The sequence below is a fragment of the Ambystoma mexicanum genome, chromosome 12 (assembly GCF_040938575.1).
Source record: "Ambystoma mexicanum isolate Mex_15411 chromosome 12, UKY_AmexF1_1, whole genome shotgun sequence".
In the NCBI taxonomy this organism is placed as follows: domain Eukaryota; kingdom Metazoa; phylum Chordata; class Amphibia; order Caudata; family Ambystomatidae; genus Ambystoma; species Ambystoma mexicanum.
This window is the reverse complement of record NC_090936.1, coordinates 235,727,058-235,799,146: the sequence shown is the minus strand read 5'-3', so window position 1 is coordinate 235,799,146 and position 72,089 is coordinate 235,727,058.

Genomic DNA, 72,089 nt, shown 5'->3' with positions numbered 1-72,089 from the left:
CCTGCTACAAATCCATTCCCTCGTTGATCAAACTGCTGTTGGTTATTCACCTGTGGCATATCCATTGTTTGCTGTGTTCCCTGTCCTTCTCCGCTAGTTAACATTGGCCCTTCTATAGCATACTTTGAAAGTGTTTTCTGTATCAATTTAGCCTCTTCATGCTTCCTGCCTTCCTCTTTCTTTTGATTTTTCTCCTGTAACAGACGGCAATGATGCGCTATTGTCAACTGCATTTCTGGCTAAGGTTTTGCCTCCATACCCACCAATTCCTTGAGCTGTCTCTGCACCTTGTCTGGCAGCCCTTAACATAATATATGATAGAATACAGGTATAGATTTCCCCCATGGCCCGGGCGTTTCCAAGCTCCATTGCTCTTGGATTTCTGAATGTAAATCAACGGATCCTTTTCTTCCTGCCTCTTACATGCCATTATAGCTCCCATATCTGATATGTCTGAAAACTGAACTCAAAGCGCTTTCCAGACTGCCGATCTACAATTATTAAACAGTGGTCCATCATGAGCAGCATTCTGACCAGTGATGCCTGAGTATCCTGCTCTTCCCCAAATGTCATCATCTGTCTCCCCAAGTATAGCTTCTAGAAGACCCTTAATGTCCACTATAACTAATTTATTTCCTCCTGTCATTGTCTCTAATTCATAGAATCATTTTCCAGCACCCAACGATACACCTTAAATTATCCTTATCCATCGGGGGTCTGACGCCTCCTTTCTCTAACAATGGGAATTGCGAGATCCCAAATTCGCATTCATCCCCCATCGTCTGTCTGTCCAGAGCAGGGACAATGGTTCCACACCGTCATCTTCCTGGTAATGACCATAGTCTACTCAACTAGGGTGGTGAGTCCCCCCTCACACAATGGGATCACCCTGTAGGTCGATCTGGCCACGCCAGTGGCTCTGGCATCCTTGATTTAGGTAGGTCTAGATCTGACCGTCTTACTTCTCTGTCCGTAAGAGAACACCCTTCAGGACCACATGCACTAGCGCCTCCCTCCCCAAGGGAGGTTTCTCTGTCTTCGTCTGACATATCCTGTCCCCAACTTGTGTGACTTCCCTCTTTCTCATCTCTATTCAGAGTCAGCCTATCCAAAGACAAAGCTCTATGCTCGAGGCAGAACAAACTTCCCTCTTTGCCTTGCGACTGCGTACTTTCAAATCGATCATTTTTTCTTTTGCTTTCGATTGTTTCTTGGTTCTCATGTCATGATAAACCTTATCAATTTTGCCCCAATGCTTCTTATATCAAAATAATCTTCTAGATTTGCTCTAGACAGACATGGCATTGCATAATGTGTCGGGAAGAATTCTTGTTTGTCTTCCCATGCTACTACTGGATTAGGTTCCATTAATTATTTCTCTATGTGATCAATGTCATGTGCCCTTTCCTTTCTCTTTCGTTCCATTTCTTCATCTACTTCCCTTTGCCTCTTAGCTTCTTCTCCAACCCTTTCCTCATTCTGTCTTTTCACCTCTCTTATCTCGTTTGCTCTACACACTTCTTCATCGCTTCGTCTTTATGTCCTTCTACCCCTTAACTTCTGTTCTTCTTCTTCCTCCTTTTTGTTTTCTAAATTATCTTGTTCTTCAAATGCTCTTTGTCTATTATCATACTTTCTTTGTTCTTCTGCTCTTTCTTTTTTTTTCAACTGCTCATCTTGATACAGCTGTTCCCTTCTTTGTCTGTCCTTTCTTTTAGTCTCGCCCTCTTTCAATCGTGTCTCTCGTTCCCTTTTTTGTCCTGTTCATCCTGATCTTCCTCTTGCCTTACTTCCTCAATGCTCTTTCCATCAAGTTTGAGCAATATCTGACTGCCGATCCATTCTTTCTGTATGAGCACTACTTTGTCAGCTTTGTCTTTCTCACCTTTCCATCTATTTATTTCCCTCTCTATGTCTGGAGACATTCCTGGGCGATCACTTTTCTCCTTGTACCGTGGGACTTTAGGAATCACATTGCTATCTGGAGTTTTTTTGGGACTCTCATCGCTGCTACGTGCAGGCAATTTGTATGTTGGGTTACTGTACCTCGTTGCTGCTTTAAGCTCTCATAAAGGATATAATCCTTCATCTTTCTTACTCTCGCTATTTACTTCAGGCTTGGTAGGGTGGGCAGAAGGCTCTTCATCTCTCTCTTTACACTGGTTAAGATTCCAGTCTTCAAGCGGTGGGTCTTAGCATTCCTCCTGGTACATAATCCAGAGCTCTAAACTCGATAACCTTTTTTCTAACTTCTAATATGTTGCATGCAAGTATGTTGTCATATGTTGCAGGACCACTTTGGACAGCGATCCCCCTTGTGGCCATGGCATTAACATTTTATCTGATGTACCCACAATCCATTCTGCACTGTATTGTTTAAGCTTAGGTGCATGTTTTGGCATCTGTCTTCACAAGTGTATAAGCGGAGTAACATCCTCCATTATGACTTAGTCAGAATTGTCTATCTTCACTTACCGTTATTTCACACAAATAAACGCTTTTCAGAAAAATTATACAATATAAGCGTGCACCAATCGTCGCAGCTCTAAGCCTCTATATCATGTTTACTTTAATCTACCTATTCACTGAACTTTATCAGTGAGCTAATAAATAAATAATCACATTTCCTCAAATCTCATCCTTTCCATCACAGTCTATTTCTTTTTTATTTCTCAATATTTAATTTTCTTACCAAATATATCTCATGCAACATATAGACAGACAGAAAAATTTGACAAACTGACCGACACACATATACTTTAGTCCAGGCTCTTCATGACTATTTCTGACCATAAAAATGACTCAGATGGAGTATGAGCTGTATATATCCACTTGGATTTTAGTACAAACTCCTTCTAAATGTCCTTCACCTAGCTTAACAGGCTTACTATATAGATCGCTCATCGTCTATATACCTTACACTGTGACGCTCATCGTCTCACACTATGATGCTCCTCATCTTTAAATAAATAATAAAAAACACCAACCAACCTTCCGTTACTAAATCCCCATTATCACTCTTTCCCACTCGGTGCTCATTCAGTTTACCACCTCACTCAGCCTACTCACCATTCGCATTTTCGACTTCTGACCCTCGGGATTGTCTCCTCTTCAAACCATCTGCTTCAGCCTTCAGTCCGCTCAGCTTCCAGTAAATGTCCGGAAGGGATTCTGCTTGAAAACAAGGGTCCCGTCCCACCTGTACTTGCAAGATATTTAAACTAATGGACGATACCTACAGGAAGCCTCACGTTTTTCCAATTAAATGGCGGAGGACATCCGATATTACCGTGAACTCCAAAGCTTACTACGTTGATGGATTTTTAACCCTCAGCTCTGCAACCACGTGAACTGGGGCATCCGACCGAGCCCTTTAAGATGAGGTAGCAATACTTAGAGACAGAATGAGATGCAGAATATTACTTATACATCCATTATCAAAACTGACTCAGGAAGTTGGCAAAGTGCAACTGTTTTAATGTAAAACGAGGAATTACAACGAACATCAACACGTTCGCTCAATCTTCACATTCATGGCAACACATTAAAGAGCAGGTTATATACTAAAAACTCATCATCATTGCTGTCTACCTACGTTGCAAACTACAAAAACGTATTTGAAATGGTGATCGGCTTACAAGGAACATCTAGGTATACGTTCCATATTGGTCAGGGAAGGTGATTGGGTCTCTAACATCAGGTGGGGCAACTAAGCCCTCCCCTAGTGCAGGTCACCACAGACGTCATCAAATACACTACATCCCATTGGTTATACAAACTATAGGGCTCTCTATTACGTGTCCCTCCATAATTGGTTGGCACCCTTGTACACCTATGTAATATTCAACCTACGCAAGCAGCACGCAGGCTAGTACACAGTTGCTGGTCGGCTGGTCATAACCAGAGCTTCTCACCAATTAGCCCTGGCATCCATCATCACACTTGCAGCCTACTAGTCAATTAAGGCTTTGAACGTGGCCTTGGAAATGTTCTCTGTGCTGGAGAATATGAGGGATTATTCCATACTCTGTCTTCTGGGTTTTGATACAGTTCACCACAGTGTCTATTTTCATCTCACCCCGTGACTGTAGATGATGTTTTCGAGTCTTACTGCATTTAAAATACTACTATTTAATGAATCTCTGACGTCTTCAATGTTCTTTCCCCTCATGTAAGACAGAAGGCTTGTTCTTTTAACACATTCTGTAATTGTTCATACGCACATCCAGGCCCAAAGTGGCCTTGACATCTTGGTGTTGATCCAACCAAGCCGTTCTTTGATCCACCTCCATGGTTGGGTTTTCGATTTCTAATTGCTACACAATGTAAACGTCTTTCTGCTTTCGGAATGCAGCTCTGCTGAAGTGTGTTGTGGAATCATCCATAGTCCTTACATTTCCTATGTATATACATCGGTGCATCACTGCAATCTATTCACTACATAGCCAGCCTTAAAGAATACTTTCTCTACTTGCGTTGTTGCGACTGTACACTTGTAAAATGACTTGATAACTTCTTTATTATTTCGGTAGCATGAACATCTTCATTTTCGAGCCCGAAATGTTGCTCATCTTTAACTCCTCCTCCTTTGCTTCCATTGAGTGCTTATGATCACTCATCTCTGCATCTCCTCTGGCTGCATCAATTCTGCTCTTTATGACGTCACCAGTCTGCTTTCTTGCTTACTTTTCCCACTTCCTCCGGGATTTCATTCAAATGGCCATCATATTGTCGTGTATGCATGTATGGCTTTCTTAATAGAAATCTTACCTCCAGGATTCTATTTAGTATAGGTATTCTCACTGGTACTGCACATGTTTCATATTCTGGCTCCCAACATATAGGCAGCATCGGGGAGGAGCTTTGTATGGGGGTACTTGGCTCCATCTCTACAATTTCGTGTTAGATATGACATTTCTTGTCTGTATACAAGTGATGGCACAATTGTTTGTTTATAATAATTGACAAGGGGATTGATAGTGAATCTGCAATGCCTTGCACATAACCATTTAAACTGAGAGTCAACCATTCAAGCTTTTGTTTTGAGGTAGTTAAGAATACCAGACTTCCTCTGGTTCGCTCTGAAAAACATTTCTACATATTTACTTTCAGGTGCTGATGTTACGACTAGTCCATTAACGTGCCATTTTGATGTCCTGGGTGTTAGTCTTAGCAGTGCACGGTGGTGGCGTGAGTTATGGTTGCTTAGCTTACCATAACTGGAGAATTTCTGAGGTTTTTCGGTTTTACTTGTAACCATAACTTCCCTTTAACAACGTGTTTTCATCAAGGGGGTAATTCAGAGAATTCAGCGCACAAGTGGTGCACACGGCTGGCGCACAGTGTGCACGTGCGAATCCCTGTGCCAGCCGCGTGCGCTAAAATCCATTTCCGCGCACAGCGTATTCATGGATTCCAGGCACCAAAACCAGCCGTGGCGCACAGTGGCGCAGCGACCCTGCAGCAGCGCCAGTTACGCCCCCAAGAACGCCTCTCGCGCAGGGAAAAGCCATCAAAATCCCCAATCCAGCGCAAAGGGCTGCGCTAACCCTGTACCAGCACGGCAAGCGGGCTATGTGTATCACTGGGGTGCGTGCGAGCAGGGTACGCGTATTTCAGGGGTGCGCGGGAAGTTCCACACGCGATTTCCGCAGGGTACGTGTATTTCAGGGGTACGCGGGAAGTTCCACACGCGATTTCAGCAGGGTACGTGTATTTCAGGGGTGCGCGGGAAGTTCCACATGTGATTGGCCCCGTGCGAGCAGGGTACGCGTATTTCAGGGGTTCCACACGCGATTTCCGCAGGGTACGTGTATTTCAGGGGTGCGCGGGAAGTTCCACACGCGATTTCCGCAGGGTACGTGTATTTCAGGGGTGCGCGGGAAGTTCCACACGCGATTTCATCAGGGTACGTGTATTTTGGGGTGCGGGGGAAGTTTCACACGTGACATCAGCAGGGTACGTGTATTCCAGGGGTGCGCAGGAAGTTCCACACGCGATTCCATCAGGGTACATGTATTACAGGGGTGCACGGGAAGTTCCACACGCGATTTCATCAGGGTACGTGTATTTCGGGGTGCGGGGGAAGTTTCACACGCAACATCAGCAGGGTACATGTATTCCAGGGGTGCGTGGGAAGTTCCACATGCGATTCCATCAGGGTACGTGTATTACAGGGGTGCGCGGGGAGCACCACACGTGAATTGCACGTGTGGGTCCTCCCAGGTGTTCCCTCTACACCCTCCATGGCCCCTGCAGGTGGCTCACACCACAGGGGCCTACCCTGCACATGTCCTGCAGGCACCCCATCTACCATGGCCATGCCCCCCAGCCAACCCACATGTCAACTTGCACTACTGCCCACCAACGCATGTCCCCCTGCACCCCCAGCCACCAGGGGCACCCTCCATCAGGCCCCCACCCATGTCTCCCACCACCCCCACCCCCCAGCACTGTGGGGCACCTGCCAGCAGGCCCCCACCCATGTCTCCCACCACCCCCACCCCCAGCACTGTGGGGCACCTGCCAGCAGGCCCCCACCCATGTCCAACTCATGTTCCCCACCACCCCCACCCCCCAGCACTATGGGGCACCTGCCAGCAGGCCCCCACCCATATCCAACTCATGTTCCCCACCCCCCCACCCCCCAGCAGTGCAGGGTCACCCTCCACCAGGTCCCCACCCATGTCTCCCACCCCCCCACCCCCCAGCAGTGCAAGGTCACCCTCCACCAGGCCCCCACCCATGTCTCCCACCCCCCCACCCCCCAGCACTGTGGGGCACCTGCCAGCAGGCCCCCACCCATGTCCAACTCATGTTCCCCACCACCCCCACCCCCCAGCAGTGCAGGGTCACCCTCCACCAGGCCCCCACCCATGTCTCCCCCCCCACCCCCCAGCAGTGCAGGGTCACCCTACACCAGGCCCCCACCCATGACTCCCACCCCCCCGCCCCCAGCAGTGCAGGGTCATTCTCCACCAGGACCCCACCCATGTCTCCCACCACCCCCACCCCCCAGCACTGTGGGGCACCTGCCACCAGGCCTCCACCCATGTCTCCCACCACCCCACCCCCCAGCACTGTGGGGCACCTGCCAGCAGGCCCCCACCCATGTCCAACTCATGTTCCCCACCACCCCCACCCCCCAGCTCTGTGGGGCACCTGCCAGCAGGCCCCCACCCATGTCCAACTCATGTTCCCCACCCCCCCACCCCCCAGCAGTGCAGGGTCAGCCTCCACCAGGCCCCCACCCATGTCTCCCACCCCCCCACCCCCCAGCAGTGCAGGGTCACCCTCCACCAGGCCCCCACCCATGTCTCCCACCCCCCACCCCCCGGTAGTGCAGGGTCACCCTCCAGCAGGCCCCCACCCATGTCTCCCACCACCCCCACCCCCCAGCAGTGCAGGGTCACCCTCCAGCAGGCCCCCACCCATGTCCAACTCATGTTCCCCACCCCCTCACCCCCCAGCACTGTGGGGCACCTGCCAGCAGGCCCCCACCCATGTCCAACTCATGTTCCCCACCACCCCTACCCCCAGCAGTGCAGGGTCACCCTCCACCAGGGCCCCACCCATGTCTCCCACCACCCCCACCCCCCAGCAGTGCAGGGTCACCCTCCACGAGGCCCCCACCCATGTCTCCCACCCCCCCACCCCCCAGCACTGCAGGGCACCTGCCAGCAGGCCCCCACCCATGTCCAACTCATGTTCCCCAGCCAACATGTCATCACAATCTAGATCCCTGGTCCCTGTGGTCAGCCTCCTAATGCAAAACACCCACCCGAGTATTGCATCCACCCACTCATAATTGACAATTACATGACAGAACACCAAATTGCAAGTTCCGAAACAAACACATTTCCCTCACATACACCCAATGGGTGTCAGTGAATCTCAAAACCCATATCATGATATGCATGAAACCAATGAGATACTACACATTGAAGTTCAATAAAAAAATATGTATTAAAGGAAACATAAATAGAATCAAAAATAAAGAAACAGAAATGGGAATGTACAAAAATGAAAAGAAGCATGTCCGTGAAAAAAAGCAAAACCAAAAATCATAATCAAAAGTAATGGTGTCCAAAGTCACTGTCCACAAAACAAAATCCAAAGGGAAATAAAATTGAAAGCCATTGCTCCATGGTTAAAATGTGAAAGAAAAATACAATCCAACAGTGAACTATGTACATACGAACAAGCCAGGGTCCATTATCCCAACAAAAGAAATGAAACCTATCTAACTACACTAACTAATAAAATAAACTATATACAAAAATGTGGCCAATGTCCAAAAGGTCCAAAATAAATCCAAAAAAAAAAGGAAACCTAACACTACCTACATAACTATGTATAAGGGCAGCGGGCGAGTTTGACGGCTCACTTTTGGATGTCCCGGGCCAGGGCATCATCGAACTCCTGCTCAATGTCCCGGAGGCGGTCCTCCTCCATGGCCCCGAGGGTCCGCAGGGCTGTCGACGTGTCCACCTCCAAACCCCAGCGGATTGCCTCGAGGCACTCAGCCCGCCTCAGGGCCCTCCGCATGGAGTTCTCCGCCCTGCCCATTGTGAGCCGTGCCTCTTCCGCCCGCTGCCGCTCCGCATCTATGGCGTGGCCCAACCGCTGCCACACGGAAGACACTCTTTGTCCTGGGTCCTCCTGCCCTCCGGCCGATGCCTGCCCCTCCGATGTTGAAGGCCCCGAGCCTTCATGGCTCCCACCACGTTGCTGCTGCTGCTGTGCCTCTGCCCGTGCACTGCCTCCTGCTGCCTGCACATCCTCCGCCGGCTGGGGTGCAGTCGTTGATGTGGCCACCCCTGCTGGACGTCCGAATCCCGACTGTGGCAGGGATGCCTCCTCCACCAGCCTGGCCGCACCGTCAGAGGCAGCTCCACAGGGCACCCAGGTGACTGATGGGTGGGAAGATGGCACGGAGGACGACTGGCGCGTAGGGGGTTCAGTTGAGGAGGGGGTCGTAGCAAGCCCCATCATACGGAGGAATCCGGCCTGGGTGACCTGTCCCAGCAGGCTGACATGGTCAACGAGCCATTCGAGATGACGTGCAGTCACCTCATGAAATGACTGCAGGTCACCTCACATGGCCCGTTGACGCAACGCCACACCAGTCAGAACAGGCTCAACCCGGACCCGGATAGCCACGTCCGCAGGCAGAGGAAGGCCAGTTGTCGTGAGCTCATCGCCTGCCTGAAAACGGGTCTGGACGTAGGCATCCCTGCTGGTGCAAGATGATGCAGGGACAGGATCAGGGACAGGATTGCACACAGGCACCTCCGCGGCGGCCTGTGTTGCCTCCTGTCCCTGGTCCTGCACTGCACCACTAGCACCAGTGGGATCCCCACCTCCAGACCACGTCTCTGTTGCTTGCACGGCCTCCTCCTCCACCAAACCCCCCACCAACCTGGATGACTCCGTGCCATCTTCCCCGTTGGGCCCTGTGGGGTCCCAGCTGCCCCTTCTGCTGCCGAGGAGTCCAACTCCAACCTCTGCCTCTTGGACCTACCCCCGGCAGCTGCGGCCTGGGACGCGGCACCGGACTCCTCACTCCCCGACGAGATAACAACATGGGAGGGGAGCCGGGCCTTGCATCTCCGGCTGGCGGTGGGATCCCCGCGCTGTGCTACACAGCACCTTCTCCGCCCTCTTCATCAGGTGACGCTGCAGACAGGGAGAAATAAAACACAGGCATCAGGGCACTGTACAATGGACACATACACACATGACAGTTGTACATGAGTGGCATTGGCAAACCTCAGACATGCCATCACAATCCCCAACACACATGTCATTTCAACTCGCACACATGAGCCATACCACAGCCATATCGCAACTGCCAGCACCATCCATACACATACAACAGCATAAGCAGGCAAAGGTAAGCCAGACATCACATGCAACACAGGAAGTGCACCACACATGTACACACACCACCACACGTGCATGCATGTGTACACCTCTGCCAAATGTCGCAGTGTTCAGATGGGCATCCATGTCACATCTGCCAATCAGGCTTCCACATACCGCTGTCACATGCTTCCATGTTGCATCACTGTTGCACCCTTGTCAAATACACACACATGCACATGTACACAGTGCCGATACATGCAGCTGAAAACAACATACCTGCGTGACATCACGGACTTGTCTACTTACATACACATTCATCCAAACATGTGTGCCCACACAACTGCATTTGGCATGCAAGCCTACACACAAGCACCATCCATGTCTCACACATTCCAGCCCTTGCATGTGTTAGCCCCACGGCCCTGTACACCCCCACCCATACTCGACCCCATACAAACAGATGTGCAACCTGCACACTACTGAAAAATCACCACACGCACAGCTCACAATCAGGATGCATGTACACTTACCACTCGACTCCAGAGGGGTCTGCCTCTCAAGGACCTGAACGTGGAGCGCTGGGGATATGCGTTCCAGGACCCTCATCTGTTCTTCCGACAAGTGGCCCCGGTGCACCTTGGCATCCGCTGCCTTCAAGAGGCGCTGGGCCTTGTTCAGGGTCCTGGACCTGAAGACCTCCCAGCGCTTCTTGACATGTTGTAAGTCGCGGACTGCCACCCCCTCCGCGTTGATGGCAGTCACGATGTCAGTCCAGATCTGAGTCCGTCCTTCCTTGTCGGCGCGGGAACTTCCGAAGAGGGCATCATACAGCCCCAGGACTTGCTCCACCAGGACACCAACTTCTGTGGCACTGAAGCTGGTGCCCCACTGCCTCTCTGGCGGGGGTTGTCAGTGGTCTCAGATGGTGTTTGCCCCGACATGACAACCCCAGAGGCAGTAGTGGGTGGGCAACTGGGTCCTGGGGCTGGGCTGTGGAGCGATGGAATCCCAGTCGGGAGTCTTCGGTTCCAGCAGGGGTGGTCACAGCAACAGCACCCCTGGCTGATGTGCAGGCAGCAAATGGCAGGGCACGTGGGCAGCAGGCAATCAGGCAGCAGCAGATGGCAGGTGGGAGCGTGCTCGGGGCTCTGAGGGGCAGTAGTTCAGCCTTCTGGACAGGAGCGTGGTCTTCCGTGTGCTTACTCGTGGCCAGCTTGATACGGAGTGATTTGGCAGGTGAAGATTCGGCACGTCAGCGTGTAATTCGAGGAAAGGCCCTTAGCGCGTAAGCGCATCTGCACGCATACGCAATTTCATTGGACAGAAGGCCCCTGAAGCGCAATCGCCCCTGTGACGTGACGCGTACAGGCGCGCATGGGCATTTCAGCGCTCGTGAAAAACTGCACGTCCGCGTGTAATACGAGGAAAGGGCCCATGCGCGTAAGTGACGTGACGCGCGCTTGCGTTTCCCTCAGCACGGGTTAAAGGTGAGCGGGCCCAGCAGTTCGCTGTACGTGCCTTTCGTGGAGACCAACGTGTGTTGCTGCTTCCTGTTGTTTCGCGCGGCATCACAACTTCACAGCTATCAAGGACGTATCTCTTCTTTTGGCGGGGGTATTGGCTACGCGTGTTTTTCTGCATCGCGCTAGTCAGACGGTGAGTCGCACACGCTCTTTTTCCCACTGCGGGTGCCCCTGTGTATCGCACCCATTTTCAATGTCATAGTAGCCTGCGTGTCCCAGGCGTACGCGTTATTCATGTTACTGGGTGCCACCACGTACTGCGGGAGGTTGAATCCACGCACGTAGGCTGCAGGGTTGCGTGCACGGTTTTACTGCAGTTTTGGGGTGCCTGAGCGTTGCGTGACCCGTCACCACATCACCGGGGTCACATACAGCCTTGCAGGTCCAGGGGGGCTGTTAACATCTTGCTTCCCATCCCCTTCACCCCAATTGCCCAGGTCAATTGTGGTGTACACCTCCCATTGGCACCACTCCATCTGTCCCAGCACTACTACATCAGTGCCATGGGTGGGAGGCGCCTCAGCTGGGCATCCGCCTCATGGCGGGCATGGTCGGGGACGTGGCCGTGGTGACCAGGGAGTAGGGGGACTCCAGGGTGTCCAGGGTAGCCACAGAGGGGGAAGAGGCAGGGGTGCGCCACTTGAGCACAATGTTGTGCCATGTGTCGGTGCAGTCATGCCACCACCCCCTGTGGTTCCGGGGGATGCAGCTCCTGCATCTGGCACTGGCACCCGTTTGACCCGGCAGCCCGTTCCATCGACTGCCACGGGCCCAAGGGTAGTGGTAGCTGCAGGTGCAGCTGTGGACACCGCCACCCAGGCTCAAGGTCTGCCAGCGCAGGCTGCGTTGGCACTTGAAGAGCCCTTGGTAGATCTCCAACAGGCCAGGGGGAAACCATAGGGGCAGGCCGGGCTGCTCAGACCAAGACACATGTCCCTGGGGCAGTCATGTCATCTGCTGCCCCGAACAGCCGGGTGTTGGCAAGTGCAGGGGCAGATGCACCCAACAGCACCCCGGTTGCGAGTCTGCCAACCAGGACCGTTGCGGTCAATGACCCTGCCACAGCTGATGTTGCTGCGCAGGGTCCATTAGTGGGCACCCAGCTGCCACTGACACAAGTCAGGCCTTTGGTCATCCCTCCACCTGCCACTCCCTTGGCTCAATCCACCAAACCCACTGGCCATACTGGTCAGGGCGGCATTAGCCAGCCAGGGTCTGCGCCACAGTCCAAGAGGAGGAAGGTTGCACCTGCAGCACAGGCTGGGACCCCACACACAGCCATGGCCTCCTGCACGTCGAGGAAGAAGCCTTTCTGTAAGCAGGAACTGGACTTCCTCGTGGACTACGTGCGGGGCCACAGCCGTGACATGCTAGTGGGTGCCAATAGTCAGACTACGGCTGCCCAATGTGACACCCACTGGAAGCATGTTGCGGAACATGTCAGTTCATTCGGCCATGAGGTGCGCACGGCGCAAGAGTGCAAAAAGCGTTGGAATGACATCAAGCGCAGCACTAAGGCTAAGCGTGCCTCTAATTACAACTTGACTCTGGTGACTGGCGGTGGGCCTGCACCAGAGGAGGAAGAGCTCACTCCGCATGAGGCTCTCGTTGCGGAGTTCATACCACCTGAATTGGTCGTAGGAGTGGGAGACCCACTGCATAGACCCATTTCCATGGAAACTGACACCTTTCAACATGTCTGATCACAGAAGTTATTCAAAGTTGACCCAGCATGCATGCCAGGTTATATGTTGTGTGTCACATGTCTGCCGGATGCGTTTGCTGTCGGTGTGTGTGTGTGTTGTGTGCTTCTGACATGTGTAGTGACCTTTTTTCTCTCTATTTTTCAGGTGATGACGCAATGGAGGCAGAGGATGGTGTTGTCATGCCAGACACAGGGTTGGTAACACCACATCAACCCGGCACTAGAGGGGGTCGTGGGGTGGTAGGCCACAAAAACCCCCAAGTGCTGCAGTCCATCTTGTCTCTGGCTGCCTATGAGTCGAGCCTTGATGACGACTCTGACATCCATGTTGAGTTGGATGAGCATCAAGTCCATGTGTCAGGGGTGAGTGATTCTGATGTGGACACTCCTCTGTTTGTGACCCCTGCACTGAGGGATCAGACAGTCTTGGTTCCTCCGCCCGTGGTGGATCGGGACGCAGGGTCACCCTCCACACCAGTCACTGATGTGCCTGGGACATCACGTCGACGGGGGCATGTAGTCGTTCAGCCGCGGGCGGTGCCAACACAGCGAGGACCCCCGGTCCTTGGGTCCCGCAGGGGTCAAGCCCGTCAACGCGGTCGCCGCGCGCAACCGCAGTATACTGAGTGGGAGCAAGACATGACTGCCAATTCCGAACGGCAGGGGGCAGCAATGGAGAACATCGCTGAGAGCATGGAGCGTGTGGCCCGATCTGTGCTCCCCACTGCTAGGCAGGTGCTTCTCCAGCAGCAGGCGGCACGGTCCATGGCCCGCTCGCTCAGGCTGGGCATGGCGGCCTCAGACAGGGCACGCCAGGCTGAAATGTCGTCTCTGCGTCAAGTAATTGCTGCTCACACAGAGGCGCACATGGATGCCCTGAGGGAGGAGTATGCTTCCCTCAGATCCACTCTGGGTGTCCTTATGATGTCCCAGAGGCAGCAGGCAGAGGAGAGGTTTGCACAGCTTGAGTGTACCATCTCGGCTGAGCTACAGACTTGCCGGGAGGTGCAGCAGTTGTCCAGCCAGGCCTTTCAGGAGGAATTCCGTGTTACACATGCTACCTTGCAAGAGGAAGCACGTGTATCACGTGAGGTTCTGCATGCAGACCTACGTCACATCGCCTCACAGAACCAGGCTCACCCATCCGGCAGACTTGCTGCCGACGAGGGGCAAGCTGCGGCTAGGCGTGGCCACGCTACTGTGCCATGTCCTCCTTTACAGGATGAGCCAGACTCGGACGACCATCTATCTCCCACATAGGTCGGGCTGTGCAGGCGTTGAGCCCATGGAGGTTTTTTTTTGGCTCAGCATCATCGCATGTGGATGTTGAGCAGCACCCTGTACCTCCCCCCTCCTGGGTTCCTCCCCTCCCCCCCACGGGTCGTATGTGGCCATTTTTTATTTTTCTTTTAGTTTAGTTAGTTAAGTTTTTGTTTGATAGTTAGTTTAATTGGGTAATGTAGGTTTTCCATTGTTAGTGTAATTAGTTAATAGTTGATTTAGTTTAAAATTGCTAGTCTATTGTGCTTTCATGTGACGGTGTGGTGCTTTGTGGCTTTTGAAGGCATCCACTGTCTGTTCCAGCTGGGCCCTTCAGGCTTGTCTTGTGTATGTGTTTGCTGCTTGGGGTCCTTGACTCACATATGCCACTCCTGCCTCCCTTATCCATGGGCTCGCAAAGATGGTTCGGTGTTACAGAATTTTACACAAGGGCTTTGGACTGTCATATCTGTGGCATGTCTGGTGCTGTGTGACTTGTGTTGACACCCCTAGTGGGGGTGATTTTGGTGTTATTGTCCACTGTTCAGCTTTTGCCAGATGGCATGTGTCATGATTAATGTGTACATTAATTGCTTTGCATTGTGTAGTATGTTTCATATCTTTACTGTACACGTGCTTGTTGCAATTCATGCTGTAGATAGTGTTCCACACTTTGGATGTGAAAGACGGACTGATGGTGTGATTTGTGATGTGACTCTCTGACATGGTCAAGTAATGAGATGCCTGATGAGACACACACAGATGACTTTGAAGCATTAATCATGTGTTTCATGCCCTTTCTGCAGGGGGATGAGCCTCCAGAGCACCTTTGCCAGCAGACATGGCCCATTGGACGACGGAATTCTGGACACGTTTGTTGGTGCCCACATGCACATGTGTGCACAAGCAGAGGCACAGGGATTGCAGACCCACATCCTCGAACTGCTGACATGTTCCAAGGAACTCCAGGCAAGGTGAGCAGCACAGGGGGGCCACGACACAGCAAAGCTTGCACCAGGCGAGTTGCACATGCAGGCTTAGTCACAGCACTGAGGGTGAGCTTAGACGAATATTGGTGTTGAAGCACACAATGCAGCTCAGATGTGTTTGTGGACTGATGGCTATTGATAGTAAGGTTGTCTGGGACACATGCAGGGGCAGTGGCACATACCCTCCGGTACACCAAGGTCCATTGAACCACTTGTATCAACCATGTAGCCTTCCGAGACATGGAAAGGGGCAGCTCACAGGGACATACAGCAAGGGACATACTCGGGTGCAGTGCATGTCTTTTCCATGTACTTTATGATAAATGCACTGCCAACTTTGTTTCGGTCATGGTGGTACGCAACTTGCTCAGAAGTCATGGCTTGCTATATGGGTCTGTCTGCTTACCCAGGGAACATTGCATGTTGTGTGAATTGTGACACATTGGTGTTCCATTTGCCAGGCACCCACCGGCGGCTGACTTACTGCATTGACTGTGTATGACCCATCACAGGGGTGATGTTATATATGGGTACGAAGCATCTACACCAGATTGTCTGTTTGTAGAGTAGTTTGTTGCTATGGGGCATGTTTGGTGTTGTGTTTTTGTGGAATTGGCACGTACAGGTTGTTGACTGTGGCTCTCTTTGCAGCATTGCAGTGCTCCTGTAACCGGACCTGAGAGTGCGCAGGCAGGAGGCCAGCACTCAAAACCAGAGCTAAGTGTCTTGTTGTTTTTCTTTCAAACTGCTCTGAATAAGCTTGCTGGGGAGTGTACTAAAGCATGGATGTATGTGTGGTTCAATTTGGTATGTTTTTTCTCCATAATCACCCGTAATCCTATGCAATTTTGAACCCTGTACCCTCTACCCGGTGTTCCTGCTTCCCGTACCTATCCAAGCAATGTTCCCTGACCCTCTTTCCCCGCTGGGGTTGCGGATGCCTGTGTAAGCCCCGAACTTGCAGGCGCCAAAACCCTAGAGGGGGTGGTTGGTTCGTACCACTCCTGAGCCTGGACTACAGAAGGCCATGACAATGATGTCCAAGTTTGTTTGGATTGTGTATGTGTTCATGCAGGTAGTACATTTTTGTGCATTCCCTAGTTTCATGTGTCATTCCTCCTCCCCTCTCCTGCCACTCATTCCAGTCATCCAGTGTGTCAACACCTGTCCCGACTGCATATCCCTGAACCTCCTTCCCCACCAGGGTCTCATGGGCCTGTGTGAGTTTGACCTTGCAGGTACCCGGGACATGGTGGGGGTGGTTGTTTCGTGACACTCCTGCACCTGTACAGGGGACCTGGGACAGTACACATCCGTTCATGGTGCATCATCCTATGTCATGTACCACACATGTTTCACATCCTGTTGTGACATTGTTTTACTGTGCTACCTTGGTTGTTGCATCATTGTGGTAGTACTTGGCCTTTGTGAGGTACTGCTACGTCAAGTCATCTACTGGAGGGTGTTCTGGTTCATTTATCTGGCTTGGATTTTGTGATTCTGGACATGAGTGTGGATTATGAGGGTGCAGGCACCTTTTTACACACAAGGTGGGAGATGGTGACGAAGGCTAAAGGTGATCCTGTGGCCAGGTGGAATTGAGGTTTGAAGGCTCCATGACCCAGGTGCAGTTGTTCAGTGGGTCATGGTCATTTGTGAGGGAGGGGGGGGTTGTTGTGGTTAGTTGCCTTGCCCTGCAGTGTGATGGGGACTCTGACATAGTAATGGTGGTATCCTATGTACATGTTGTGTTCTGTTGATCAATGCCTGTTCATGTGTTGTGTTTCCCTTTCAGGTGTGAGGGGATAGTTGTGGTTTGACATGCTGGGGTGTACACATGGTGAATGTTCACATGTGATGTGTAGAGAACACTAATGGTCACTTGAGTGCACATGCATATGTGGAGTGCATGTCCTTGCAGAATCACACACTTGCACTCTGATGCACTACATGTACTCCCACCCTTGCATATCCACGTGTACACTGTTTGCCTTCTGGTGCCCACTGTGTCCCTGCAGCACATGTTCTGTGACCGATTATGGATCCTGTACATGCCTAATTTGCTGTTTTATGTGGTCTGTCACTTAGATGTGATGCTCAGGGTGTGCATCACACACAATGGCTGTTCACTGTACTGTGCGTTGAGCAGTGTGTTGCGGGAGTAAGACACGGCACACATGAGCTGCAGTGTTGATTTTGCAATGCACAATGTGCATGTAGACAAGCATTCATTGTTATGTTACGTCTACAACTCTTGTGATGCATTTGATAATGACTTATTTTGGGTGGGAGATTTTGTTGGTCTGTCATTTCATCTGATTCCGGGTCAGGCATCATTGTCTGATGCCACTGTAGATTTAGGACATGGCAATGTGTACCTTATCATTACTGTGTTGGTGTGTGGGTATTGCTTGCCATGTCATGTTGTGGTTTGGGAGGGTTTGAGTGACATGACAGTGATGGCCATGGCCTGTTTTGCAGGTGTGTGTGATGCACACCTTGCATGTCAGGGTCATCCGCTTCTCAGAGCAACTAGCTGGGGGTAGATCTCTCTCCACGGCAGGGCCCTCCCTCTGGAACAGGCTTCCTGCCTCACTTGAACTTGAGGGGAACCATCTCCAGTTCTGGAAGCACCTCAAGACCTTCCTCTTTGCTTCTGCTTTCTCTCTGCCTCTCCCTTGCGGAATTCTTCACTGGAACTGCACTGGAGCTGCAACTGGGCCACTCTCACCGACCTCGGTCCCTGGCCCAGCCACTCTCCACTTGCACTGCCTCCCTGGCAACCTCTGCACTGTGGTACTGTCTCTCTATCCCTACAGCCCACCCTTCCCAGCACTTGTCTGCACTTACCTTTGCAGTTGCCACCAGCCGACCTATGTATTTTTTTTTTGGTCTACTTCCCCTGTACTGCACTCCGCCCCCTTCCCCTTGCACTTTTCCCTTCCGCCTACCCCTGCACTTGCACAATCTAAATGACACCTGGCCTAGTAGTACCGTTGTCTGTCTTCCCTTGATCCCCCCTCCCTGCCTCATCGCACCTTGAAATACTTGTGTATAGGCCATATCATGTGATATGTGTGCCTTTTGGTCACACGGGATAGCTTGTGTTTAAGTAGCTAGGGATGCAGACGATGTGGCACTTCCATGGAAACTATCTCAGGGTGGTAGGGTTGTGACAGTTGACTGTCTCTTTGTCATCATCGATTGTCACCTGGTATGTGCCAGGCCTGTGTGCACTCCGCAGGGGTGGGAGTTTAGGTGAAAAATGTGGCCACAAACTGGGTCCGGGCTTCCACGCCACGTGCCCTGTCCCCTCCCATGGGCAGCTCCTGTGCCTGTGGTTAGGGATGTGGGGGCACCACCATGTCCACCGGGACGCCCTGCCGTGTTGCAACATTGTGCAGGACACATGCTGCCACAATGATCCTGCACACTACTGGTGGTGCATAGAGTAGTTGCCCGCCAGAGCGGTCAAGGGAGCGGAAACGTGACTTGAGCACTCCGAATGTGCGCTCCATTATGGCCCTGGTTGCAATATGGGCGGCGTTGTATCTTACCTGGGGTGGTGTGGTGGGGTTCCGGATCGGCGTCATCATGTGGTTGCTCAGAGGGTAGGCACTGTCCCCTGGGGAGGTGATAATAGTTGAGATTATTAGGGTTTGGATATTTGTCTGTGTGTGACTTGCATGCATGTGCAAGGGCATTTGTACTGACCTAGGAGCCATGTGTCGCCATGCTGCCCAGCTTCCAGGGCCCGGCTCAGGGCGGACATTCTGTATATGAAACTGTCATGGGTGGAGCCAGGGTAGTTTGCATAGACAGAGGTGATGATTCCCTTTGCATCGCATACCACCTGTACATTGATGGAATGCCAGTGCTTGCGGTTTCGGTAGATGTGCTCAGTGGCCCTAGCTGGACGTAGGGCCACATGGGTGCAATCTATGGCACTGAGCACTTTGGGGAAGTGTGCCACCCTGAAAAAATCCAGGACAACGGCCTGCCTTTCTGCGGGTGTTCTGGGCATGTATATGTGCCTGCGGACTGAGGGGCGCGCTGTCATGATTGCCAGTACCTGGTGTAGGCACCGTGACTGCGTGGCCTGTGAGACCCCCCCCACTATGGCAGTGGTCCGCTGAAATGACCCAGTGGCCAAAAAATGCAGGACATTGAGCAGCTTCTCCAATGGGCTCAATGCTTGGGAGCAAAGGGTGGGGGATGTAAGGTCATCTTCCCACTTCCTGACCAGGTCTAGGATGATATGGGGTGGAAACCTATACCTGCCATAGACCTGGTCGTCAGGCATCCCAAAAAGGCTTGTCTGTGGTGCGAAAATGCGTGCCCTGGCTATTCTCCTCCTCCTGCGGTGTCCCACGATCAGTGCTGCGACAAATGGGGCATTCATCGTAGCTGTATATACACGTTTGTTGTTTGCGCGCACTTTTATACTGTGCGCGGGGACGCTTCCGCCTGCCTTCGTGTGGCGGACGCGTTGACGCCTGTGCGCGTCTTTTGCCATGCGCGGGTTTCCCATATTCGGATCCATGAATACGGGTTGTTCGCGTGCGTGTGGGCGTTCCGTGTAGTTCCCTGCAGTACTTCCCCAGTTACGCCTTCTTTTTCATGCGTTGTTCCCCATTTCGCGTTTACACCCACTGTTCCGCCCACTTTGGTTGTGTGCGCCGCGCTATGTGCGCTTTTGCTGTGCGCGTAGCGCACGCCGTGGATGCCTGCGTGCGCCATGGCGGTATTGGGCGCACGGACAGCGGGAAACACGCGCAGCGTCTTCCTTGAATCACACGCGTGCGCGTGCGCTGCTTTTCTCACGCTTGCGCTCCCTTGCGCCTGCTTGCGCATGGATTTTCGGTGCATGTTTGTTTCATGAATCGGCCCCTAAATTTCATAGGTTTTTATTAGTGCAACTTAACCATAATGTCCCTTTAACAAAGTTTTTCCATTGAGTTTCATAGGTTTTAATTGGTGCACCTTAACCATAATGTTGTTTTAACAATGTTTTTTCCTTGATTTTCATAGTTTTTTATTAATGCAACTTAACCATAACGTCCCTTTACACCGTTTTTTCAGTGACTTTTATAGGTTTTTATTAGTGCAACTTAACCATAACCTCCCTTTAACAACGTTTTTTCATTGAATTTCATAGGTTTTTATTAGTGCAACTTAACCATAACATCCCTTTAACAAAGTTTTTTCATCGAATTTCATGGGATTTTATTAGTGCAACTTAACAATAACGTCCCTTTAACAAAGTTTTTTCAGTGAATTGTATAGGTTTTTATTGGTACAACTTAACCATAACCTGTCTTAAACAAAGTTTTTTTCATAGAATTACATGGGTTTTTACCAGTGCATGCTATTTTCCTACAACTTACTTATATCATACTTACCCCAATATAGCAATGCTTTTGTCCAATTTACAATGTTTCAGCTTAAAACTCTGCCATTTCCCACCTTCTAGCATCATTTTTAACTCTTCTATACTTTTTCCACTGTTTTTGCTTCTATCGACGTCCACGAATGTCTGACGCCATTGTGGACCTTCCGGAGAGTACCAGGTAACCATGCGCTTGCGCGCAGGCATGATGACGTGTCCATGAAAACATGTGCACTTCACGTTCGGATCCTTGCTTTGAGGACAGTTCGGAACTGCATCTTCTACTGATCTAGGAACTTTCAAGCACAAAATGTACCCTTGCGATGCTCCTACACCTATTCTTACTCGTTATCCATTAATAATCTAATACAAAGCACATACTTAGAAGAATAGTAGCAAAACTGCTATTTATCTTAAAAATGGCATCAGCTATTGCCATCCCTCCTCCCCAAGAGCCACCACCACCAGCTGGAGGACCTACACAATAAAAAAAGCACTGTATTTCCAAAGACAATGAAGAGGACCAAGAAGATGAGGTAGAGGAAGTGCCTACCTCTAGCACCCAGAGAGAATAATGGGTGTGGCAGTTCTTTACCACTGTTGGGAATGTACCAAAGGCTAAAGCTACAAAAGTGAAATGCACTGAGTGCAACTTTGTACTCAGTCGCGGACTACCTGGACATTACTCCTATGGGACCACCTCATTAGCCGCCACACCAAATCCAACTACTGCAAGGCTCTCAGAAAGATTGTTCCTTTCTTAGCAAGTAGTAGGCTGTCTTCCTCCACATCATCTTCCTCAACCAATACTGTAATCACACAGCCTGCTTCTGTGGGACACAAAATCCCACCAGCTACCTTGCAAGCAATAAAAAAGGCTGTTGATCCATATCTTTGGAAAAAAGCAGTCCTCTGTATGTACTGCAACACACCACTCTGCAGGGGGAAGCAATTTCGACATGCGTTGAAGCTGTAATCAAGGAGCATGAGAAACACTGCCCACTACCTTAGAAGTAACACACGCGCAACATCTTCCCCTGTCCACCTGCCCATCCATTTACTTGGATGGACAGGTGGACAGGTTTGGTTCCTTTTCCCTCGTTTACCTCCTCATCTTACCTTCTAAACTCCACTGCAAACGTTATTGTTTTGTATTTTGTATTTGTATTTGTATTTATTGATTCATTAAGCGCTTTAAAGTTCCTTTAGGAACCACCTTTCACAGTTAAAAACTAGAACTAAAAAAAATCTTATAGACTCCATCTACTTTACATTTCTCAGTAAAGTACATAGACTCAATACGTTTTTCCAACATTTCCATTAGAATTTTGTGTTATGCTAATAGGAATAATGTAATGTTCATCCCACGTTCCAAGGCCGGAATGGGGCATAACTGCCCGGCAGGCCAAGTTATCGGCCCAAGCGAAGTGTGTCTGTGTGCGCCCTGATGCCTGTGGGCTTCAGCGCGTTATAAATAAATAAATAATGAGGGCTCCAGACCATTGTCCTGCATTGCAGGCCCTGCAATAGGGGAGAAACGCCCTTAGCACCCCTTTTTCCCAAAGCAGGAACTCGGGGTGCTAAAAAATAGATTTGTCTTCCCCCGCTGTAGGAAAGAAAATCCTTTTCCAAGATGGCCACCATGGAAAGAGAAAGCAGGGCTCCGTACAGAGCCCCTCTTCCCTTACCATGGCAGCCTGCAGAAGGTGCAGTCAGAACCCTATGACCATATTACCACAAGCACATTTTTTTTTCCCTTTTAAACCTATCCTACGTTCAAATAACTTTACTACATAGCCGGTTCCAGGTAGACATGGGCACTTTAATGCCATTTTTCGTCCCTCGCAGTCATGGTCAGTAGCCAGATTGTCAGGGTCATGACCTTATACCATGACCAAGACAATCTGGCCACTGCCCATGACCACAGGCCATACCTTAGTCACCAAAGGTATATCACTATTTTTTGTACCTTCATCATGTTGCTTTTGTTTTACGGTCCTTGCTAATACTCCTTACATGAGTTTGCTCAAAATGTATGTACATACAATTCGCATTTAACTTAGAGACCTCTTGACAAAATCCATTCAGTCTTTACACAAACATTGAAGGTTGGGTATATACGCTTTCTAAAAACATTTGTCCACATTCTCCAAAAGGCAACAAAGTTATAAGCCATCTAGAAATGTTGAGACCCTCCTCTAATTTAGCCACCTCTTGAGAAAATCTCACCAAACTTTACAAAAACATGTATATCTAGATTTAAAATTGTTTTGCATTTTTTTGTGCAGATTCATCAAATTGTACCACATGTATAAGCCATTACAATATTTTGGGAACCCCCCTCTAATTGTGTTCCCTCTTGAAACAACCGTAACACTCTTTCCAAAACCATTCAGAATCAATAAAATTCAAAAAATGTCATGCAGTTTCATTGAGTGGCATCAAAGTCATAAGCCATCCAAGAACTGTTTTTCACCAACCCTGTAATGCAAAAATAGGCATAGATGTCCCGGAACATCTGAAGCATTCGCGAACATCACAGGATTGCCCTGAATATCCGGACTGTTTGCAGACTTCAGGGGTGAAGAACACCTGTTTTTTGGCTTCTTACAGCCATATGCCATCCCATCATCATCACCCCTCATCTCCCCAGAGATTGTTTGATAGGTTTGACAAGTGCAATGTTGTGTTTTTTTATATGTGTCTACCACGGTGTCCGTGGACACCAGCGGATGTCTGCGAATCCAACATGGCGGGCGTTTCCAAAAATATGACACACTTCACACTTTTCACCATTCAATCATTGGGCGCGTACCGAACAGGGAAATGGGTCAGCAGACCGAACTCAAATATCACTCATTTTTTGTTTGTTTTAAAAATAACCACTGGATATATTTACACCAAATTTAGAAAAGTACGCTTGCCGCTCCTGCCGCAAATTTGGTGAAAATCCGCCAAGCGGTTTGTGCTGTAGGTGTGAGCACATTTTTCTCTCATGTGTGAGCACATTTCTCTCATTATGTCTATGAAAAAAAAATGTGGGCCCCCCTATAACTTTGCCCACCTTGATGAAACCATACCAAACTTGCCAACAAAGTTCGGACCTGGTCTTATACTTGGTTTGCAAAAGTTTGGTAAGGATTCGTCCAGGAAGAGCAAAGTTATAAGCTGCCCAAAAGGTGTTCTTCCTATGAGTTGAGCAACTTAACCATAACTACACGGCTGCTACCGCAGGCCGTGTAATATATCTGCAGCATGAAGGCCCCATTTTTGCACACATGTCCCCCTACATAGCCGTTATCAGATTGAGGGCAATAAATACAACTGTAAAAAGGCTTTAATGCCATAAGCGAAGAGCCTATCAGATCAAGGACATATCTGTTCTGGAGTGTCATGAGCTTATTGCTCTCCGCTCTTCCCTTATGGTGTTAAAGCCTTTTACTGTCATATTTTTGGTCTGCAACAGTTCCCATTGGGTTATTTGCAACCATTTAGCATTCATATTGGCCTGCAACCCGGGGGTAAAGAGGGATGTAAAGAATATCTGGAATCTCGCCATATGCCTTTGACATCTTTGACGAATTGCAGTTATCCCTTTTCGTGCGTTGAAGGTTGAGGGACCTCTGATGCCTTATCTGTGCATTCATCCTGGGGAAATCACAAAAACACCTCACTTTGATGCACTACTAAAGGTGGTGCACTTATCACCACCAAGGTGCACAGACATCCCCAATTTATGGGAAGTTACATGTAGGCTTTTGAACTATATGCCCAATAGAAGTCTATTACTACAGCTGCACCTATTTTCATGCCAGGCACATGCAAAATGCATTTGCACCTTTTATTTTCTCTTACTTTTACTGTGCCCATATTTTGGAAACTTAAGGTGGCATTCTTCATGGGTACTATGGGCAGAGTGCCTGCTTCATCCTCTACCCACGTGGGCAATTTGGAATATTAAGTCCATTCCTAAAGTCACATATCATTGGCATTCTGCACAACCTCTACTGGCACTGATAGAAGTGTGTGTGCCTTACAATCCATCATCCCTTCAACCCAGCCTTCTGAGGTAAATGCCTCTCCATATGTTAGGAGCTGGGGTCTTTCCCAGTACCCAGGTATTTCTTTCCCTGCTGCATTAATGCAATCAAACAACGTTTGGGCTGTTATTTTAACCTCTCCAATATTTGGGCCTTCCAGTGTTTATTGCATCACCTTATTTTTTGTTCAGGTGTCATCCATCATGGGCTTTTGTTTTATGTAGCTATCCTCATAATGGAACAATATTTTTGACATCCATCACAAAGTGTCCCACCCGTGAATTGCCCTCTTGTAGTGCAGAGTGCTGAATGTATCAGAGAGTGTGCTCTATTTGCAGGTATTTCTGTGGGTATGAATATTCTGGAGGCACACATGGAGTAGCAGATAAGGGAACATACAAAACAACTCTCATTAGACGTCTCTCTCCCCACTTTGGTCATGTGTTTATACCGCATGTTAGTGGTGACATAGGCAGAATCATCAATACATTTGCTTGAGTGACTTGAGTCATCGAGCACAATTCTTGTTTTCCCCCCGCCTGGAGTGTTATTCTTAGAGTATTTCCCTGGGACTGTTTCACTTGTCATTACTATACGTATTTTACTGGTGTTAACATGATGGAGAACAGAAAAGGTTTGTCTTGTCGGACTGTATATGCATTAGTGTTCTACTTAAAAATAATAAATAAAATACAAACACATAAAGGAGGAAAATTCTGCACCCATCATTATGGCTTTGATGTCCCTCTTTTGTAAGGGGCTAGGGATATTCAGCCTTCTAGAAGCTAAAAGGTAATATCTCATCTCATCAAGAGATGCATATTTCTGCCAGGGGGAAAATGTAGAAGGCAGGTGTTCACACAATGTATGTTTTCAGATTAAATACCAATACTGTGAGACAGATGGTCCAGAAGCCAAGAAGCCAAGAAAAGAATACATTTTGATGAAAAACGATAAAACCAAGAAGAACAGGATGGCTATGGGGAACATTTTATTTTTCCCTTTACTCGGAAAGGCCATGCTTCAATTTTACATGAGCACCTTTAAAGGTAGTTGGAACAGCTGTTTTTGTATGTAAGAAATAAATCTGCATCTTCTAGAGGAGCAGACGTATACATCCGCAGGAGATCCTAACCCCTACCTCCCCTGTATTGGAGACATGTGACCATGCCCTGTCTAACACCAGCTAGTGTACCAATAGCGCAGCCAGTATTTGGAAGACGGTATCCATTAAGACAACCCTATCGAATGTACCCTCGAGTTGATGACAGCCTGCAGGATGAAATCCCTGAAGGCTGTCGGAATATGAGAAAGTGCTAAGAAAATTCACTGATGCATCATGAGAAAGTGTGCACAAAGTCCTGAAATACTGAATGAAGACAATGCATTCATCCTAGTGGAGAAATGACAAAGTAAAGAATCAAGTAAACTTTAAAACTGTAAAGGAAGAAGCTTTCACATTAGAAAGTGCTGCAGAAATCAGTATAATGAATGTACATACGCTGAAACTCAAGATAGATCAAGTAATTCTATAGGCTAGCTACAAGTAGTGAATAGAATGCAGGTGGGGCCACCATTTTACAGAAACTGGACATTGGTATCATGAAATAATTAAGCCAAAGAATCATGAAGAGAGAATGAAAGGCTCTGTCACAGTAGAATAGCCGGTTGTTGGAGCTGAGTTGACAGGCTGTCTGTCCTGAAGTCAAGAATTGAGAAGTCGAGGTCATCTACTATGGTGTAGAGGAGGAGCCATATGCCTCTACCGGAAGTCCCACCCCCATTTTGCCTATATGTTGGAAACCGGATTGCGACATGCACGCCGCCAATAATGGTCCCTATACCCGCGTAGGAATGAAGTATGAAGTAATAAAGCAAGAGACTGGTGATGTCACACGTAGTAGAGATGTCGCACCCAGAAGAGATACCAATGAAGAGAGTATATAGACTTTATAGAATCTTATGGCAAGGTGAAGAATTGAGCAACATTCCTTGTGCGGAAAGAAGATTCACGGACGAAGAGCACTGAATAAAATGCATGAAGGCTGGCTATGCGTAGTGAATAGACTGCAGGTAATGCTGCCAATATATATGTATATAGAATCTGGATGTTCCATGTCCTGTTTTAGCAAACTAGGACCCCATTAACCGAATGGCTGAAAGTGTGGTGCAGTAGAAGAAAACAGCTGACTAGGAGGGAAGATTCGAGAAAGGTTGTCTGGCCCAGTGTCAAATGTGGGGCAGCCAAGAAACTGGTTATCTATTCATGAAGATACAATGAATTTGAGAAGCAAGGCAAGCTCCTGTTGAGGTGTAATGGAAAGACAGTATGAGTGGCAGGTTGCATTCATTTAATAGTATTAAATACGAAGAAAGAGCTAAAAACAGAATCTCCTGTCACATGATCGAGATGAAAATAGACTTTGGACAAGCTACACTGAGACTTGAAGATAAAGCGATGCTCACACTCCCTTCTATTCTCAGGCGAGGGTGATACTTTGCAAGGCCGAGTTCAAAGACAGTTTGAATGGCAGACAGCAGGGGTGATGATGGATGATTGGCTAATTAGGTGGGAAGGCATGGTCAAGTCCACCCACAAGCACCTGGGGTACCAGCTTGCGTGCTGCCTGCAAGTGGAATTTTCCAGAAGGGTACAAGCGTGCCAACCAATCATAGAGGGCCACGTAGCAAAGAGCCCTATAGCTTGAAAGCCAATGAAATGTCATGGATTTAATGACAGCAAAGATGACTTGCACTGGGGTGGGCATAGCTGTCCAGCTGACAATCGAGACCCAATCATAATCCTATCCCCCATAGAAATTATACCTAGATGTTCCCCATAAGCCTATCACAACTCCAAGTAGGTTTTCTTATTTTGCCACGTAGAATGACGTCACTGATGACACATTTTTGTTATAAATATGTGTTTTTTCAAGTGAAACATTGAGAATGCTTGTGCGGCATCCGTTGATGTCGTTGTAACTTCCCGAGTCGGTCTTATTTTTGGTGTCAGAGTAAATTCTGCATCCTCATCCATCTAATAAGTTGTTACCCTGCTTAATGGACCTACAGGTGCACGTGGTAGCAGAGGCAGGATGGTTAAAGAAACTGTGTTTCGGATAGTCAGACACACTAACCCATCTAGCTGGAAGATCGCAAGGTTTCCTGTGGAGAACGGCCAATATAGAAAACTTGCAAGAAGATTGATACAGGTGGGACGGGTCCCTCTTTGCCGAAATCCCTCCTGGTTTCAACAGGCGCTGAGCGGATTGAAGGCAACAGTGGTCGATTGGAGGAAGGGGGCGATACCGAAGGTCTTGATCTGAAGAGCGAATGGTAAGTAGATTGAGGGGAATGGAAAAATAAGGGGATAGGATTGTGGTAATATAGAAAAGTAAGAGGGTTGTTTAAAATAACGAGGAGTGTTATAGTGAAAATGAGGAGCGTTTGTAAAGCCCGGTTTCCTAACTCAAGACAGGTCTAGAAGGAGTCATTTCAAAACCCCAAGGGCGTAAATAGGCGGTAAATTAACAGGTTTATGATAGGGAATGACTCAAACTCCAATCTGGGTATTTTAGGGGCTAGGAGAAAAGGAGTACCAAGGTGAAAACGTGAAAAGTCAACTAGTCTGTCTGTTTGTGTATTTTGTAATTGAAAAGGTGTCGAGGAGCGCCGAGAATAAATTGTGAGGTTAGAGAAGAGATACAAAGTTATTATCTATTTTAGGTCATTCTCTGCTCCAACTGAAAATATAGATTGAGATAATTGAGAAGTAGAGGCTTTGAGCAGAAGACGTTGACGTGCGCTCATTTTTGTTGTTTTTCTGAAACATATCTGTGTAACTAACGGTAAGTATTGACCGTCAATTGAGACTTGTCACAATGGGGGATGTTACTCCACTGATGCACCTGTGAAAAACACTGCCAAAACACGTGCCTAAACTCAAACAGTATAGTGCGGAGTGGGCAAAAGGTACAGCAGACAAAATGTTCATGCCATGGCCACAAGGGGGATCGCTGTTAGGAGCGGTTTTACAACACATGACCACATACGTGCACGCTGCATACACGGGGAAGAAATTGGAGAAGAGGTTAGCTATTTTTGAAATCTGGATGATGTACCAAGAGAAATGGGAGGATCCACTTCCTGAGGATTGGAGGCTTAATCAGTGTAAGGAGAAAGGCTCTGAGCCTTCTGCTCCCCTTGCCTCACCTGAAGTAAAAGGTGTCAGTACAGAAAGCAAAGGATTGTATCCATTGAAGGAACTATACTAATCTGATATATGAACCACCTGCTTATAATTGTGATGAAAGTCCATAGGAGGCTAGGATGAGAGAAGACACCTTTAAGGTTGTACATAACAAGAAAGAAAAGAGTGAGTGACCAAATATATTTCAACAGGGATAGAACGAGAGATTAAGAGATGGAAAGGAGAAAAGGAAAAAGCTGACAAGGTAACGCTCGTACAGAATGAATGGATGGGTGCACAGATATGGCTGAAGCTTGATGGGAAAAGTATTGAGGAAGTTAGGCAAAGGGAAGATCAAGATAAACGGGATAGAAAAGACATGGAATGAGAGAAATGATTGAAATAAGATGAGCACAAGAGAAAGAGCAGGCAGGAAGGAAAATAAATGTATCAGGAAGAACAGCAAAAGAAGGAAGACAGGGCAGAGGAGCAAAGGAAATATGATAATAGGCAGAGAGCAATTGAAGAATGAGATAGGCAAGAAAAGAAGAGAGTAGTGCCGAAACACACAATTAATGGATAAAAGGATACAAAGACAAAGGGAAGAAGAAGAGCGTAGAGCAAATGAAAGAAGGGAAGAGAACGTAGTTAGATGGGAAGCAAGAAAGCAAAAAGAATTAGATGAAGAAATGAGTGAAAAATAAGACAAATGGAGCATGATATTAATCGCATTGAGAAAGAGTTAATGTAACTGAGTCCAGTAATGCCATGGGGCAATATATAGGAGTTCCTCCCATCATAGGGACCAACATCAGGACCATCTAGGATAACCCCAGAGGAGAATTTTGACATAGGGAGCATCGGGGAGAGGATCGATAAAGTCTACCAAGATTTAAGAGAAAGTAGCAAATTGGGAAGCCAAGGGAAGAGAGAACAATCCCTGGCCTCCAATCACAAAGTGAGGAAAGAGACCCGTTTAGTCTCGAGCATAGAGCCTTATCCTTAGACAGGCTGACTTTAAATAAGGGTGAAGGGGATGAAAGCCATACCAGCTGGGGACTAGATATGTCAGACGAAGAGAGGGTAACCTTCTTTGTGGAAGAGGGAGGAAGTACATGAGGTCCCGAGTGATGTCTGCAGACAGACAAGGAAGTAAGATGGTCTGATCTAGAGCATCCTAAGGATAGGACACCAGATCCTATAGCATATCCAGAGTGACCTAAAGGATGGTCACACAGTGAGAAAGGAGATTCACCACCATATGTGAGCAGGCTGAGGTCATTGCCAGGTAGAAGGTGATCAGAAACCATTGGCCCCACTATGGATAGGCAGATGATGGGAGCTGATTGCGGATTTGGGTTCATGCAGTTCCCTTTATTGGATAAAGGAGGGGCCAGACCACAGTATATTCCATGACCACAAATGGATTAGGATAATTTAAGATGCAAACTTCCCAGTTTAATGGTGGGTTCAGGAAAATGGATTTATGAGTTTGAGAAAATAACAGGGGGGAATACGTTAGCGATAGGGGACATTAAGGGTCTCCTAGGAGCCTTTCTTGGGGAAAGAGCTGAATAACATTTGGACAATAGCAGGATACTCAAGTGTCACGGCACAGAACCCAGAATATGATGGAGCGCAATTTAACAATTGTAGAGCAGATGTCTGGAGAGCGCACAGGCTTCAGTATCCTGATATGTCAGATATGAGTGCAATTATGGCAAATAAGATGAAAGATGATGAAGATCCAATTGTTTACATTCAAAGTATTCAGGAACGGTGGACTCTTGAAAGGAGGGATCCGTGGGGGAAATCATTGTCAGTGTTTTACAACACTCTATGTCAGGGATTGCCAGAACAGTGACAGAGACAGCTCAAGAAACTATTGGGAATGGAAGCGGAGCCATGGGCAGAGATACACATGACTATAGTGCACCACTGCCGATTGTTGCAGGAGAAAAATAAGAATAAGGTAGATGTTAGAAAAATTGAGGAAGCTAAGTTAGTACAGAAAACAATGTTGAAGTATGCCATAGAAGGGGCGGTACTGACAAGCAGAGAAGGATTGGGAATGCAGCAAGAAGTGGGTATATTGCAGTCAAATAGTCAATGCCAAATGGATCAAGGAAGGAATGGGTTTATGCCAAGAGGCAGAATAATGGGCTACAGAGGAAGGGGTGGTTTTCAGAATAACCAAGGTGGGTTCCAGAATATGCAGAATGATAATCAGAATATGCAAGGAAGATTATTTAATCAAGGAAGGCAAATCAGAAGAGCTCCTCCTGGGTGTTGAACATGTGGGATAACAGGGCACATCGCGTGAACATATGGCAGCCAAGGGTATGTACAGAATGGGCAATTCTCAAGAGGGGGGACAGCTTATCATCCAGCATATAGGTCACAAGTTAGGGATGGGTTTGCCCAAGCTCAGACAGTGTATCAAGCACAAGTACAACAAATACAACAGGCATTGCAGCCAGAGCAAGCACTGTTGAATCCCCCACAAGGGGCAGTCACAGCACACACCCATGCAGATACAGCAGAATGCAAACACGGGACCGTTATTGACACCTAGAGTAGGGGTTGTCACTGTGTTAGGAGGAAGTCCTTTCGCAGGTACAAGGATAAGTATGTATCCACAATAGGACAGGTCACAGGGTGACCTGATGTGTTCAGTACTACCGGTGACACCAGACCCTCAAGAGGAACCAAGGTTTGATATAACAATAGGAGGCAAATCTTTTTCTCTTTTAGTAGACACTGGGGCTACTCATTAATGCACACAAGAGGGAAAATACCCAATGTCGGGAAATGCCATGAATGTGCAAGGTTTCTCTGAAGCTACAAGCAGAGTTCCTTTTACGGATGAATTACCAGTCTCCATAGGAGAGTGTGACATGTCTGTTCCATTATTGTACTCAAGGCAGACACCAGTCAATATTCTAGGACGAGATTTAATGACAAAATTAAATATGGCCATTTCTTTCACTGATGAAGGTATAGTGTGTTCTACAACAAACAGGGTATGTTGTTGGAGTAAAAAACCAAGGGAGGGCACGGACAAGCCGTTGGATTCCTTTTAACCGTTAAATATGGATCAAGCGTGGTAGCACAAAAACAACGGTTTTGTAGGAAATAATGTTTTAATGCTTGAAAAATCTGAGGCAAAAAGCTGGAGGTGTGTATCCTCTAACTCGTAAGTGCAAGGCGTTACAGGAGGGTATCAAATCCAAAGGGGTTAGTGCTTCACTGTCCAGGACTGGGGATTAGATTCTGGAGCTGTGAGGTGGTAGTCCGATCTGGATCGGGTTAGCTGTTCATATTCTGTGTTCTGTATAGTTTCTTTAATGGTTCCCATGGGTAACAAAGGATCAGAGATATTTGCCGCTTGGAAATGCACAGATTAAAAAGAATTCTTTGGCCAAGGGGCCAAGTGTTGAGGGGAGGCTCTTCTAAAATTTCACACTCATACCATCTGGGAGTGTGCTGGAGCAGTTGTTTACGCAATATCTTATTCCTTTCGATTGAGATATTTGTTATAGGTCATGAGAGCCCTCATGACCTGTAGGGTCGACCGGTTTCAATGGCTAATGATATTGGAGCCATCTTCTTCAGGACCGTTGTTCAAAACAAGGGGTAAATCCAGAGGTTTCAGAGTGTCTGAAACAAGGACAAGCGCTGTAATGTAGGGATACAGGAAGGGTGGGGGGAGAGAAACAATTATAGAGCATGAAGGCTCATGGGTATAGCAATTGTATCCTTGACAAGCAGTAATTGCTAGACACCTTACCCAAATAGTAAGAGGAACAGTGTGACTCAAACCCAAATAAATTGGAGGTGCAAGGTAGCAGGAGGATTGAGGTGCCTGATCACCAGTGTCAAAAACAGTGACTCATCAAAGCGGGCAGGGGGTGTGAACAGGGAAGGGGGAGGTGATAATCCGGTGGCTGGATGTGCTGGGAAGGAAAGAGGAATGACTACATCTGGTCAAGGGTACCTCTGTGCAGGCTGGGTGTGCTGCAGGAGGACTGTCGCTGTCTGAACGGTGGCTCTGGAAGGCAGAGAGAGGGTTCTGTCAAAAAAAGGGGCTTAGCAAAGGTGCTGGAAGCAACAGGCTGTTCTATGGTACAGAGGAGGCAAGGACAGTACCTGGTTAGCGTCTCCGTGGAGGCGTCTGCTCGTTTCAATGGTGCAGCTCGGAATGAGCGCGGTGTCGGAGCAAGGCCAACCGCCTCTAAAAACAAAGGAGAAGCGCGCACTCATCTCGCGTCAAAATGACGTCAGCGGGCGTCGTGGCCACGTCTTGTGTGGAGCGGTGAAGGTCCACACAGGGAAGACGTGCTCGATCGCCCGTGAATAGTGCCAAAAAACACATGTAAACAGCTGCTGGATGCTGTACGGGGCTCCAGCTGGAAAAAGTGCCCGGGGGCTGGGTGCACATTTTAAATCGCTTCAGGCTGGGTGGGATGGACAGGGGGGGGGTGGGTTTGGAGGGGAGTGGGGGGTAAATCTAAAATGGGGCCCGGTGCGGGGCGCTAGAGGGGGGCCAGAAGCAGCCAAACAAAGGGATGTCAATGTGGCAGGAGAACCCAAAAAGGGGAGGGGTGTGTGTGATGTACAGGGGTGTGGGGTGTGTGCAGCCAGACCCCCACATACACCACACAGTCCAGCCTCCTAAGGGAACAATTGGCAGCAAGGGGATATCCGCAGAGAATCATCAGAGACACTTACAAAAGAGCCAGAAACATTCCGAGATCTGTGACCCTCCAACAACACACGAAACCAGTCAACACCACAGGGATCACAGCAGTATTCAGTTACTCGCCCCTCCTCAACAAGATCAAACAAGAAGTCAAGAAGCTATGGCCGATCTTGAAAACAGGAGACACTACCATCCCCATACCCCGTTTCGAACTCAAAAGACGGACGAACTTGCGAGATAAAGTGGTAAAAACACTAACACCCACCACTCTACCCACAGGACCCAATCAGCGCACCCTCTGGAACACAGTACCAGCCAGAGGACATGCACCCTGTGGCAACTGCTCCATGTGCCCCCAGACATCACGCACGACAGAGATCGACATAGGATGGCAGACACCTTGGAGGCAAATGACATTGACCAATTGCAATTCCAAAGGAGTGATTTACATGATCACATGCCCCTGTGCCCTTAGATACATTGGCATGACTGCCAGGGCAGTTCGGATACGCATGGTAGAACATAGGTCATGTATACGTACCAACAAACTTACTGCTCCCCTAGTCCAACATTTTACAGCTGAAGGACACACAGCAGACTCATTTAAATGGACCATCATAGAAAGGGTCACACCCCCTGTGAGAGGGGGCAACTTTAACAATATTCTCTTTAGAAGGGAACAGCAGTGGATTTACAAACTCAACACATGCTCTAAAGGACTCAACGAAAACATCCAGTGGCACGATCTAGCAGTGCTACCATAGACTGCCTGGAAGATAGGCCTTGTTCAGCTCACATCTCTTCCCTGGGTTGAGGGTCCGTCTGTGTGATTGTGTACATCACACACACCCCTCCCCTTTTTGGGTTCTCCTGCCACATTGACATCCCTTTGTTTGGCTGCTTCTGGCCCCCCTCTAGCGCCCCGCACCGGGCCCCATTTTAGATTTACCCCCCACGCCCCTCCAAACACACCCCCCCCCCGTCCATCCCACCCAGCCTGAAGCGATTTAAAATGTGCACCCAGCCCCTGGGCACTTTTTCCAGCTGGAGCCCCGTACAGCATCCAGCAGCTGTTTACACGTGTTTTTCGGCACTATTCACGGGCGATCGAGCACGTCTTCCCTGTGTGGACCTTCACCGCTCCACACAAGACGTGGCCACGACGCCCGCTGACGTCATTTTGACGCGAGATGAGTGCGCGCTTCTCCTTTGTTTTTAGAGGCGGTTGGCCTTGCTCCGACACCGCGCTCATTCCGAGCTGCACCATTGAAACGAGCAGACGCCTCCACGGAGACGCTAACCAGGTACTGTCCTTGCCTCCTCTGTACCATAGAACAGCCTGTTGCTTCCAGCACCTTTGCTAAGCCCCTTTTTTTTGACAGAACCCTCTCTCTGCCTTCCAGAGCCACCGTTCAGACAGCGACAGTCCTCCTGCAGCACACCCAGCCTGCACAGAGGTACCCTTGACCACATGTAGTCATTCCTCTTTCCTTCCCAGCATGTCCAGCCACCGGATTATCACCTCCCCCTTCCCTGTTCACACCCCCTGCCCGCTTTGATGAGTCACTGTTTTTGACACTGGTGATCAGGCACCTCAATCCTCCTGCTACCTTGCACCTCCAATTTATTTGGGTTTGAGTCACACTGTTCCTCTTACTATTTGGGTAAGGTGTCTAGCAATTACTGCTTGTCAAGGATACAATTACTATACCCATGAGCCTTCATGCTCTATAATTGTTTCTCTCCCCCCACCCTTCCTGTATCCCTACATTACAGCGCTTGTCCTTGTTTCAGACACTCTGAAACCTCTGGATTTACCCCTTGTTTTGAACAACGGTCCTGAAGAAGATGGCTCCAATATCATTAGCCATTGAAACCGGTCGACCCTACAGGTCATGAGGGCTCTCATGACCTATAACAAATATCTCAATCGAAAGGAATAATATATTGCGTAAACAACTGCTCCAGCACACTCCCAGATGGTATGAGTGTGAAATTTTAGAAGAGCCTCCCCTCAACACTTGGCCCCTTGGCCAAAGAATTCTTTTTAATCTGTGCATTTCCAAGCGGCAAATATCTCTGATCCTTTGTTACCCACGGGAACCATTAAAGAAACTATACAGAACACAGAATATGAACAGCTAACCCGATCCAGATCGGACTACCACCTCACAGCTCCAGAATCTAATCCCCAGTCCTGGACAGTGAAGCACTAACCCCTTTGGATTTGCTACCCTCCTGTAACGCCTTGCACTTACGAGTTAGAGGATACACACCTCCAGCTTTTTGCTTCAGATTTTTCAAGCATTAAAACATTATTTCCTACAAAACCGTTGTTTTTGTGCTACCATAGTGTGTTCTACTCCAGGGATACATTATATGAATGTGGGTGAGTTAATATTGGCGTGTACAGGGCAGATGGCTCTGAGAAGAATGCCATTAGAGGCAGATGTTTTTCTTTATGGAGTACGCATTTTGTTGACATTGCTACCCGGCTTATTGGGAAAGATTATGAGAATACCTGATGAGTTTTTGTTCAGGCCTCAGATACCTATGGATGAAGAGAGGGGGCAGACTAGTCTCCTAGAATTAAATGCAGCCATAGTTCGAGGGAAATTGGCCATGCTCGAAGAAACAGATGACGAGGGCACGCCAAGGAGAACAGTGATTGCCATTGGGAAGGGTATAGATTGACCGACGTCACAGACAAAGACATGTTCAGAGATGATCCATCAGATGATGAAGTGATTCGAGATGAGTATTACATATTGGATCACAATAGAGAAAAGAGAGATTCCACAGCAAATGGTGATAGTGCAGCAGTGTCCAGCATTGTTTTATGAAGACTTGGAAGAAGTGTCAAGCTCTCTATGGACATAGATCTATTGAAGGGGATAGGGGAGGTTAAGATTAAGCTGAATCCAAGAGCAATTTTACCTCGAGCAAGACAGTACCCAATGTCTCGAGAGGCAGATGGGGGTATTTTTAAGACTATATCAGCCCTGATAGAAGAAGCTATTTTAGTGACGTCAGAGTCACTGTGTAATACCGCAGTGTAACCTGTGAAAAAATCGAAGGGAGGGTTTGGAGATTCATGCAAGACATGAGACTGATTAACAAGATTGTAGAGGCAGATTTTCCTTTAGTTCCGAATCTGGCAATGATATTGTGTAGTATCCCAGTAGAAGCACTGTATTTGACAGTGATTGACCTGAAAAATGCATTTTACGCAATCCAGTTGCATAAAGACTCCCAAGATCTCACGTCTTTTACGTTTCGCCAGACTAAACAGAAAATCACTTGTTTGCCCCAAGGGTATTGTGAGTCTCCATCGATCTTTAATAGGGTCCTTCAGATGGACCTAAGCAATATTGATTTGCAAAGTGTTGTGCTGCAGTACGTAGATGATATTTTGGTTTGTAGCACAACAGAATATGAGTGCAAACAAGATTTGATTCAGTTAATGACTATCCTAGCAGACAAGGGTTATAAAGTGGATAAGGAGAAGATGCAATATTGTCAAGAAGAGGTGTTGTACATAGGTAAGTTAATTTCACATGAGGGGAAGAGAGTCACACCTGAAAGAGCTGAGGTGTTTATGAAAACAGCAAAACCGCACATGATAAAACAAATGCAGCATTTTCAGGGATTATGCAACTATGTCGGAGCATAAGTATTTGATTATAGTTCATACACAAGACCCCTTTTGCAGGCTTTGAAGAAAGCACAAGTGAATACGGAAAGAATGGAATGGACTGAGGAAATGGTACAAGGGGTTGAAGAATTAAAGAAAGAAATTTGTAAAGCTCCCGTTTTAGGCATTCCCAACTATGATGAGGAATTATTTTTGTTTTCTCATACGAATGAGACAGTCATGACAGCGGTGCTTACACAGAGGACTACATTGGGGTACAAACCCCTTGCATATTACATTGGGATTTTAGATACAGTTATGGGAGGGCACTTTTCTTGCGAACAGTCACTGACAGCAGCTACATTTGCAATAGAGAAGTCTACTAGTATTGTGATGGGGTGTTCTATGACATTGTTTGTTGAGCATGCTTTGTTTGTCATTTTGGAGAAACATAAGGGTAAATTGACATCTCAGAGGGTTTCCGCGTATGAGGTAGTTATATCGAATCCAGCAATCAAAATATTTGGGTGTAAAATAGTGAACCCTGCCACATTTGTAGCTGAGCCTGTGGCAGACGGCATCCAACGCATAAAGGAAAATGCATTAGCAGAGGGGGAGATTCTCTTTATTGATGGTCATAAAAAAATGATCAAACTGATGGGGAAAAGCAGGTGCTGCCATGGTGAGGCATAGAGCAAACAGGGAATTTGAGGTTGTAGCAAGTGCAAGACTACTGTCTCACTTTTCAGCACAAACAGCAGAATTTGGGGCGCTCATTGTCACGCTCGAGAAACACGCAGGGCAGGAAGTAACAGTGTATAGTGACTCTACCTTTGTGACAACAACCGTGCACGCAGGGCTAGCATGTTGAAAAGGAGGGGCTATCTCAGAGTGGACGGCACTCCAATGTAACCTGCAGCATTATTGGACAGGCTCATTAAGGCACTACAACTACCAGTAGACATTGCAATAGTTAAATGCGCAGCACATACTAAGCAAACTGACTTTATCTCTCGCAGGAAGGAAACTGCAGCTGAAGAAGCCAAAAGAGTTGCTTATTCACCAGATATTTCAGGTTTTGATGCTCCAGATGTAAAGGAAAACATAGTCACAATTATGATTGTAAATGAAGGGTTTAATCATTTATCAAGAACACAGTTGATGGAGTTTCCAGGCGGTGCACAAGAGGAAGAGCAGGAATTGTGTAAATGAAGGGGTGCTCTTTGTCCCCCTCTGAATCATTGTGGTGACAGGACAGCACTGGAAAGTCGGTGATGCCTGTAGCCTTGTTAAGGGTAGCACTTGAACAGCTGCACTATCCTGCACATGTAACTAGAGAAAGCCTCACAGCAGCTATTGCAGAGGACTGGTTCGTACTGAAACTGTTAGAACACATTGGTCCTCATTACAAGTCTGCCGGTCCGGATTTAACGTTGCCTATAAAACCGTACCGGCAACGTTTACTGGACCGGCTCATTCTGACCTGCAATCCCGGAAACACCATCACCCCGAATCCACTCCCGCGCAGACAACGCACCCGGAAAATGCGTCAGCGGACACAGCATGTAGACACCCCCCCCCCCGTTAGCGGCAACACAAAACACTGCACATTATGAGTAGCACAGACACAGAAACACTGCCACCGAAATTGCGGAATCACTGTGAACACTGTGGCGGTATCGCCGCCACTGCAGAGATGGTGGTAAACAGTGGCAGGTGAGCTGAATCAGGCCACAGGTGCACCAAATGAGCCCAGCTGCACCCAGCAGGCCACTGGGAGCCTACAAAAGGGCCACACCCAGGCCAACTCCAGACACAACCATGCAGGCAGCCGCTGTAGCAGCATTTTGCCTGGGGCTATTGAACCTACAGGCAGCCGCGCACTTAGTGGCAGTAATGCAGCAGAGGAGAAGGAGGAGGAGGAAGCGGCGGAGGAGGCACAGGCAGCAGATAGCAAACCCGTCACCCATACCAAACCCAAATGTGCAGCCGGCATGACCCCGCAGGCAGCCTGCAATACCCTGCATCAGGGCCTCACCCTGGAACCTGACCCCAGGGCAGATCCACACATTATACCGGCTTGACTGTCCAACAATCATGTCCATCGTCAACATGATTGAGGACGACATTAGCAGCCACATTGCCCTTCGGACGGGAATCCCGCCCCTGCTGAAGGTGGTCTCGGTGCTGCATTTCCTAGGAACTGAAACATATCAGCACACTGTCGGTGAGTTGCACGGGCTGTCACAAACCTGTTTTTCAAGGATACTCGACCAGGTACTGGATGCCCTGCTGCGCCTTGCGTCTGAATACATTACCCTCCCACGTACCCCTGCCCAGGTTTTTGCCACCAAGATGGCCTTCCATGCCATTGCTGGCATGCCAAATTGCATCGGTGCATTAGACTGCACCCACATAGAGCTGACAGTACCACGTGCAATGGAGTTGGTGTACCACAATAGGAAACAATATCACTCACTAAATATACAGATGCTATGTGACGCTGGACAAGTGATAACCCATTGCTGTGCACGTTTCCCAGGGTCGACACATGACTCAAAGGTCCTGCGGAATTTGACATTGCCACGGTACATGGAACACTATGCTGGACGGAGCACATGGCTATTGGGTGAGTACAACTGCCAAAGCATGACCCCTTTGAAAGGGGGATGGCCAAGGCAATGACCTGTGTGTTGGGGTTGCTGCAACTGCCAATGCAGGACCCTTGTGAAAGGGGGGGGGCAAGGCAATGGCCTGTGTGTCTGGGTTGCTACAACTGCCAATGCAGGACCCCTTTGAAAGGGGGGGTGGCCAAGGCAATGGCCTGTTTGTCTCAGTTGCTACAACTGCCAATGCATGACCCCCTGACCTATGCAATGGACAGTCACCACACCCCACACATTGCAATGCTTCACAATACAGATGGCCACAGTGTGCCCATACAAACCCTGCCAAAGGAGATGCACAACCAAGACATTTCGTAGCACCACAAGCAAACACAACATAAGGGAGCGAGTCCCCCCACCCATCCAATGCGCCTGTGACCCCACAAAGCACATGATGAGTGGATATCCAACTTTGTGCATCGATCCACATTATCACAGTGTCCATTGACAGACTGCTCTGCATGTGTTCATCACTGCACAATGCCATACTTACCAACCACAAATGAGCATAAGGCCATCATCCAATGCACAGTGAGTCGTTGGCCAATGTCAAACTGCCAATATGGACAACAATGGCACAGGAATGGGATTTACCCACCAGTCAGATCAGCGCAATTCCCCATATGATTGATTCACTAATGGTACATGAATGTACTGCATCTTATCCACACATGGATGCCACAAACACTGACATGTCCCCTTATTTCCCATTCTATGTAGGTGATGCAGGATATGCACTCACGCCATGGCTGATGACGCCCATACAGAGGCCAAGGAACAGGCATGAGGAGCCCTACAACAGGGCAGACGTTCGCACATGTGGCATGATCGAGAGGACATTTGGTTTACTGAAGGCCAGGTTCCGCTGCTTGAGCAGATCTAGCGGATCATTGCTGTAAAAGCCAGTGAAGACGGGTAAAATAGTGCTTGTGTGTGCCATACTGCACAATCTGTGCATGTGCAGGAATGTCCCTCTGCCCCCAGACGCAGAGGATGATGATGAAGTGGATGATGAAGATGACCATTGGGATGGGGATGGGATGGCTGCACTCCCTGGCAGGGGTGCACAAGATGGACAACATGCACAGGATGCACTCATTCACAGTTTCTTTTGAGGAACTCTACATGAACAGCACTGCATGAATTGAATGTAGCATGACATTAAATGGAGTCATTGCAAATGAAAAAATGGATGTCCACTCGTCACTTCAATTTCAACAGGGATTTAATTTTAACAAAGCAGGAAATAAGGTGGTATCGATAGGAAAGCTGTACACCTATGACCACCCACCCCCCAAATGTACCTACCCCAAACTAGGCCCCAACCCACTAATCCCATAATGGACCTCCCCCACCTCCCAAACGTACCCACCCCCATACACCCAATGATCCCAAAATGTCTTGTGGACAGTCATTCCTACTGGACACTATTTCCAGCCGTGCTCATGTGCAGTAGTGTCCTTGCCAGAGGGGCCATCAAGCCAACTAGAGTGCCTCCATGGGCTGCCTGTGATGGCACTTGAAGGGATGGTGCTGGTGGATGGCACTGGTGGCATGACTGGTGTACACAGCCAAAATACGACTGCTGGTCCACCAACATGGACTCAGCAATGAGGACATTATACTATTGCCCTCCCTGACATGGCGTGACAAGGTCACATTTGTTGTGGCGAAACGCCTGATGGCCCCGGACAGGTGACGTACCGATGTGGCAGTGCTTTCGTGCTGCAGCCTTGCCTCCTCCCGCTGCTGCATCGCCTCCTCCTGCTGCAGCCTAACCTCATCCAGCTGCAGCCTAGCCTCTCCAACTGCCTTTCCACCAGGTGTGCAAGGCTAGCCTGCTGTTCTTCTATGCGCTGCATGCGTGCACTCAACTCAGCCATTGAGGGTGTTGGTGACCTCATGGGGCTGTGTAGTTCTGGGGGGCTAAACTGCAGGTTGTGGAGGGATGAGAGGTCACCCATGTCATCCACCTCCTCCTGTCCTGCATCTTCAAGCTGCACAACTGGGGCACTGTCACCACAGGATGCAGCATCCTCCTCAGTTTGAACTGCATACTCAATGGTTTTGGTGGCCATGGTGGTGATGGGTGCTACTTGTGAGGCAGCAGGCTGTACAGGGTTGGCCACATGGGTTGGGGCATCAGTGGCAGATGTTGCTGGTGCAGGTGCCTGTGTCCCGGAGGTGCTGGCATCAGCATCCCGGGCAGGACGGCTGCGTCGGTCACGTGCGGGTGGATGTGGTGTTGCCGGTTGTGCCGTGTCGCTGTCACTTGACGTGCCTGTGGGGGAATAGAGGGCATGCGGTTAGTTGTGTGGTGGGATTTGATGGGTCCATCACTTGCATCACACTGAATGATCTCTGCCCACTTGCATGTACACACATTTAACAGGTGATGCACTCATGTGTGTGTGTCTCAGCATGTCTTGAGTGTGTGTTGCTTGTTGTCTGGGTCATTGGTGAATGCATTGGGTCACTCCTGCCCTGGCTGGGGGGGGTTACTTGGTGGATGCATTGGGTCACTCCTGCCCTGGCTGGGGAGGGGGGTGTCATTGGTGGATGCATTGGGTCACTCCTGCCCTGGCTGGGGGGGTTCATTGGTGGATGCATTGGGTCACTTCTGCAGTGACTGGGAGGGGGTTCATTGGTGGAAGCATTGGCTCACTCCTGACCTGTCTGGGGGGGTTCATACTCATGGCTTTGTTCTCTGTGCACTTACCAGCATCAACAGGTGGGCATTCTCCACCCTCTGCGTCGCCGACGCCCTGTATCCCCTCGAGGTGCAGGATACTGCTGCACCGCTCTTCCCACGAATGGAGTTTTAATGATGATGCTGGGCCTCCACCGGTGCCAGTGCTGTGCTGGCGGTCTGCAGCAATGATATTCCACACTCACAGCCGTATGTCATCCCACCTTTTGTGGCAGTCCTTAACTGGTGCGTGTGGTCACCCCTACAACAGTGCACCTGCGTGCAGCTTCTGTCCAGACCTCCTTACGGCATTGCTGGGTGCTGCGCCACTGGTCTGCGCTGAATAGCATGTCTGCATTGTCTACAATGTGCTCCACAAGCACTGTGAGCTCTGCCTCACTGAACCTCTGCTTGCGCTGTCTTGTAGCAGAGATACGGGATGCCATTGTGGTGGTTAGTTTTTCCAACCGAAGGCGGTGATGTGGCCTGTGGTCTGTGAGGATGGCAGTGGATTGTGGTTTAAGTAATGGTCGCCTCTCTCTTTCCGGTTTTTGCGATGACAGTGTTACCGCATCCGGTAATTCTGTGTCTGGGTCAGCGGGGGCGGTCGCAGATATTCCACTGCTGTTTTTGGCGGTATGTCCATGTCCGTGGGTGTTTCTGTGCCGCCAATGACACCGTTTCCGTGTTGTTCTGGTGCGCGCGGCCGACAAGCCGTAATCAGCCATTGATTGTCACCATTGTCACGGAATCAACGGATTCCGGACCGAGGAACTCGTAATGAGGCCCATTGCATTTTATGTAGTAAATTGCATCATAGGTCAAAAGTTTAGTGCTGGGCATATACTGCAAACCATCAGAAGAGTGATTCCTTGACCGAACGGTCCTTTTCAGCATTTACATATTGACTATTTAAGTATGTAGTGGATACAGGTATATGATAGTGGTGGTGTCTCCATTTTCCAGGTGGGTTGAAGCAGTTCCTTGTACACACCCTGATGCCACTTGTGTCTGAGAAGTCTTTCAAAGATGGGGAGTATGTGAGGTGCTGAGATCCGACAATGGGCCCCATTTTGTTAATGAAGTATTTGAACAGATTAGCCTATTGCTTAGTATAAAACACAAGTTTTATCTGCTTATCACCCACAAGTGTACGGCATATTTGAGAGACTCAACGGTCTCCTTAAAGAGAGAATTGCAAAACTGAAACTGACATTGAAGAAGGGATGGCTATATTTCCTGCCCCTTGCATTATATGCATTATATGCATTAAGGAATCAGCCTGGGTCAGACCACCACCTCACACCACACGAGTTAGTGACAGGTAGGTGATAAGAATGCCTCTGTCTCCTCCAGCGAGGAGCAGAAGTGATGCCAAGAAGACTGCAGAAATGTTAGGAAATGAGTTACGTGCTTATTTAACATGTATGACTGCTAATATCTCTCTCATTTCAGATCAACTCAAGCATAAGGGGGGTCAGTCTCAGGACACAGATAAATATCATTGTTAAACAAAAAAAAGGGTAATGTTTCTGTGCCCTATATCGTTGATAAAATTACTCCCTCAGCAGTAAAAGTCCAAGAAAGACGCACCTGGATCCACTTAAGTGATGTAAAGCCTTATGCTGGTGAGACCAACACACCCCCATCTGTTGATTTAGAAGCAAGGCAAAAAGAAGAAGTTCAGCACGTGCAGATCAATGATGAAGAAGAAGGATGCTAAGGTTGCTGATTAAATAAATGCAAGTGTGCATTTGGACTGTGACCTACCCCGGACACTCTTTATAGATATTATAGCAGTAGTACAAAACTAAGTTCTTGAGTCACAGGAATCTTTGAATTGGACCTTAGAAAATGTTGGTGTTCTAAATATGCCAAATCTGGAGTTCGAGTATGACGACTGGAAATGTGAGCAGTTTCCTGATGCATTCATCACTGAGTTTGGTTAATTCAGATGGTCCTTTCAGATGCTGATGGCCATAGACTACTTCTCGCTGTTCTTGTTTACATACTTTGAGCTTATCCTGCTCTTGTTGGCCATAGTACTAATATACGTGTTTTTCTGCAAGATCCTAAAAATGGCCCTGCAATTAGGAGCCTGTTTATGGTGATAGTTGAACAGATTCTGAAGTTACCTGAAAATTTAACAAGGCTGTCTGATTGAAAATGTGTTTTTCTTTCTTAAAGCAGTGCACAGGCACAATGAGGAATGATAGGAGTGGTACAGTTTCAGAAAGTGAGCAAACTCAATGGCATGTGGTGAATCAGAAATGGTGGGGATTGATGTATTGGTGCATAATATATGGTCCTCAGCATTTATTATTGTGCTTCTGATTTTGCTAATCCATACTGTCTACATCATTGGTCCAAGCAAGGTAGAAGTCCCTTTGTTTCTTCCCACTCCAGTGACTTATGCAATTTCATCTATTACTGAAAGACCAAGACCATTTGTGATTATCCCTACACTGGTGACACATGTAAGGTCACCCATTTCTCTGACAAGTGTTCCTTTGATTCCCCTGTAGGAAGGACCCTTACTGATGTACTTCATGAGCATTATGCACGCACCCTCCTTGCAAGAGGAGACACAGGAGAAGCACAAGGAAAGTCGATTATGAGTTAAATAATCATCTAGACAGTACAGCACATCTGGGGTATCAGCATATGAAAAAGGTGGGAGAAAGGACATCCAAAGAGAGTTGCTATGTTTGCGCTCTCATACCTTATGCCATGGGGAAGCTATTCATAGCTATAGAAGTAGCAGTCCGGAAAGCTTATTGCCTGACACACCTTGCACTCTGCCATATAAGAGGTCAGTTCCAGGGTCGAACAGCATCCTTGGTATGGGTGAACGAGAAGACAGCTCCAGAAGAAGATGACAATGTGCAAGATTTAGAGACAAGAGAGAGAGCCCATACCAGAGATCACGTGTTAAGGTATGAATAGCCTGGAATGAATGGAGCAGGAATCAGATGGGAAGTAAACAAAAAGCTCAATTGTCAAAGAGAGGACACTGAAGAAATACTAAAATTCCAGGAAAGAGGTAAGCTGCAAGTCAAGGGAACAGTACTTACTCCAAAGGGATGGATGGAAGCCCTGATGGTGTCTAAAGTGCCAGCATTAACCGGACGACCTGAAGCAATTCTGTGGCAGGCACAAAATAAATTCAAGCATCATTGGCCGAATATTGCAAAGTTGCTGACATGGGTCGACGATAAAGGAGGACCATTGCTTATAGTACCTATAGCAAATGCATCCTTGTGTTTCAGAAACAATGGTACCAAGAAGGTTGGAATGAATCAGCAGTGCGATTTTCAATGTACCAGGAATGAAGGATGGCACAGTAGTGAAAATGAACCACTACTGGGCCTGCGGATCCAGAGCATATATGAAGTTGCCCAAGGACTGAGGAGGGCTGTGTTCTATAGTGATTATCCATGTTCCAGGATTGGGGATTCCAAAGAGTGACCTGAACATTGGGGAGTTCTCAAAAGCAGACGCTCACCTGAGAAAGCAGAGATCAGTTGAATTTCTCAATCGAACAAAGAGGGAGCACTACTTTTCAGCTAAATCCATGGAAGCTTTCAATGCTATTCCATATGAACGCAGGTTGTTCAGTCAGACTTCGGCATTATTCACGTCATTCTTCATGCCAGGGATACAGCTGATGGCGAATGCCAAATGGTTACAGATTACCAGATGGGAGTTCCTGCAGACGATCAACACTACCATAAAGGAATTCAACGCTATCAAAGAAGAATTGAGAGTCATAAGACTGATGATCCTACAGAATAGATATGTCCTGGACATGATTACAGCTATGGATGGAGGTGTTTGTGCCAAAATCGGAGAATCATGTTGCACATTCACACCTTCTCATGATGACGAGAATGGGACCTTGACAGAGGCCATAACATTGCTGACGAATCTGCATATCAAGATGGAAGACGAAGTAGAAGACATTGCAGATGACAGGTGGTTTTCATCAATCTTCTCATGGGTTCCTCAATGGATGGCAAATATCTCACAGTGCAAAAAGACAGCAAAGAAAGCAGTAGGAATGAAGATCATGGTCAATGTCAAGTCAGGATTTGAACCCAAAGAGCTGACAGATGAAGAAATCAGAAAGTATATAGAAGCCAGCATTCTACCACCTGAGGGAACGAAGTTCCTGTATCCAAGAAATGACAAGTAAGTATGTGGGAAGATGGATCTACCGTAGTCCGAATGGGCAATGTAGTCACATGACCTGGAGTGTTGATGTACATGTGAAAGCAGAAGGATCTCTAAAAGGAGTAATGAAGATATGGACTCAAAAGAAGCACTTTTTCAGACGAGGATGTCTAGATGAGAAGACTGAGGGGAGAGTGGTCGATGAATCAACCAGAGAGGGGAGAGTAGAGGAGGAGCCAAATGCCTCTACCAGAAGTCCCACCCCCATTTTGCTGATATGTTGGAAACTGGAAATTGTGACATGCACAACACCAATAATGGTCCCTATACTGCGAAGAATCATCGAAGCAAGGCATCCATTGAGAAAGCCCTATATGAGGTACCCGCGGAGGAATGACAGCCTCTTAAAGGAGGTTCCGGTAGAAGTGTGAAGTGATAAAGGCAAGAGACTGGTGATGTCCCTTGAAGTAAAGATGAGGTACCTAGAAGAGATACCAATGACCTTATAGAATCTGATAGCGAGGTGAAGAATTGAGCAGCATTTCATGTGCAGAATGAAGATTGCACATGCAAAGAGCACTGAAGAAAACGTAAATTGCTTTATAATTGTACTTTCAGATTTATTTAAATTGCTAGGCCCTGAAGACCCTTGCTTATGGAAACAAGGCTCAATCACCATACACTAAGTGACACAACAGACACGATTTCCAAGTACTAGGGTTTATTGCAAAGCAAATATTCTCAGTCGGCCGACTGGGTCTAACGTCTCGCAACGTGTGATCACCCAGACCTTGTGAGACGCAAGAGAGCGAACATTCTACAACAGTATCATATATATAAAAAGACAATCATACAATCTCTTTGTGACACATCAAAACCGCCCATAATGTATCTTCTTGAGCTAGGGTTCGATAATTGACAATTATGACAAATATGACACATCATGACAAGTTTATTTCTTAATCTATATTACTTGGTGTAGCAACAGTTGCAATTTGCAGTAAACAGACATAGTTCTTTGTTATGAAGAACACAAAGCACTTCTTTAACGAGGAAGCTGTGTTCGTAGGAGAGACAGATTCCAAAGTATGATATCTTCTGGTTTCTATTTGTGAACTAGGGGTCAGCCTGATCTAAAGAGGGCCCCGAAAGTGGGGCCGCTAAGAAAGTATAATTCATGCTTTAACGGCCTGTTTCTACAGTTTATGCGAGACCGGCTGGCACCTGGCTTGGTGATTAAATGCCTCTATGCTTGCCTTCAAGGACTTGTGAGGGAGGAAAACAACGTATTTATATACTGTTTGGCATTTCTGTCTGGGCCGGTCTCTCAACATGTAACTTGTGGCCTTGCTCTGTGCATGAGCAGAATGGAATGAAATACATTTTGCAAAGCGTTTGAACAGAAAGGCAAAGAGAGCAAATGGCGGACCTTACACAAAATGGGCGCTCTATGGTTATGCTGACGATTCTTTATTGGCGATGTAGGCCATATGATGCGATTGGTTTTCGGCCAACATAATATACCATCTATGCTTTGGCAGGGTAATTTCTGGACTCACAAATGGATTCAGATTGATGGTGATAAATGTGTATCTGCCGCCTACTATAAAAACAATGGTAGAGCTCTTCGATAAATTAGAGGAGTTTATGTTGGAAATCACATCTCAGTATGGCGACAAATGTATGGTTCTGCTTGGGGGAGATTTTAATGCCCGTTGCAGTGACCATACACAGTGTCCTATATACAGGAATGTTTATCAGTCATGTGTAATGTGCCATAGGGATGGTAACAAGAGAGGTAAGATATTGGGTAGTCATCTAAACCAATGGGATTTTAAAATGCTGAATGGCAGAACTGTGTGTGATGTTCCAGGACAATTTACTTGGAAGGGACACAATGCAAGGGCAACCCTGGACTACATGTTCAGGAGTCAAGCCTTTTGACGTCAGCCCTCGAGCTCCGCATAGTACCTTGTGAGTTTAGTGACCACAACCCTCTGCTATTAACAATAGGAGTGGAACACTCTAAGAGAAAAGAATGTAAATTAATGGCCTGTTCAAGATTGTTAAGTAATGATGCTGGCAGTGTCATAAAATGGACTAAGAGGAATCTTGGTAAGATTGGGAAATTTGTGGACACTATGGAGATGACAGAGATTGATTCACTCTGTATTTTGAACGGGAGTGAAAGTGAAAAATGGTTAAAAGACCTTGCAACTAATACTGGAAAATGCCCACATAGTATGGTTATATGTAGCAACAAAATTTAGAAGAAATACGATGGGGGTGTTGGAGATGCCAAACTCAGAATGAGAAAGGAAATTTGTGTGGCAACAGTTCTACCCTATAGTAAGGAAAAGATATTCACCAAGATCAGACATATTAAGAATTGCTATAGAGGATGGCAGAAGTAGCGGAAACACTCATTGAAAAATAGACAGTGGCAGGATTTGCTAATGGTTTTGAGGAAAGGGAATACAAAAGATGTTTGGTCCTATTTAAGTAAAGCTAAGGGGGTGGTCAGAGAGAAAATATTAAACCCTATACAAGAAGCGGTATGGCTTGAATATTTTAAAAGTGGGCAGCCATCAGACAGGTGTAACTTGCCCCCGAGATATTTGATGGAAGGATGGCAGTTGGATGTGGCAATTACTGAGATAGAGAACAACATTATCAAATTAAATGGTTCCAGGGCACCGGGCCCAAATGGACGAGCGCATGCTGTCCATAAACTTAATCCTGGATGGTGGGCTCGGATATTATGTTTTGTTATGTTTATTTAATATACATACAGCTAACAAGCTTTGTATATACAACAGATAAAACAATTAAAACAATGGAAGTATGAACAATTAGACAATTAAATCAATAGATACATATACAATATCCAGTTTTGAAAAGGTATACATCAACCATACTTCACTTAAAACCATCATTATGCTAAACATTTTAAAATCTCAAAAATTGCCAAATAACATTTCACTATAAAATAAATAAGATTTGAATTATCACCTTGCATAAAGGATTTCCATATTTCATCTATTGTACAAATATCGATCTGGTTGTCATAAGATTTTATAAACTTAATTCCCAACTCCTTTCACAGCAAATCAGCAAGTGATATAAGGATTTTATAACTGCACAGCCACACAATCTGCAATGTCTGCTACTTCGACTAAGACCTTTCCACAACCCTTTTGTCTCTAGTGCCTCAGAATAGTTGAACTTCATTAGAAGATAGGATCGTTAGAAGATAGGATCTGAAGACATAAAGACTTGGAAATGCCTTAATATATTTTGGTATGTTCTCCCGATTAATATAATATTGGCAATAACTTTCACTATGTACTTTAAAGGCAAGAGAGACAATGAGGCACTTATTACAATATGCTATTATTTCCATTCTGAGCCACCTCTTAAATACACCAACAGGAACAATATTTGATGTAACAGCAAATCCCACTTTACATTGTTCAAAGAGGGATTTAATAGTACCCAGAACGCCCATCGTAGAACATTTTTCAATTTTCATAAAAGCATGCATATGTGCAACCACAATAGTGCCATTATCTAACTGCAACAAATTGACAAAACACATCATTGAACAACTTAGATACTCTGATTGAATACATTTCATGCTGAATTCCAAATGAAGATATTCAACAGAACTGGTGGAGGGAAGACACATAAGCTTTCTTAATATCGTTGCCTCTAACTTAACTAATCGAGACAGATATCTATATCCTGATACCTCAATTGCATAAATTAAGATTGCACATACTTTTGCTGTGTACATCAACAGCACCGCATGCGCTGAGAAACCAATATTTGTGCCTATAAAGGCACTAATGGCAATAGCGGATACTAAGCAACAAGTCTTTACAGACGACCATTGCTTCTCCCTATTTAATTTACAGTCCAACAGAATCCCTAAGTATCTGTAACTGGATACCTGTTCCAAAATTACGTTGTTCATATGCCACTCATGTTTTTTAGGATTCTTGGCAGGAAACACCATTATTTTACTCTTATCTATGTTAATTTGTAACCCATTGTTATGCGAGTACTCTGCAAATGCATCTAGTAGCTTTTGAAGGCCAGCTGACATATGATCGAGAACAATAAATCATCTGCATAGGCCAGCCATCCTACTGACGATTCACCACATTTTACAGGACAGGTTGTGGACAGATTGTTAAACACCAATTCCATGTCAGCCACATACAGGTTAAACGGGGTTGCAGCAACAATGCAACCCTGTTTAACTCTGCAACATGTAGGTATTAGTGCCGACAATTTCCCCCTTGGATCTAAGGGTAGCCTCACAGACTTGTCAGTATAAAGTAACATCTACATCTTTAAAAGACCCCTAGGGATGTTCCAAGCATTTGATTTAAGCCACAAGTGGTTTCTAAGCACAGAATCAAATGCGGCTGAGAAATCAATCAAAGTACCATACACATTAAGGTTTCTACGTGTCCATGCATACTCAATAACAGATGTTAACACCATTAAGTTGTGGTTTGTACTTGATTTTTCCCTAAAGCCGATTTGATTAGAAGGCAGAATGTTGTTATCTTTTATCCACTCATTGAGTTCTATTAATAGTACTCTTGCTAGTAGTTTTGAAGGGATATCCAGCATGGCTAACATTGTAAATTTTCCAAGATCCTTTTTTATGCAGAGTTAAAATGTGAGTCACATTCCATGACTCAGAGATTTTACCGATAATACCAATTTCGATAAACAGCATATGAAGTGCGAATGCCCACAGGTCTGGCTCAACCTTAATGAGTAGATTGCAAGACCCGTCGTGCCCTGCTGCTCGCGAATATTTAAGGTGTGCGATAAGACAGAGGACTTGCATATCCATGTTTCATTCGGTATTAGACATTTCTCACTAATACTTTCTTTTCGACCTTATGTTAGTCTGATATGATTCCTCTATGTCTCCTCAGAAATGCAATTTACAGTTACTTCCCTTTTTTATTTTTCCTAATTACATCCCATATCTTAAACGATTTGTTTGAATGTGCCAATAATGCAATCTCTTGCCACCTCTCTCTTTCTAAACTCCAATTGTACCACCTTAATCACTGGCGATATTGATCCTTAATGATTTTTACTTTGCTTGATATGGAAGCTGCATCAAGGCCAATCTTTGCCCTACACTCAACATCAGCTATTTCACTATGTACCTTTTTTTGCCATGCTAATTTCTTTATCATGATGTTTATTGCGGCCTATGCCTTTATTAGATCTTTTAATATGGACTTATAAACTCGTTTTTCTTTCACTTCTTGATGTATGACTTCCATCATCTCAGAAAATTGGTTCATTAACTTTTTCCCATCTTTATTTGCTATTGATTGCCCTTCAGCTATACATTTTGGAAGAACAGTTTTCACGACCACATTGGCATGAGTCAGACTGTTAACATGCCAATGAATTCTATCATTACTATCATTGACATAGATTTGTCCATTTTGGTCATACTTATCAGATGGTCTACCCTTATTGGGCAAGAGTAATCATACACACAATGGAAAGTGATTACTTTCATCACGATAAACTAGGCCCATATCTTCAATATGACCAATACCCTTATTGTTAACAAACGCATAATCCAGAATAGAGGCAGCTCTACCAACCACCCTCATGGCAGCCATATGTTCATCACTTTGGGTATTACTATTTAACATTTTAAACCCATGAGTATCTAACATACAATGCCATAATTTCCCCTGTCTATTATTCTCAATCTTGTTAGGTGATGATTTATTTAAGATGGCAGACAAACCGTTTAATGTTTTGTTGGTAATCTTAGCAATAAAGTCACCAGCCAACAATATTGGTGATTTACAACTATGGGCTTCATTACGAGGCTGGCGGCCGCGGAATGAACGGTGTCGGTAAGGGACCAGCACCGTTCATTCCGGGCCGCCACATAACGAGGTCTGCAGCAGGTCCCGCTCTGGATGCCTGGCCAGACCAAACGTGCAGAGTGGGACCCACTAGCAGTACAGGATGCTTACAACAGGCCCGTCATTAACGGGCCCGTTGTTAGCATCTTCCCCATTCCCATTTGAGCCCTACAAGGGCTCAAATGGGAATGGGGACGAACCTTGTCCGGGTGCCGTGATAGGGAATTACTGGGCCCTCCGAGGTAGGAATGGCCCGGTAAGTCCCCTTTTGCGGGACCTGGACCCGAGTTTGGGGGTAGCCATGCCGCTAAAAACGGCATGCCTACCTCCAAACTCGTAATGAGGCCCTATGTCTCTTAATGATATAATTTACTACTTTTACATTTCCTTTAGTCTGTACCATATTCTGAGCATCATAGATATTAATAACAATAACTTTCTCTTTTAGGTACACTAGCTTCCCTGCCAAAATGTTGACGTTGGATTCCTATAGCATTTCTGCTACCCATGGGAGTTTTACTGTTATCAGAAACCGCCTTTTGGGCACCCAAGCTTCCCTTCTGTTGCCACTTGATGGACTGTACTACGCCCATCAAAGAGCACTTTCTCTGTAAGCCAAGTGCAACAATCATAAAGGTTTCAAGCATGGAAACTATCCCTTCCTCTGCAAAAAGATGCGTATGACCCCTCGTATTCCAAGACAATAGTAGCTCAGATCAACTGGCTCCTTGTAGACAATGGTGTTTATATGCCACTGGGAGCCATTGCCAATAACCAGTCTCAGGGATTGCTTGTGTGCTGGCTACAATGTTATTATTTACTTGTACAGAATGTATCGCCTTCTTGCAATTAGGCTGCATCATACTGGCTAGCCCTGTATTCACGGCACTTACATATTTACTAATTGCAGATTTAGAATTGGAATCCAAAACTTTAACATTGTTGTCCATTGCAGCACTCTGCATGTTTGAGGTGATACTTTTTTTATTGTTGTTGATATTGTGACAACACTACAATTATAGCCCATACACAATATTTCCTCTTCATATCGCATAACATAGTTCAGTATCGAATTGCTATTGAAACATATATTTGAAATATACACACCAGGCTCTTCAGTTTGGTCCACTAGTTTTATGTCGCAGGCCTTTATTGACCTGAAGGGCACCATTGAATGGAATATATTCAGTCCATCAGCTCTATTCAACGGCAATTGATTATTTTCCTTAAAAATCAACTGTAGTTGTAATGCATTCACTATAGAACTATTGGCTTGAGTGTCTCTCCCACACAATCTCTCAGCCACACAACCATCAATATCATGTGACTCTTTAGAGTTAGATTTAGGTTTCCAAATGCCAGTTAAGGTGCTTTGTTTCTGTGTGTGTACATCAGGCTGAACCAAGTTTGCCACCACAGACTCTTTCCCTACTGGTGCTAATGGCGCTGGATGTATTATTTGAGCAGGAATCACATGATTTACCTCTACAATGGTAGTTATTTTAATAGGGGACGCTACTCCTAACATGGATACATCTAGCGGGGGACAAGAGGGTGATTCCTCAATAGCTTTCCCTGATCGTATCTTTGATTTGGCTTTACCTTTTTTGTTTTTCCTCAGTTTAATTTTATTGATTGATTGATTGATTGATATTTTATTTCTATTGCGCTCGTACACAAGTGTTTGAGAGCGGGACAAGGCAAGGGAGGGGAACAGGGGAGAACAAAACAGCGATCTTACTAGGCATATGAGAGGGGGAAGGGGAAAAGTGCGTGGACGGGGGAGAGGTGGAAAGTGGTGGAAAGTGGTGGAAAGTGGTGGAAAGGTTATAGTAAGGTTTACTATACATGAACGCATGGTTCATTTTAGGCTTACAAGGTGCCGCATTTGTTAGCTTTTTTTTTACTCTCATCAGTATGTTGCTCCATTTCTAATCCAGATATGCTAGTACCACGTTCACATACCACTTTCCGCCCGATATTCCAACTTTTGTGTATTAAAAGTGCCTGTTTATCCATTTTTACCTCTAACCTTGCACATTTTGCCAATAGATCTGTCAACAGGTTCTCGAAAGCGTTAAACATCATACTGGGGGTCATACTAATATCACCCATACTTTCATTCTTACACACACTCAGGTCATGTAATGTCTTTGTCAGTGGTAGCACATTTGATTCAAAATTTTGTATGGCCGCAACCGCGTGACAAACCTCCGAAAATAAACCCATCCTTTCGAACCACTGCGAACACTGGGAGCATCAATAGGCCCTGGCGGAAACATCATAGGTACTGCTGAAGGTGACTTTTTTATGTCTACTAGGGGAGTGGACGACACGCAGAAAGATGTCGTCATGTCCTGCCCAAGAAACACGACTCCATAGTCCTCTAGTTCACTTGTAGGAAGATCTCATTTTGAATGTACACACTGACCATTGTCAGTATTTGTACTTGGGCTTTGGTGCTTTGACTTTGTCTTTTCTTCTGAGATCTGTGGGGGATTCACTGCAACGTCCTCATTCCTATCGCTCATTCTCTCATACTTGATGGTCGGCGCAATATCAGATGACCCCACAATAGCAACAGGGATCTCGTGTTTCGTAGGTGTGTTATTTACTGGGGCATTCGTTACCTTCTGGCTGCTCGGCATTTGCAGCCCATCCCCGCAAATGACATCATCCACCAATTTCGAACTGACACAGCCAAGATCATAGGTGAGTTTGCCTACTAGTTCTTTTGCAGCAACCTCTTTATTGTTAGTAGATAGGGGTAGTTTAGGATAAAAGTCAGTCATTTGTTTTGCATGCCCTCTGTATAGTCTAGGGGTGGGAAATGACCGTAGGTAAGCATATCCTCCGCCCCTGCAACTCTTTATGTGTATCTAAACCCTGGGTTTCCATATTTCTTCGGGGAGGATACGAAAGCTTTCTGATCAGTTGTATATAATGACTAGCACTGTTTGCTCACTTTCTGAGACTTAGGGGCTGATTCGTGGACTTTGTGCGCCAAAAAACGGGGATGTGTGCGCCATTCTGCCCGCAAATCCCTGTTTAACAAATGGGGATTTGCGGGCAGAATGACGACAAATCCCTGTTTTTCGGCGCACAAATTCCATGAATCAGCCCCTTAATGTGATTACATTGAATATTGTCGCAATACACACAGTGCATTCAGCACACCTACAAAAGATCGTAGTTGCAAGCACAAAAGACAAATATGCTCGCTATAGCTCACCACCCCACTAGGTTTCAAAATATCAACACGAGTTAGAGAATCACGCTAATACGTGGTAAGCGTAGTAAATTAGACAGGCGTAACCCAGCATGTGATTTTACCACAAGCTCGTCATTATGCTCGTGTTCACTCTTCAACCACCACTCTACTAACATACGCAACGTAAAGCAGTGTGGGACCACTGTTTTACGTGCTGTTTGTTTGTTTTACTGCGCCTTACTTTTTTCTTGGCACCAAACTACTTTGGAAACTAAGGCAGACTACACCAAGTGGCTGCCTTAACTTGTATAATCGACACTGAATGCTTATTCAGCGTTATACTGCCTGCTGCTTGCTGTGCTGCGAGCAGTGAACAGCCAAACAGCCGCTCGAGGAGCCACTTGCTCGGAGCGCACGCGCTCAACCCTTTTTGTGGAATCTGCGAATGTAGGGGGCGGAGCCAAATGGCAAAGCCTAAAGAATGAAATAAAAACATATTTTAGGTTTACTATGCAGTAACAATGATCCAACACTATATTACAGGTATATAACCGCCATCAAAGATCTCCAGGTTTCACATGGCGTACCAATACTAATGTTCTTAAAAGTGTTCAAAAGGTATTCCAGGTACTCAAGTAGTCCAGTAACAGCATATTCAGCCGAACAGCCTCTTGAGGAGCCACTTGCTCAGAGCACGCGCGCTGGAGAGCGCGCTCAACCCTTTTTGTGGATTCTGGGAATGTAGGGGGCAGAGCCAAACAGCAAAGCCAATGCTAATGTCCTTAAAAGTGTTCAAAAGGTATTCCGGGTACTCTAGTAGACCAGTAACAGTGTATGCAGCCGAACAGCCACTTGAGGAGCCACTTGCTCTCAGCGCGCACTCAACCCTTTTTGTGGATTCTGGGAATGTCGGGGGTGGAGCAAAACGGCAAAGCCAATACTAAAGTTCTTAAAAGTGTTCAAAAGGTATTCCATTTGATGAGGTTTGCAGTTCTCAGACAATTCCATCCGCATGGCAACAGGCAGTGTTGGTGCCTGACCATAGTCTTGTAAAAACTTACACGTTACTCTCTATGTTGGATACCTCTGGAAAATTGTTTGCATCCTTTGTTTTAGATGCCCTTCAACAGTGGGTTGATTATATAAAGATCCTCATTACGACCCTGGCGGAAAGTGACTGACCTGACCGCCATAGCGTAAATAGCGTTTCCGCCATCGCACGACGGAGCAAAGTGCGGCCAATTCCGACCCATCGGGCACGAGCACTACGCCATGGCGGAAGTGCAAAGTCCGCGATGGCGGAAATGTCCCCAAAACGCGCCTCACCGCCGTCGTACGGCGCCCTAGGTGCAATTCCGCCACCCATCTTAGCGGTCACCGTAATGAGCGGCAACCGGAAAGTACGGTGACCGTAAACATACGGAAACGGAAGTAAAAACATGGGCCCGGAACGGGAAACAGCACGCCGTACACCTATAAAATCAGAATTCCCACACAACCATTAAAAATACTACCCTGAGACACATCCCAACCCGTCATCCACCCCAGTGAAAGCAATAGAAATGGGAAAAGTAGCGAAAAAAGCGTGCGACCGCAAGCGGCAGGTCCACTTCTCCCGTGAGGAACTCACCGTGCTTACAGAGACCCTCCAGGAGAATGCTGCCGTCGTCTTCTCCACGCAAATGACCAGGACGGCACTTGCGAACAAGAAGGCCATATGGGCCCTGGTGGCACAGCGGGTAAGTGCGGTGGGGACCGCACCCCGCAACCCACTGCAATGCAGAAAGCGATGGGACGACCTGCGGATACGCGTACGGAGCATACTATCCGCCAATCGCAACATTGCCAAAGCTACCGGGGGAGGATCGGAATCACCCATCAAGTTGACCCCCTGGGAAGAAATCTGTGCCTCCACCATTGGAATGGAGAGTATAGAGGGAGTCGGAGGGATGGAGAAAGGAGTGCAGACATCCGAAGAATCCGGTAGGTGGGCCAACTAATACTATGCCAAATCCACAATGTCCAATCATGTGAAGTACCATGTGTCCACATAGTGCAACAGTAACACATGTCCAGGAGAACGTCCACATACATTGGCCTGACAGCGCACTTTAAAACTCACATTAAATACATAAATAATTAAAAACCCTAAAAACACCCTCTACACGTGCAGCAGGCACACCCTAACTGCAGGCTGCAAAACAACTGCATCCTCAATCCACACAAAAATGAAACCACCTCCAAGGCCCCGACCCAAATCACCCTCAGGTACCACCCCAATGCATGTGATACATTGCCATTCCAATTTCCACAGACCCATAAATAACGCTCGCCCTCCTTTACTCCACCACAGGGTCCGATTCAAACGACGAGCTTCAGGACACCCCTACCAGCACACCTGCAAAGAGGGCCAAGACCAACGGCCAAAGACCCTCCACCTCAGCTGCACGCATCAAGACACGGCAGCAGCACAAATCAAGTGGCAGCACACAGGAGGGAACATCAACAGGCACCCCAGCAGCCAGCATGCCCACAACAGCACCAGCACAGGTCCCCCCAATGGATGCCACAGAAGGCACTGCCTCTGGTGGCAGCAGCACCATAGGTGACACCCCATTAATGGCAGCATGCTCCGACACAGAAGACGGGGATGTCGAAGTAAGATCCATCCATGACCTGTCTCAATCCCCCTGTTTGTTTCATCCCGTACACCATGAGGATACCACGCAGGGGCACCCACAAGACGACGACTGGCCATCCCCCACAAGCCCTGTGGCAAGGCAACATGAGGTGACCAGCCCCTCTGTGACACCACCGCAAATGGCCATGGCGCAGCAGAGGCAACAGTCCCTCGACCAGGTGATCGTGCAACAGCAGCAACTGGCCACATTCCTCAAGGACCATGCTGATGAATGTGGGGGTACTAAGGCAGCCATAGAAACAGCAACTGAGACGCTTAGGGCAGAAATGGAGAGAAGCACCGAGAGCCTGAGAGTACAAATGGAGAGAAGCACCGAGAGCCTGAGGGGGGAACTGCATGCGACGTCCAAAGACGTATGTGCTGAACTTGCCGCTGTGCGCCGTGTGCTCACTGAGCTCTCACAAACCCTTAGGGACATGCATGGACGTGAGCAGGCAGAGACATCATCCGTTGCAAGTTCCGTCCAGGGCAGCCCCCAACGTAGATCTGGGAGGAACCTGCGCTCCACAGGCAGGGGTGCCCCTGATACCCGGAGAGGGGGCTTGCAATAGCGTCTGCCCACTGACAATGAGCATCTGCGGACACTGGTGTTCGGGGGGGAGGTAGGAGGGTGGAGGGGGTGTGTTGGGCTTACTTGGGTGGCGGGTCGATGGGGTGTGTAACATAATTTCACATATACTATAAACATTTCACATTCATCCAATGAGATGTGTGGACATTGATCTTTGTGTACGAGGCCTTTATAGGCGTACAGTCCATATTGTGCATGTTCCAGACACACACAGTGCCACAAGTCCCGTGTCCATGTATCAGCCACCAGGCGTGAGTGCTAGAAGCATGAATCTATGATACTCTGACGAATTTCACGGCCCTCCTGTGCCTCGCGGACTCCTTGAGGTGCTGCCACATCCCCACCCTCATCATGACCATCTTCAGGTGCTTGCAGTTCTGCGTCAGGGGGCATGGGCACATTTCTGCGTACGCACATGTTGTGTAGCATGACACATGCCATGACCATCTTTGCAACCTTCTCATGGCGGTACAGGAGTGCCCCGCCAGACCTGCTGAGGCAGCGGAAACGAGTCTTCAGTAGGCCGAATGCCTGTTCTATGACTACACGGGTATGTGAGTGGGCATGGTTGTAGTCCTCCTCAGGCTGGTTCTGTGGGTTCCGGAGTGGTGTAAGGAGCCATCTCTTCAGTGGATACCCGGCATCACCTGTATGTGGACAATTAAGGACGTTTGTGGAATGACATTGCTACGTACGCACCCCCCCCTTCCTGCCAGATCATTGCCGCATCACATACCCCACATTATCATGCATGAAATGAGACTCACCGAGTAGCCAGGATCTGTTCCCTGCGTGTCGCTCCATGTAGCGTGGTATTGTAGAGTTCCTCAAGACCATGGAATCATGGGTTGATCCAGGAAATCGGGCACAACAATGTGTAATGATCCTGTTGGAGTCAGACACCATTTGTACATTAAGAGAATGAAATTGTTTTCGGTTGCGGTACTGGGCCTCCATGGCATGTGGGACGACCAATTCCACATGGGTGCAGTCGATGGCACCAATGCAACCCGGTATGCCGCCAAGTGCATGGAATCCCACTTTTGTGTTCGTAATTTCCTGCTCCGAGCGTGGTAGAGAGATGTAGTCGTCTGCGTGCTTCAGGAGGGCATCGAGCACTTGCAATAGTGTCCGTGAGAACAGTGGCTGTGAAATGCCATGCAACTGTCCGACTGTGTGCTGGTAGGTGCCTGTGGCCAGGAAGTGGAGTACACACACCACCTTCAGTAGGGGTGGGATGGCGGTTGGGCTATCTATCATGCTGGCAAGGTCAGCCTGTGTCATGTCCACAATGGCGGTTATGGTGTCCCGGTCCAAACGGTAGAGGGTGTGGATCTGCTCAGCAGTGAGGTTGAACGGATGAGCTCGGAGGCGTGGGATTGCGGGCTGCCTGCGTGGTGGTAGTGGCTGTGCTGGTGGGCCTTGCTGGCCCTGCCTTGCCCTCCTCCTCCTCCTGCGTCTCCTCTGTGCGGCCGGTTGTTGTAGTAGTTGGTGTTCGTCTTCTTCTTGAAGTTGGAGTACTTGCAGTGCTATCAGGTCCCCCAGGGCCAACATCGCTAGTCCTGCCGGTAGCATTTTGGAGCGGGTGTGGTTGTGGGAGGGGGTTGGGTGTGCAATTTATGTGTTTTCAGGCTGTATAGCCTCCACCTGTGGTGATTCATTCCACCTGTGCCAGCTGCAATCCCCTTTGGGCGAGCACCGTACCGAGGTTCACCGACGGGCGGGGCGTCCCATTTGTGAGTGAAGCCAGTTGCCATTTACACACACTGCCGCACTACATGGATGGATTTGTGATTTCATGCGGTCACAGATGCCTTTTCGACGTGATGTTGCAAATGAGGAATTCGAAGGACAGCGCTTTCGGTTTTCAGCTAGCGGCGAGGAGACGCCCACAGGTCTGACTGCAAGTATAACGTTCTATTGTTTAATGTCCTTGGGACAGGGGCCATGGCGAGAATGCTATGATTGATATGAATAGTATGGGATGCGCAATAGCGTAGTGGACAAAAAGGCAGGACGTTCCCAAATACATGTTACTTCACAACACTAGAATTCCGGGCTGGAGAACAGTGGATTTTGCAGACTGCATTACGCACAGACTCAATGGAAGTTTCAAATGTGATGTGAGTAAATAATCAGGCGTTTTCATACCGGGATGAGGGAATGATGTATGGATGCATGGACAGATGATTTGATGGAGAGTTTGCCATGTACAGGGCTTTTTGGAATCTATCCACCTCCCCTGCGCTATGTCATGCAGAGCTGCCATAGTGGGACCATCGTCTTTCTGCCCTTGTTGAACCCTCCCTGTCTCGACGCGCCTTCAGGCACTTGTGTCTATGCACGTTACTAATCCCATCTGATGGATTCTGTCTTCACAGACGCATGCACACAAACACTCGTTTGTAATGCTGTTTTCACCTCGATTTTTATGGTTGTGATTCGCAAGTGATTTTCGGGTGGGTATATTCCTTTTGAGTGGGCTAGCATGCATATGGCTGTAGATTTAGTGTGATCATTGAAGTGAGTTATACAATTGTAGTTCTGATGCCCATACTATTCTTTTTCATTTCATTTGGGTGACAGGTATCTCCTCCCCTTTTGCCGCTGCCATCTGTACGCCACTCCTGCAGATGGCTTTTACTCCCGACACCTGCTGCTTCGTGTCAATCAGTGGAGCACCATTACGATCTTATGGGACGATCGCCAATGGGCCACATGCCCTTACGCAGTGCTAGTGGCTAGGAGCAACATATCGTCCTTTCTGCTGGACTAGTGCCTACCTGATGGGACGGCCCTGCGGTTCTAGGCGCTTCTGTGTTGCCTTTTTGGACGTGAGTGTAGCCCCTGTGTACCATGATGGAACAGGGCGTCACACAAGCAGAAGCTGGTCATTTCTTGCGGATGCAGCCCACAATACTGGAATGTATTTAGGAGTTCATGACCTAATTGCTGTATGGCCCTTGGTGGTTTTGTGGTGCATTAAATGTCTATTCTGTTTTTGTTTGTCTCATTTTTCTGGTCATGTTGCTGTACTTGGACCTTCAAATGCCTGTGCTGCATCAGTGCGGCAATGGTGCCATGGCAGATATGGATGCCCACTCACAAGGCACTTGGAGCCCCTGGATTCATTTGTTTGTTGGCATGCATGGGTGACTTGTTCATTTCACTGGTTGCATAGTGTGACTTCATTGCACCTACGAGGATTTGTGCAATGTGGCCAGGGAGTGGTGTACAGGCACTCAGTAGGGCCGTTTACGGTTGATTCGCGATGCCGTACTTCTCACCATGGCGGAATGGTACTTTCCGCCATGCTTGATGGCGTTAGGTACATGTCCGCTAGGGTCGGAATTCGCGTACCGTTGCGCCATGGTGGTAATTACGGTTTGGCATGGCGCGCGTGCGCGTACTTGGTGCAGTTAGCGTTGGCGTTCGCTACGGTGTCGCTAATGGCATCGTACTTTAAGGTGACGGGTCGTAATCGCACCGAGCGCTATTCGATGGCGGTATTGCATTTCCGCCATCGTTTTTCGATTTCCGCCAGGGTCGTAATGAGGGCCATTGAGTTTTGTGCAGACAGGCTTTAGAGCCGGGTGTGGCACTACCCACAACATACGATTGATGGGTAAGCTCTATAGGGATGCCACTGCATTAGGGGGTGGCTTTGTATACCATATTTGTGGATTTCAAGGCCGCCTTTCATGTGGTATCCATTGACAAGCTTTGGGCAAAACTGGAGCTGTGGCGTTGTCCAGTGTGGTTACTGTGCATACTTAAGGGACTGCATCAAGAAACCGTAGTGCAGATTCGATTGGATGATAGTGGTAGACCTACAGCCCCAACATTAACTTACAAGGGGGCTAAGCAGGGATGCCCATTGGCAACACTGCTATACAGATTATATACGGCTGATCTACCACTAATTTTTAGTGAAACCATAGCTTGTTGCCCAAAAGTAGGTCATTGCACTGTATCATGCAACCTCTATGCGGATGACCTAGCTCTGTTCAATTTTAGTTTGAGCGGAGCAATAGATATGTTTGAAAAATTAGTGGTGTATGATATAATTAATGAATTGGAGATAAATATGGACAAGACAAAGATTGTGACTTTTGCATCTAAACATATCAAATGTCCTGTGTTTAACACCAGCCAGAAAGGGTGGAAAAATACACATAGCTTGGCTTAGAGATGAGCTCCTCTGGTTCATATTGTCATATAAAAGTAAGTAAGGGCATTAAAGCCAAGAGATTAACTAATATGATACATAGGTTTGCAAGACAGACTGCTGGATTTTCCTTGGAAGGGGTGCTGACGCTATATAACCAATGCCTATGCATGCTGGTACTATACGGCCTGGATGCCCTGGCTATAGTGGATCTCCGATGGTTGGATACCATTGAGAATTATTTTTGGAGAAGGACCCTGGGCCTGGCTCAGTCTACATCAATAGAGTATATTAGGCTGGAGCTGGGTTTGTTGTCATTAAAAAGTCAGTTAATAATAAACCAGGGTATGTTGTTTTTGAAAATGAACATTAACCCGAGATGTCAGATCCTTGCATTGATGGCTAGCTATGGACAAGACAGTACTAGGCATAACAGGAAATATTTTACGAATCTTATGATAAAGTTGTCTGAGAATATTGGCTGGGCACAGGAATTTGATCGGGTTACCAGTTGTACAACCCTGAAAAACATGTTGAAAAATAAAATATGTTTATGGGATTGCATCAAGAATTATGAACATCTCAGTAATCTAAACTCCAATACTGACGTGGCTAATCTTACCCATTGATATCTTAAAGCACAGAGGTATTTGTTGATATGCCCAAATATTGTGGCTAGGAATTTTCGTTTGAAACTAAGGTTAAATCCATTGCCCTTGTGGGTAAAGCTTGGTGCTAGGTATAACATACCCTGTCAGGCACGTACATGTCAAATTTGTCAGAATGGCGTGCTACTGGAGACTGCTCAACATTTATTTACAGAATTTTCTGTATTGGGCCCAGCGATAATGACCACTTTTGGAAGCCTCGTACATAGTTATGAAACTATCAAAATTGATTAATACTGGACCTACTGTTTAAAAACATAGTGAAACAATGCACTTTGCTCTATTTAGACTTTGGGGGACGATAAGTGAATTGCTTCTGAAGCTTACATCTACTGGGGGAGAAGAATGAATGGAATACTTGAAGAATGGCAGATGGTCCTTTATGTCCTCCGAGATATTGTGTACAAATGTGTTTTAATATGCTGGAATGAAAAACAGCAATTTTATTATTTATTATTTCAGATCTAGTAGTATTACGAATTGTAATTTTGAAGTTCCCTAAGATTGTATAATATGGCTGTGTTGCACTATTGCTTTGAATGTACAATATGAATAATGTTTTATGAGATGGATGAGGAAATGGTTATAAATTGTCTTTGAATTCTGTTTGAATTGTGTTATAATGTAAGTAACTCCAATCAAGCAATCCCACTAAGTCAGTGCCTTGTCTGGGATGCCCAAGGGAAGCCCTATTTATATATTTTTATGGCAAGTTATAATCTGGATGATGAACCCTTGTATAACACCCCTCTCTCAGAATCCCCCTGACCCCGCTGAGCCAAGAAGTAGGTTTGTTTTGCAAATGTAAAAGGCTTATTTGAAAAATTAAATAATATATATATATCACACTTTTATAATAAATTAATAATTGATATCACACTTATGAATATAATGTTGATCAACAATGGGTAATCTGACACTAGCACACCTCTTTACAATCAATGAGGAGTTGGTATAGGATGAATAAGGCAGCGAAAATACTTTTATGGTTTCAAGGGAAAAGCAATGAGGAATGAAATGCAGTACAGAAATAACTTGATATGATTTTAGCAAAAGATAATATAATCACTTTTTCTCTGGCAATTCACCCCCCCCCCTATGCAATGTAAGAAATGGAAGGAGGAGCACACCGTTCTCAGGAATGCAATCAAATACAATACGAAATTCAGTCCCCCCCAGCAAGCTTAGAGGAAAAAAGGTAGAAGTTTGAAACACAGGCCCAAAATGCTTTGAATGTGATGACAATGAAGTGAGAAATGTGCTAAAATGCTTTTAATTCCCTCTAGAGGTTCAGGGTGGGTGATATCTAGTTTATATTAGCTCAGGCTCACTTTAGCAATGCTCTATGAGTAACTAGCAGGTTAAAACGAATTTTAGCAAAGGAAAGCAAGGAGCTTCTGATCTTTACACGTGGCTGAAATTGTGCAAAATGTCAAATCGCGGCAAATTTAATCACGTGCGTCGAGCGTGATTGTGGAGGCACTATAAGAAGTAGGAAGTCGGTTCTAGGCTCGTTGGAAAGCTTAGAGTCTTAGCTTTAAGATGACAGTTAAAACTTGCTCCTAACACAAACGGTTTCGGAGATACGACCAATTTCGTGAAGGTAGTTTTTCGGATTTGAAATTTAAAAGTTCAAAATGACAGGTGACAGTTTTCAGCTTTAAAAAGGACAGAATGACACACACAATTCCTATGAGGTAGTTCTAAATAGGTTAAAATAGTTTTAATTAGATTATTTTAAACTAAGAGATTAGTCTGGCACAGTCCTAGAGTACTCACACTATCTTCTGGACAGGAATGACTTCGTCACCGATCTGGTCAACAGGTTGAACGGAACTTCTGGCGGTTCTGCTCACAGCGGTCTGGTCTCTGGTTCTGCTCTCAGCACTGCACAGTTCTGGTCTCTCTGGATCTCTGGTCTCTATGGATCTTTGGTCTCTCTGGATCTCTGGTCTCTGGAGGTTGATGGATTTGAAGTCTGGAGTCTCCCGGCAAAGCGTCCCGCAAGAAAGTGGAAAGTGAATGTCCCTACCTTGATTTCAATGTTCCTTTTATGTGTTTTGAAAATAGGTGTGTGCCTGGGCCTAGCTAAGCCTGCCCCTCTCACTTATCATTGGCCAAGCTTTCCTCTCTCCCTTGATTGGGGAGAAGAAATGGAGTGTCACAGTGATGCTGTAGGTTTTATGGTCAGAGGAACCTCCGCTTGTCAAATTGCACACAAATCTATATTTGATCCAAACACACATTTATCTATGTCCCATTTTTCTAACATTATAGGTCCAGTTAACATATTTTCTGTAGTACCAAACCATCCGATCCCTGTCTTTGTACGATGTCGTGTCCACTTTTGACAGAATTCTGCCCCTTTTCATCCAGATAACGACCTTTAAACCTTTCCAGATTTGACACAGCTGTACAGCCCACTTCTACACACATTCCAGTAAATTTTCATTTGTCTCGCTTAAACACAGTGGGCCTCATTACGACCCTGGCGGAAAGGGGGTTACGCCGGCGTAACCCATGGCGTACCTCTCCGCCCGACTACGAGATCCCGTAGCGCCATGGTGATTTTTACGCCTGCTTTTTGCAGGCGGAAAAATCCATGGCGCTACGGGACTTGTCGTTAATTACGCCACCGTAAATTACAGTGGCGTAATTAACGCCTTCCCCACTCCCATTATACCCTATGGGGCAAAAATGGGAATGGGGAAGGGTAAATGGGGATTGGGGACTTACCGCCCCGCCAAGGTCGGAATGGGGCGGTAAGTCCGCCAACCCCCATGGCGGAGTTGGCAGCTCTGCGCCATGGACCATGGTGCAAATTGCACCATGGTTCTCCGCCAGGGTCGTAATGAGGCCCAGTGTCTGCAATATCAATAAATATTACCTTTTAAAATGTGCACAGAAAAATCCCAAGAATAATGATATTATTTATATAATTTTGACCAGTCCGCACTATGAGTTATCTATCTTTTTAAAATTGTGCCCTGGTCAAAAAGGGGTGTGGCGTCCCACATTACATGGTAGAATAACTGGTTTATCGACTTCCGCCAAGCTCAGCTGGCTCTCACAGGCACTGTCCCTCCCAGTTTCTCCCAAGAGGAAGCCATTTTACGACCCCCCCAATATAAAATTTGCCTGAGCCCAGGACAGGGCTTTGTTCAACCTCCTGCAGTCTGCAGGTACCCCTCCCTTAATTCAATCAGAGAGGTGTGATCTCCTTTTGGTGGGGGCAGCAGGATGCAGCCAGGCCTGGGAAGAGTTGTTGAGCCAGTTCAACTCCTGTCGGGGGTAGTTGTAAGGCAGAATTCAGCTAAATGTCACTTTAGTTCCCAGTTTTCTACATTCAAATCCATCTTACATGCAGCTATTTTTTATATATACATTAAATAATTACTTCATTCAAGTCATTTCAGAATATAGTTTTACATTGTATCCACCTCTTAGCAAGTCATTCGCTGGCCTGGTTTCGGTTCATTTGTTCAGTTTTACACAAAAGTCTGGTGGTTTTAAAACGCCGGCTTTCTGATAGTGGTGAGCACCAGTACTGCATCCATTTTTGACATTAAGAAAATGAATTCCCCACAGTTCTGGGTTGCTTTTGGCAATCAGCATTGCCATTCCCAATGGTTTCAGGCTACTGTGTGTGTAGGCCAATGGTGGTTTTAGGCAGTGCGCTCCTGTGCTCACAACATAGGCAAAAATGGGTGGCAGCCTATTCTTCAGTGCACTCTCTGGGGAGTTCTGGCCATCATGATGTTTTCCATGCCAGTACTGCACAGTTTTTTGGTAGGGCTTGGCTGCATGGGTAAAAACATCCCACAAGCCCCCCCTCTTGCGATGGCCATTCTGATCTTTCACTGATGGAAGTCGCAAGATCTGGGATGTTCGCCTCATCTCCTTCCAATTCTGTAGATGGCACAGTTCAGCATCTTTTCCTCCCTCCAGTCGATCAATCAGTTCTCCTTGCTGATCCTGATGGGAGGATTGGGCGGTACTCCGGGCCCCTCGGATCTTCGCTCCCGGTCCCCAGGTCGCCTTCCGTGGTCAGTTTCCATGGTTTCATCTCTCCTAGGATGATAAAGCGGCAATACCTATTCATAGACATTTCTCCACCACTATTAATTGTGTGGCAAACACATACATTTTCTACATCCGGTTACATTTTTCAGTCTTGTTTTAAAACAAGATATAACATGAAACATTTTTTTTTTCCAATCATAATATGAGACTATATGTGGGATATTTTAGGATGGGAACTGAATTAATCTGGAGCGGTCCCCTCTGGTATTGCAGAGGACTCCTCCAGTTGCTGCAGAGTATGCCTGGGATGGCAACACTTTAGCTGATTTATATGTACCCACTTGTCTTCCCCTTCCACCAGACTACCTTTGGGGATGCGGATCTTATACGCTACAGGGGAGATCTTGTCTATAATTTCAAACGGTCCCTTCCATGTAGGCAAACATTTTCGCTGTTTGGCCTGGTTCCTTTGGAAATTGTATAGATAGACCCGGTCCCCCACCTCATATACTTTCCTGGCCGTTTTCAGGTCGTAGTGGGTCTTCATGCTCTCGGCTGATCTTTCTAGATTCCGCTGAACATAGGCAAAAGCATGTTGGAGGTGTTTCCTTAAATTCTCCACATACTCATGAGTTGTGGAGGCATTTATCAATGTTCGCTCTTGGGTTCTGTAGAGCAAATGCTGGGGAAGCACCATCTTGCGTCCAGTCATCAACTCAAATGGTGACATTTTAGTTGCAGATGAAGGGGTAGATCTGATGGCCATTAGGACCAGAGGTAATCGGATATCCCAACTTGGCCCAGAATCTGCCACAAACTTTTTTAAGATGCTCACAATAGTTCGGTTGTAGCGTTCTACTGCCCCAGAAGAAGCTGGCCGGTAAGCAATATGTAGCTTCTTTTTAACCCCCAGTATCTCCCACATCTTTGTCATTACTTCACTGGTGAAGTGGCTGCCTCTGTCTGACTCAATCCTTTGAGGTAGACCAAAACGGGAAAAGATGTGGTTAATCATCAGGGCAGCTGCTGTTTCTGCCTTGCAATTTGGGGCCGGGAGACATTCCACCCACTTGGTAAACAAGCATGTAACGGTCAACATGCACTTGTTTCCTCTAGACGAGCGAATTACATGGCCTACAAAGTCGATTTGCAAATCTGACCATGGCAGTGTCATCCCCCTTTTTTGGAGAGGCGCACGGTGTGTGAGGGATGATGGCTGAAACTGTGCACACACAAAACACCCCTTCAAGTATTGGTCGAGGTCCTGCCCCATGTGTGGCCAGTATGCAATCTCTCTTAAGATTTCCAGTGTTGTATGAAACCCCCTAAGACCGGCGGTGGCCGCATCATAGGCGTGACTTAACATCAGGCTTCGGAATGAGGTAGGGACCACCCACTGATCATGGCCAGCTTGGGATTTCCTTACCAACAAACCGTCTTGGATTCAGAACCTTTTTGGACATTTCATCAACACTCTTAGGTCCTCTTTCCCAATGTAATCGGTATCCGTCAGGGGAAAGTTCTCAGGGTCATCAATGCGTTGGTAAAACTTACCAATTATTGGATGCCCCTTCTGAGCTGTAATCAAATCAGCATCAGGGGTCTCCTTACTCCATTGTGCAGTTGAAAGATCATTGTGAGCATTTGTCTGGGACCTAGTGATAGCAGTGACCTGGATTTCCCCCAACAGGGACTCTATTTCTATTAGATCCCATTGGATGGCCCCGGTTTTGGCCAGCTGATCAGCTAAGTCATTTCCAGTTTTGTCTGGTCCCTCTACTTTGGAATGACCCTTGATCTTTTTCCAGTAGATGGTCATCCCATTCGATGTGACCAGATCATCAATATTTTGGATTAGCTTCCCATGTTTCAGGGGTTTGTTTGTACATAACATGCCTCTGGTTTTCCAATTGAGCAGGTGCTCCACGAACCCGTTCCGTACATAATCCGAATCTGTGATTTTGACCAGTTTGTGGAGTTGATGTTGGACAGCAGTGAGGATGGCCTGATGCACAGCCATCAATTCTGCCACCTGACTGCTTCGGGGACCAATTCTGTATCCAGCGGAGGGTTCTGGAAACTCCTTCACCCATGCATTCCCTACGCCGGCCACCAGTTCTTTCTCCCCGTTGTTGTCAACATGGTAAGAGCATCCATCCACATAGACAGTGGGCATTCCCTCACACTTGTCTTCTTCAAAGATTTGTGTGGGGAATTAAGGTATGCCTCCATGTTGTCCTTGATTTTTAGACTTTCGTCCTCGAGACAGTTTTCTCTGGCACAATCATGCAAGTCAGCCAGACCTTGCGCGAGGGGACTCTTCTTGTTTTGGCCATATCTAACCTCCACAGGAAAGCCTTACATTGACAGAATCCAGGAAGTAATTCGGGAATTGCTCACATTTCTGGCCGGATTCTGTCACTTTGGATATATTGCAGAGGCTGGTGTGGAGTCTCCACTATGATGTGTTCCCCCTGGATAAACGGGCGATAATTCTTCAATGCCCACACCGTTGCCAGGATCCCTTCCTTAATTCAATCAGAGAGGTGTGATCTCCTTTTGGTGGGGGCAGCAGGATGCAGCCAGGCCTGGGAAGAGTTGTTGAGCCAGTTCAACTCCTGTCGGGGGTAGTTGTCAGGCAGAATTCAGCTAAATGTCACTTTAATTCCCAGTTTTCTACATTCAAATCCATCTTACATGCAGCTATTTTTTATATATACATTAAATAATTACTTCATTGAAGTCATTTCAGAATATAGTTTTACATTGTATCCACCTCTTAGCAAGTCTTCCCTGGCCTGGTTTCGGTTCATTTGTTCAGTTTTACACAATAGTCTGGTGGTTTTAAAACGCCGGCTTTCTGATAGTGGTGAGCACCAGTACTGTATCCATTTTTGACATTAAGAAAATGAATTCCCCACAGTTCTGGGTTGCTTTTGGCAATCAGCATTGCCATTCCCAATGGTTTCAGGCTACTGTGTGTGTAGCCCAATGGTGGTTTTAGGCAGTGCCCTCCTGTGCTCACAACATAGGCAAAAATGGGTGGCAGCCTATTCTTCATGTTTTCCCTGTACACTCACTGGGGAGCTCTGGCCATCATGTTGTTTTCCATGCCAGTACTGCACAGTTTTATGGTAGGGGTTGGCTGCATGGGTAAAAACATCCCACAATAAGGTATTTGAATTTTTTAAAAGTTTTATAACTGATTACAAATAAAATAAGATAATACTAATTATAATTGTACAGAGGCTGAAACGCAAGTAGACTAAGTAATCATGAAGGCTGGCTATAAGTAGCGAATAGACTGCAGGCGATGCTGTCAATATATATATGTACATAGAATCTGTATGTTCAACATCGTGTTTTAGCAAACTAGGACTCTATGAACAGAAGAGCCGAAAGTCTGGCGCAGTAGAAGAAAACAGCTGACGGTGAGGGAAGATTTCAGAAAGGTTGTCTGGCCCATTGTCAAGGGTTGAGGCAGCCAAGAAACTGGTTATCTATTCAAGAAGATACAATGAATGTGAGAAGAAAGGCGAGCTCCTGTTGAGTTGTAATGGAAAAACATTATGAGTGCCAGGTTTTATTCATTTAATAGTATTAAATATGAAGAAAGAGCTAAAAACACAGTCTCCTGTCACATGATCGAGATGAAAATAGACATTGGGCAAGCTACACTGAGACTTGAAGCTAAGACCATGCTCACACTGCCTTCTATTCTCAGGCATAGTTATACTTTGCAAGGCTGAGTTCAAAGACAATTTGAATGACAGACAGCCGGAGTGATGATGAATGATAGGCTAATTAGGTGATTAGGCATGGACAAGTCCACCCACAAGCACCTGGGGTACCAGCTGGCGTGCTGCTAGCGATTGGAATATTTCAGAAGGGTACACATGTACCAACCAATCATAGAAGGCCTCATTGTAAAGAGCCCTATAGTTTGAAAGCCAATGAAATGTGTATTTCATGACGGCAGAGATGACTTGCACTAGGG